The sequence below is a fragment of the Aptenodytes patagonicus genome, chromosome 20 (genome assembly GCF_965638725.1).
Source record: "Aptenodytes patagonicus chromosome 20, bAptPat1.pri.cur, whole genome shotgun sequence".
Lineage (NCBI taxonomy): Eukaryota > Metazoa > Chordata > Aves > Sphenisciformes > Spheniscidae > Aptenodytes > Aptenodytes patagonicus.
This window is the reverse complement of record NC_134968.1, coordinates 2,845,677-2,910,216: the sequence shown is the minus strand read 5'-3', so window position 1 is coordinate 2,910,216 and position 64,540 is coordinate 2,845,677. Positions and strand designations below refer to the sequence as shown.

General features: G+C 48.9%; 4 protein-coding genes, 1 long non-coding RNA gene and 1 other non-coding gene across 12 annotated transcripts; 3 read left to right on the top strand and 3 right to left on the bottom strand.

Annotated features, from left to right (window-relative positions):
• The first annotated feature begins 5,030 nt into the window (after positions 1-5,030).
• ZNF652 (zinc finger protein 652) lies at positions 5,031-31,619 on the top strand. 3 transcript variants are annotated; one of them, XM_076356977.1, is made up of 6 exons: positions 5,031-5,178; positions 21,466-22,613; positions 26,029-26,176; positions 26,483-26,598; positions 27,921-28,065; positions 28,523-31,619. In XM_076356977.1, the coding sequence occupies exons 2-6, from the start codon at positions 21,705-21,707 to the stop codon at positions 29,032-29,034; spliced, it is 1,830 nt and encodes a 609-aa protein (XP_076213092.1). In that variant the 5' UTR covers positions 5,031-5,178; positions 21,466-21,704; the 3' UTR covers positions 29,035-31,619. The 3 variants fall into 3 exon arrangements, with proteins under 3 accessions (XP_076213092.1, XP_076213093.1, XP_076213094.1); XM_076356978.1 differs by lacking the exon at positions 5,031-5,178 and adding an exon at positions 5,672-5,825; XM_076356979.1 differs by lacking the exon at positions 5,031-5,178 and adding an exon at positions 5,672-5,829.
• An 11,093-nt stretch (positions 31,620-42,712) lies between these two features.
• Positions 42,713-50,558, top strand: PHOSPHO1 (phosphoethanolamine/phosphocholine phosphatase 1). Of its 5 annotated transcripts, none has more exons than XM_076357040.1 (4): positions 42,713-42,837; positions 44,852-44,954; positions 47,690-47,761; positions 48,473-50,558. In XM_076357040.1, the coding sequence occupies exons 2-4, from the start codon at positions 44,862-44,864 to the stop codon at positions 49,232-49,234; spliced, it is 927 nt and encodes a 308-aa protein (XP_076213155.1). In that variant the 5' UTR covers positions 42,713-42,837; positions 44,852-44,861; the 3' UTR covers positions 49,235-50,558. The 5 variants fall into 5 exon arrangements, with proteins under 5 accessions (XP_076213155.1, XP_076213157.1, XP_076213154.1 ...); XM_076357039.1 differs by lacking the exon at positions 42,713-42,837 and adding an exon at positions 42,844-44,654; XM_076357043.1 differs by lacking the exon at positions 42,713-42,837 and adding an exon at positions 47,513-47,592 and having other exon boundaries at positions 44,593-44,954.
• A 66-nt stretch (positions 50,559-50,624) lies between these two features.
• On the bottom strand, positions 50,625-55,990 carry ABI3 (ABI family member 3). The gene is made up of 8 exons (XM_076357044.1): positions 55,873-55,990; positions 54,595-54,762; positions 53,557-53,733; positions 52,811-52,893; positions 52,526-52,621; positions 51,958-52,139; positions 51,714-51,836; positions 50,625-51,479 (listed from the first exon to the last, which is right to left on the bottom strand). The coding sequence occupies exons 1-8, from the start codon at positions 55,987-55,989 to the stop codon at positions 51,319-51,321; spliced, it is 1,107 nt and encodes a 368-aa protein (XP_076213159.1). The 5' UTR covers position 55,990; the 3' UTR covers positions 50,625-51,318.
• A 1,322-nt stretch (positions 55,991-57,312) lies between these two features.
• Positions 57,313-59,209, top strand: GNGT2 (G protein subunit gamma transducin 2). The gene is made up of 3 exons (XM_076357045.1): positions 57,313-57,495; positions 58,583-58,672; positions 59,084-59,209. Exons 2-3 carry the CDS (start codon positions 58,589-58,591, stop codon positions 59,207-59,209), a joined length of 210 nt encoding a protein of 69 aa, XP_076213160.1. The 5' UTR covers positions 57,313-57,495; positions 58,583-58,588.
• LOC143169579 (uncharacterized) lies at positions 57,767-61,440 on the bottom strand. The gene is made up of 3 exons (XR_012996902.1): positions 61,029-61,440; positions 58,140-58,340; positions 57,767-58,003 (listed from the first exon to the last, which is right to left on the bottom strand). It is a non-coding gene; the product is annotated as an uncharacterized LOC143169579 (long non-coding RNA).
• Positions 61,441-62,061: 621 nt separating this feature from the next.
• Positions 62,062-62,133, bottom strand: TRNAQ-UUG (transfer RNA glutamine (anticodon UUG)). The gene has a single exon. It is a non-coding gene; the product is annotated as a tRNA-Gln (tRNA).
• Between the last annotated feature and the right edge of the window lie 2,407 nt (positions 62,134-64,540).

The window sequence follows — 64,540 nt, the reverse complement described above, 5'->3', positions numbered from 1 at the left end:
AGGTGTTTATTGCATGCCAACTCTGCCTGTACCCTGCTGCTCTGAAGGTCTAACCTTGGGCGCAAGGAGATGCTGGTGGGTGTTAGCTCTGCTATATTATTTGGAGGCAGTTAATCTTTAATTATGGCCTTACAGTGAACCAGTAAAGGAGAAGGGAGAATGGGAACGGGAATTTCCTCTGCTTGAACTTCTACTTCGCTCTGCATAGTCTCAAAGCCCAGCGCCCCTGCAGTCAGTGGTGATGGTTCCCTCGGAGAGTGCAGGGCTTCCTGTGACAACAGCTAGCAGGAAAAACCCTTTGTTTTCCTTTTGCTTCCTTTCCCATTGCTTGAGAGGATCCTGGATCCTGCAGGACATAGCAGGATACCTAAATGATAAAGCATTAATCTGAGAGTCAACTGGTTGGGTTGCAGATCCAGTCAGCAAGGTGTCAGTGCCCTGGCCGTGCCTCAGTTTCTCTTCTCACCCTTGGCTTGTTTTCCTAGTGGGGCAGGACCTGTTCTTTGCAGGGTCCTTGAGCAGCACCTAGCTTTAAGGGCCCTTCTCCCTTGGGGAAGGAGAAAGAATCCCAATTGCAACTGTAACTCTCACAAGTGTCAAGTCATGCCCAGTTCAGGCTGTTCCCAAAACAGAACTGTTATGATGTGGAGGCCTCAGCAAAACACCAAGCATGTGGAGAAGGGCTAGTGCTGTTCCACTTGGCCCTGCTTAGTGCCAGCCCTGTCACCAGCACCAACAAGCCACCAAAAGTCACCTCTCACCATGGGAGGAGGCAGGTAGGAGGACAGCAGGAAGGCAGCCCATCTCCCTGTTGGCTGTGGGAAGAAAGAGGGCTAGAGGGACTGGTTTGCTAGCTGCCGAGTTTCCCAAGAAATCATCGCAGCAGGAGTCCGGATGAAGCAGAGAGCCATCTCTGCCTGGGTAAAGCCAAGAACTCTTGTAAACTGGGCCCCATCTCAGAGCAGCACAGCTCACGTGGGACTGCAGGCCCCAGACTGGGCAGACATCTCTCGTACTAGAGGATTCCAGCCCTGGTTTGCTGCCTGAAAGCCATATAAAATAACCAGAGCAGACGGCTCAGGGATTGCCCAGGAACACCCAGCTTTGCAAACCCAAGAAGCCTGCCCACACCACAGGAAAATTAACCGCTGATAAAAGTAGGAGTTCACCTCTGTTTGATTTTTTTTTCCTTCCCACACTGTTCTGCAGCTGGTACTAGTTGTTACCCCCACCACAGAGCTTGCTGCACCTCAACAATACTCTTACTCATTAAGTTTGCTTTCTCAGCAAGTCTAGAACATCTAGTCCTCCAGAAAAAACACAGGTGGGTAACACTGTGTTCTGCTGTGTCTGCAGCCCCTGGCCCAGCAAATTCTCATACTTTTATTGTACTTTTCTCCCTGAAAGGTCCTAAGCTGCTTAGCAGAAAAATGATCTGGTTTCCAGGGAGGGACAATGTCACCTACTTCTGGAGTGAGCTGCAAACAGCTGCTTGCTGAAACACTGCAGCAGTTTAGGGAGGAAATGAAGATCTGTATCACCTGTCCCTGGCACTGCATGCAATGAGGAGGACACGTGAGGGCATTTCCCACACTGGTTATACTCTAGAGAGAAGGGAAATGCCAGAGAGAGGGGGGCACAGGAGCCACAGCATCTTACTGAGCAGGGAACAAGATGCAGAAAGTTGCCCCTAGAAGTTCTACACCAGTGTGAAGGGAAAGCAGAGAGGACAGCAAGGAAATCAGAGGGCTGATAAGGATCTGTGGCTGTGAGGCAGGTGTGTGCTAGGGAGCAGATCATGCACAAGCAGAGATGCAGGGCTGTTGCTGCATTTTGTTTGTTTCCCTTTACCTGGCTGACATGTCTTTTCATGTCAAAAGCTAGATCAAAGAGAGGGATGTAAATAGCTGAAACAGGCTTCCTTGTGGGAACAGGGCTGAGTGCCACAGTCAGCCTCTCAGCTGGATCCCTCCCTGGGAGCAGCATGAGGAGCTGTCACCCTCCATTAGCCAAACAGCCAGGGAAGAAAGCGTGGGCTGGAGGGTGCCCTGGGCATTCAGGAGCCAAACCACACAGCAAGGATAGGAAGAGTAACTCTCCCCTGCAACCATCTCTTCCCTAGGCCACTGCCAACGCTGATGGGACACACCAGGGCCGTGAGAACAAGTGCTTTGGCTTCATCGTGTCAGAAGCCCCGCAGAGTCCAACAATAGCTGCACTTGGTCCCCAATCTTTCTCTTTTTTAAACTCTCCCTCTGCAGAGTCATGGTGTCCACTGAGAAAGAGGGACTTAACACTTCCTTTTAATCTCTGCACAGCTCTTATTCGGGGGGGAGTGAAATAACCCTCACTGACATCATCTGAAGTTGAGGGCGCAGAGCACCTTTGTTAGGAAAGGCCCCTGCAATCCTCCGGTAGCCATTTCAACACGAGGGGACCCCATGCTGCAGGCTCAGGGCAAGGAAGCCAGGTTAGAAAACCAGACTGCATCAGAGAAGAGGGAAGAGCAAAACAGCCTGGGAGACCAATGCTCTCCTCGTATGCTGGAGAGATCATCAAGGCCCTGGCCTACTCTTGTCCCATGGACGGCCACCAGCAGTGGCTTTGCCTTTGTGGGTGTTGAAATAGTTGATGGCTTTACTCCTCATCTGTGATCTTTTGGACAAGAGGGCCCACTGTTTTCCAATGTCCCTCAGTTGTCCCTCTGCTGAAATCCCACATTTGGAAGAGGGGCTCTGTCACTGCTGTCTTGTTCATTCACCTTCCAAGAAAAAGGTCCCCAGCATTTTTCTTCCTGCCCTTTTCAAGGCAGGAAATACTACTACATGGTATCCTTCACATCTGCACAGTTAACCAACAGCAGCACCACATCCCTTGACATCCTCTCTCTATTTTTCTCAAGAAGCTGCATTGCACAAAGGTCTTGGGCCGAGACGGAGCAGCGCTCACGCCCTCAAAGCCCAGGGTCTCCCCTGGCTATCCCCCCTTTGCCCTCTAGTCCCAGCAGAGATTAGGACAGCCTGGAGCCTGTTCTGAACTGGGCCAGCTAGTAACAGCTCCCACGGGGCTGGTCAGAGCAAAGCGTGCCATGCTCTGCTCCTTTCCCATGCCCCCACAGCAGGGGTTGCTGGGGCAAGGAAGAAAAGTGGCAACATTGTTCTGATCCCACCATGGGGCTTCCCCAGCCTATGCTGCCCGTTTTATTTGATTGTGAACTTTAACTCTGAAAGCCCCAATCCCTGCTCTGCACAGGGAGCTCAAATCTGGGTTGTATGTTCAATAATCAAGAGCAGGTCAAAGACACTGGCATGTAACATTACATTTCAGGGGGGTGAAGGCGTATAGATTTTTTGCAGAACCTCAAATCAAGTGCCCTACATTGTTAGGGGGGGACATTTGCCGCAAACAAAGCAGATGAAGAAACAAATCACAGGTAGAGAAGGGATTGCGGACTAAAGGATTTAAAAAAAGGGGACTACAGCAGGAACACGAGCCTGAGAGTGGGCAGGAGGGAGCCAAAGCTAGATGGCACAAGAGATTCCTGAAGTCCCTGGGAAGCAGCTAACACGACCAAAAGGGCTGCTGCCCTTCCCCCTTTTCCTGTTTCTGCTACTCTCGCTAATTCTTTTACCACCACCAAACCTAAACCACAGCAGTGCTCTTCCCTCCTACACAGCGCTCAGCAGTGGTTTTCAGAGCCATGGAGTCAGCTTCGCAGCTTCCTGGGAGAGGTGGTACCACTGCGAAATGCTGTGCCAGCCTGGAAAGCAGCAGCCCCGACACTCCCCGCATCCTTTTATGAGCCCCATACCTGCCACCAACAGGGAGCTCTACCGGCAAAAAATATTTTTTTACTTCTTGTCGCATCTCCCTCATCCATCAGGCCTGGGCCCTGCAGGTGGGTGTAATCGAGAAACCACAGGCCAGAGTTAAGTAGTTATTAGTATTTTAGGGGGAGAGGAAGGTTTGAACAAGTGGGAGCTGGGGTTTGGCATAGTAACAGAAGCGACCGACTCCTCTGGCTACTGTAAATCAGACAGGGCCTCACTGATGAAGCCTTTTTTAAGGTCTTACCTGGCTCCTGAGGGGCAGCTCTGTCACCCTACACGACACACGGCCCTTTTCAAGGCGCCTCCCATCCCGAGGCCGCAGCCGCTCCCTCACGGCAGCCGCTGTATGAAGCATTATCCCCACTTATCCGTGAGGAGCGCGGCCCCGAGGCCTGGCGCCGACCCGGCTCCCATTACGGCCGTTATTCCCCCGGCTGCCGGCGACAGGGCTGCGACCAGGGGCCTTCACCGGAGCGACGGAGATGCCCGCAGAGCGAGGCGAGGCGTGGGCCGGCGTTAGCCGCAGCGCGGCGGAGCGCTCGCCACAGCTTGCCCGGCTCAGCTGACTGCAATTAGGGCGTCCTCTCTAATTACCTCAGCGGAGTAACGGTCGGCTCCGCTGAGGGGAGCCGGCGCCCTCCCCCGCCTTCGCGCCGCGCACCGGGCTCCGCGCGCGCCGCCTCACCTGAGCTCCGCGGGGCGCCGGCCCCCGCGCATGCGCAGCCCCCCCCCGCCTCACCTGCGCTCCGCGCTCCCCTCCGGCCCCGCCGCAGCCTGAGGTGAACAGCGAAGGGCGGGAGCGGGGGGGGGGGGGGGAGAGAAGCGAGGCAACCGCCCGACGGCGCATGCGCCCCTGGACGCCGCGCGCCGGCCCCGCTCCCCTCAGCCTATGGGTGTCCCGTCCCCCCCGCCCCGCGCGCGCTCCCCCGCTCGCGCACACGCGCACTCCCCCCCCCCCCGCCTCCCCCCCCCCCCCCCCGCGCGGCAACCACCTCCTCGGCGCGCGCCCGCACCGGCGCGCGCGCGCGCGTGCGCGCGGCGGAGTCGCGAGACTGGCTGCGGCGGCCACGTAGCGCTGCGGCGGCGGTGGCTGAGGGGAGCGGGAGGCGCGTCCGCCGGCGGCGGCGGGGCCTGGGCCTGAGCCCGAGGCCGAGGCAGCGGCTACTCGAGCGCCGCGGCGGCGGCTGAGGGGGCCGAGCGGAGGGAGAGAGGGAGGGCCCCGGCCGCCCTGCCCTCCGCCCTCCCGCCTCGCCTCCTCCACCCGCCCTCCGCCGCCTCGCCTGTGCCCCCCTCCCCTCGCCGCCCGGCATGGAAGGCGGCGGGGGCGGCCCTGAGGGGATCGGCCTGGGTGAGTGTGGGCCGCCCGCTCGGCTGGGGATCCCCTTCCCCCTTCTCCTCGGGCCTGGCGGCAGCCGCTGAGCAGCGCTAGGCCCAGCCCGGGAGTGGGTGACGGAGGGAGCGGGGTAGAGCCGCCTCCCGGCCTGGAAGGGAGCGGGGCTGGGGGGGGGGGCCGCGCCGTGCCCGGCCCGCAGCCCCCCGGCGGAGCAGGGTGCGAGCAGGGCACCCCCCGGGCGGAGGGGGTGCAGCCGGGGGAGCCCCCCGGGGGAGGAGGGGAGCGGGCGAGGGAGGAATGCTGCCGGAGGGCCAGGGGATCTGCCCTGGCTGCTGCACCCCGCTGGGAGGGGGCTGTGCCACCTGCCTGGGGGGAGGGGAGGGAAGGTGAGTTGCACGAAGCAAGTGGGGGGAAAAAAAAAAAAAATCTTGCTGTATTTGCCTGTGCTGGACTGCCTTTCCACACCTCTCTTCGCTTTCTGCCTTTGCTTTCCAGCCTCCTCCCGCGGAGTGGTGGCATGGAGGTGTGGGGGTCACTGGCAGCCCTCTCCTTCCTCCTTGTCACTTGCTAATTGTGCAGCCACGGCGGTGCACGGTCCGCGATTGTTAGGAGGGAACGTGGTTCTTAAATGCACTCGCTTCTGGGACTGGAGTTGTCATTGGGTAGGTGAGGAAATGAAATGTTACCTTCTCCAGTAGCTGGTTCTGGGTCTAGGTGTGTTAAGGGAAAAAATCAGATGTTTTCTCTCTTCCTCAGTCTTTTGCTTAGGTATCTTTCCCTTCTCTTTGCTCTCAGGACATGTGTTGTGGTATGTGTATCCCAGGGTGCATTTTTGGGGGGTTTTGTTTTGATTTTTAACTGCCTTGTGTGCAACTTTCAGTCCTGTGGATGTCTTGGTACAGGTATTGTTAGAATGAAAAGATACGCTTCAAGATAATGTATCTCTTTGGTCTTAGTAGCATTATGTAAGTATCTTTAATCACAACTGAGTTGTGGCATCTTGTGCAGTAGAAGTGATTTAAGTCAAAGCGAGGGAAGTACTGTAGACATAAAGGATGTGAGGAATGTGCATTTTTATCTTTTCAGGGGATGACCTTAGCTGTATTGTTCTGGGAATGGCAACTGGCACATGCTTTGTTGACAGTGGTGTATGCGCGGTGAATCAAGAGAATGATGGTGGGGTATGTGTGTGCGCGCTGAATAAAGGAGATGTAATGTGCGAGCATTGATTTGTGAAGGATGGTGTGGTGCACCTTGATTTGCCACCGTGCTGATTGACTGCAGCTTGATTGTTTGCATGTGGAAGTTGGGCGCTCTTTCTCTTGAGGTGACTGGTGTCTGTTAACAAAATGCATATTACAGATGCAGGACTACGGATGCTGGTGGGGTTAAAAAGGCGGTGGAGTAGGAAAATCTCATATTAAAAGCATCTAATATTTTATGGTAACAGATATTTTACACCCTTTACATGGGTCTAGTGTTCTCATCGGTACCTATTTGAAACCCCTTTATCTGTCTTTCTACCTGCATGTAAGATGCATTTTTTTCCTGCTTTATAGAGATTAATCAAGCGCTTGCAATATGGTTGTTGTGCTGAAAGGATGAAGAGCCCCATCCCTGCCCCAGGCAGCCAACGCTTAAATTTAGATGTTGATAATGAAGTTGAGATATAGAGTAGACTCACAGTGTGAATGTGTAGTTAAGGGATAGAAATTTTGAAAGCTTTTTCAGAGAGTATTTGTTTAAAGAGAAGTGCAAAATCATGAACGCTTTTTATTTTTCTGACTAAGCAATTGCCTGTAATAGGATGTCAGAGACTTAAGATTTTATTTATAATTTTATCTAGTATTTGGCAACTAGTATTTATAGCTACTTCAGCATTTATTTGCAGTAATTGAGATCAGTTGTATTTGAGAAGATCAGTAAATGCTAAGCCACAAAACATTTGTAATATTTGTAAAAACACCTTTCAAATCTTTACCTGATCGAAAGAGACTTTGGCATTATAGGCTATTGTTCATTTGTTTTAAAGGACTTAATTGATTATTATTTCTTCTCATCTAATACTGATACAGGAACTTTGATGTTTTCTGGAGAGTAAATTCTTCAGCAGTTTTGTATGAATGGTTAGGTATATATAGGAGCTAAATTATAAAAGCAATTTGTCAGGTTCTGTTGCAAGTGCAAGGTATTGGGATGTTCTGGTTTTATTCGCATTGCGAGAATCGTAGAACGTGGAAATTTCAGACTGAGAGGTGCAAGTTCATCTAAAGACAGAAAGTCTTTATACGTACAAGAAATTGCTTATAGATCGAACGTGCTTTGTCTGGTGTCAAACCACCTAGAGCATGAGATGTCCATGTAAGAACGACTTGGGAAGAGTCCTTTGAGTTCGTACAACTGCATTAAATAGATATTTTCAGTAAACAAGATCCCATCTTCCAGTCTTGGTATCGTGTGCCGTATCAGTGCCTAATGGGAGAGTGGTGTACCAACAGCATATCTGAGATAGGTATATTTAAGATGATTACAAAACTATGTGTCATCAGTGACCTATTTCTGTGGCACACTATAATATGCCTTATCAAAGAATAAACTTCTTTCGAACCCCACAAAAAAGAGAGACATAATTGGAAGGAAGTACCAACCAATTGAGAAGATTGATATGTTCTCTAGCGATCTGATTCTGTGAATTATTATTGTATTAAAATATTTTATAACCATTCTCTTGGTTAAATTCCTATAGCACATAGCAGCTGATCTCTTAATGTATTCTGCTGTGAAACAGCTCTCTCCCTACAAGATCCAGATCTTGGCTTCTAAATGGGAGATGAAGTAAATTTTAAAGAACATAGTTTTGTTTTTTAAAACAATATTAGTTTATATTTTGCTAAATATGTGCTATTTGTCTTTTCAGAATCTTATGATACCAAAGTTTGGGGGTTTTCCCCCACAATAGTTAGAAAAAATGTGGCTTTTTATGTGGAGGTCATTTTATTATCATGAAGTTACACACTTTAAATATTAATGCAGTCAATGAGCAGATACTGTCTACAGTTGACATCACCCTGTAATGTCTTGAGCTTCCTCAAGCTGAGGAAGCATGGCTGAATTATTTCAGGCAGTGTTTTCCAATAAGAGTCTGTAGTTTTTAATCTGTTCTTTCTGTGGATCTAAATGCCTAACTTCCAACTGTTTCCACTGTAAATACTAGGCTTACATATTTTAAAAACTTTGCAATAACTCCTCTATTGTATCAAAAGTCTAAATAACTAATCTCTGTTAACATAAAAGGATGTTTTGTCTAGAAGTGACAAATTTTATGCCTTTAAGAACATTTTAATAAATATACGACTTGTCCTTGAAGTTGCAAACTCTGTTTAAACACATACTCTTATAAGTGAGTAAGTGTGAGTAAAATTATATACCATTTTGGGTCTTTGCAGGATCTTCATTTTCAGTATTTTGAAAAGTGGGTGGGGTTTGCTTATAACTTAAGTAGAATTCATGTAGGTCTCGTAACTAGTAAAAGCATAACAGACAGACTTTCCTAGTTCAGTTGAAACATTCATTAGAACCTAAACTTCTGTATCTAATTTCCAAATTACCTTCGCAAATGCTTAGTTTTCCAAGTGATCTTAAATTGGTGATTTTTAGGTTGCTCCTCCCTCCTGAAAAACAATTGCATAGGGAGTGAAACTCTGGCTGTAGCTCTGGTGCCAGCAGCTTAAACTCATTAACACAAGCAGCTTGCATTAGTTTCCTTGACACTTTCAGACACCCTTCCCTGAGGAGGTTTCAGACTAGTAGTTTTCACTCAAGAGAAACATTTAGCCATGCTAAGCAACTACCAGCACTTTAATGCTGTACTGCTCTCTTGTTTGTGTATTTTTAAGTTTTGAAACTTGATTCTTTCAGTGGAAAAGTGATTTTAGGAATGTAATACGAAAAGCAAGTGGGCCTGCTTGAAGATAGGTTACTGGAATTAGATTCCTTATTAACATTTGAGACAAAACCTGTTAAGCCAATTTAATTCTGTCCCAGGTACTAAATACAAGTGAACAGAAAGTTTTTCAGCTGGAATTTTGGAGGAATATTTGTGGTACCACTGCAAAGACAGATGGCCTGGTAGGATAAGGTAGTAGAGCTTTTTTTTTTTTTACAAGCAGAAACTTTTATAGTTGAAAATTTACAGACAAGCATCCATTGATCTACATACCTTCTTTTATGGGAATGTTGTACACAAAAAGTTGCAAATATTTGAGTTGAAGCATAGCTGAATCTTGCAGGTGCAGAAAGCTTACTAGAACTTTGCTTTTCCTATGGCTGACTAGTCTCGTGGAAGACAGTAAAAATCTGTTCTGAACTCCACAGTTGCTCGCAGGTCATGCTTATTTAAGCCTTTTTAGTGCTTATGTGATGAAAAGGGAATTATGGAATGTGTCTTAATAGTGCTGTCTGAAGACAAATTACATACAGTGACAACTGTGAATTTTAATAGTAGAAGGCAGATTATTTCTAACGAAAAGCCTGATTGCTGTTAGTGTCCAGTATCCTAACACGTGGCCAGTACTGTCAACTAGTTGTGTCACTGTAATATTTTTGGACATTTGCTTAACAGGAGTATTTATGTTTTCTAATTGATGCAGATATTTTTTGCCACATATGTTTTAAAGAAGCAGCTCTCCTTCCTGCTTATACTTCTGTAGGTTTCCTGGTTCTGTCCTTTCTAACAAATTACACTGTTTCGTACAATGATGGGAGCTCTATCCTTAATTCCAGTAACTTCCCCTTTTTTACTTTTCTTTTTCAGGCTAGCAAATTTGAGGTGTTTCTCCCATAAATGATGGGGTCAGATGCATTGCCATTCCTCAGTATATTTTGTATGCTTTCTCACTGTAGTAAATTCTCCAAGTTCCCTGTTAAGTGACATGCAGCGTGCTTAGATTTCCCGTGTTTTAAATGCATGTCCCTTTATGAGGGACTTATGTTGGGATAGGTGTTTAATGCGCTGTGACACCGGTAGGCTTGACATTATGAAAAGACAAGTTGTGGTATATAGATGTGACTAAAGAAGTCTTTAGCAGGGACAGAAACATATCCTAATAAATCTTCATTGCCCATGTCATGTAATAGTAAAAATGGCTGCTGAGAATCTCTAGTTTGCTTTATTGTAATGTGCATGTCTTGGATCATTCATTTCACACTTGCTAGCTGCAGGATAAAATCTATTAGTCAGAGTGAAATGCCATGCTGACTGCAGTTTAAAGGTCTGAGAAAAATTATGTCCTGAATTTAATTGCAACTTTTTGCCAGGCATTTTTATTTTGACACATACCTTGTTGCACTTTTCTTCTTCCACTTGTACCTTTCTCAACTGATTCCAATTCTTGTATTTTCCTGTTTGGTGTCCCCTCACCTTACTCTTTCTTTCTTACACTGTTTTCTACTGCCTTTTTTAAACTTGTTTCCTAAACCAGTCTGTTTTCTTTTCCCTCTTTTAGATTTTCATAGCTTTTCCTCTAACCTGCAGGTTTCTTGATGAAGGATCCCGCCTTCTACTTATCTTTGATAAATTACCTAGCCCACTTACGGTGCTATAAAATCATTTAACATAATCTCTCCTGTGCACAACCGACTTCTATTATCCCACTCCAAGCACTTTAAATTCAGACAATAAGATGAAGTTAATTATCCCTGCTGTCAGTGGACACTCTTCTTCCTTTCTCACCCTCCCTTCGCACAAATAACCCCAATCTTACTGAGATTCTTACTGAGATGCTCTTCCCTGTCTTGCTTAGGAAGCTAAGTAACTGTTGTTCCTTTTTGCCTAGAAGGAAAAGAAAAGTTTTGGGGTTTTTTTCCAAGTGTTCTCTCTCTCACCCTGAAACTAGCTGGCTGCTGTAAAGGCAGCATCTCATTGCTGAGGTTTGGAATTTGTGCACCACTGAGTAGGTCCTGAGGTGGTTTCTGTGATAGTCCGTTCAGACCTTTGCCAAGATGTGGGTTTGACTTGAAGCCTATAACTCCAATCCTACTGTTCTTAACGATAAATCTGTGGGTTTAGACTATAACATGTCAGTAAGGAGAGAGAACTTGTATCTAAGAATATTTTCATAATCGTTAGGAACTTATTTTTAAATGAAAGCATGAGCTATGCAAAGGCTGAAGTCATTTGAGGAAAAATTGCTGTTTGCTACAGGTTCTTGAAAATACATTATTTTTTCAACCTCAGTTCTTAAGGATAATCCTCAGATGTTTTCCACAAATTTGTTATCGTGCTTCTGGTTCTCTTACCGTGGTATTTTATGGAAGGTGAAAGCCAGATTGCACCTGTAGAACAAACTGATTATTTCGGGAAGCAAAATCTGGTAATGCATGGTAGTATTTATGAAGTTGCACAATGAGCTGGTTCAGAGAACTGATCCAGCTGAATATTTATCCCAAGGAATGGTTATTTTCCAGGCAGACTGATTTCCCAAGGCATCTCGCCTTGCAACCATAAGAATGCCAGCGTTGGCATATAAATAGGGAAAGAGTGTACTGCCTCCTTTGGCAGCCACACAGACTTAGATCAGATTAAAATGAACAAGTAACTTTGGCCTTAGCTGATAATTGTCCTCACTTTGCCCAGAAGGAAATTTAAACACAAAGCGGAGATAAGATGTCCATAGCTGCATAATGAATTAGAGGAAAGACTGGGAATAAAATCCACTGTATCAGTGGGAAGAGTATTTATGCTTGAGAATTGCAACTGTATAGCATGTGAAGGTTGAAATGAACTGCTGCCGTGGTACGGTGTCTGTTTTGATCACGCATAGACTTGCTGAACAGCTTTATATCTCTGTGTCTAACTCTGGTAACTTCAGGGAGAGCACTGAATGTAGTTTCTACTTGCAAAGGTGGGAGTTCTGTTGAAGTATTGTTACTTGGTTAGCATTTCTTGGAAGCTGATAAATTTATGTGTTGTTAAATGTGCTTTTGTTAAATTATGTAAATATTATAAAAGCAAGACAGTCTGTTTTTCCAAAAGTTTACATTGTGCATCTAAAACAAACTCTGTGTAATGTTTCAGAAGATTCAGTAGCTCAAAACAAGACAGTAATTGGTAGTGGGAGATAACCATACCGAATGGTTATTCAGGGTTTACAGGAGCGTTGTGACATTGTGCAAGGAGAAACACTTACAATAGTATAGTTTTGGTATTGGCACGTTTAGACTTTGTCAACACTAGATTACTTAAACTTCTCAACAGTCATTCCAGGACAGCAGTTCCGCTGGTGATTTGTGCTTGCATGAACACACATATCATCTTTGTATTAACCACAAGGTTAGCTGGGCTTGAGCCGAGTAGCGTTTGGTGATTCAGTAGTTAAAATGCTGCTAGAAGTTATAAAACTGAAACTCTGCAGGCAAATGCAGGTGTGTTCTTGTGGGCAGTTTGAAAGGAGGAGATACTAAGAGAAGCCCAGGTAAGGAACAGAAGGGAAAGCTCCTAGTGCTAATTCTCCATCAGCACAGCATTTACCAGTACGAGAGAGTGGTGAGTCATGCTCCTAGCTAGTGCATCTGCCACTGTGCAGAGGGCAGTTGTGCAGCTGCTGCAAGCTTTTTTGTTGCTACGGAGGTTTTTACAAACTTGTTGCTGGTTTCAAAGTCAAAATTATCTAGTATGTAAAGAGCTCTAAATGAAAAATGGAGAGGATTTTAAACCTATCCGTAAGCACATTCCAATGATGTGAGAAGAACAAACTTTAGAGAGATCAAGTTCACACTTCATGAAGCCAAAGAAGATTTTCCTATTTAAATCTTCTTTTTTCTGCTACATACCACTCTCAGCAACATTCCAAAATATTTAGCAGGTTTTTTTAAGATAAACTGATAGGCTGGAAATGAATCAAAATGTTTTTAAAAAACTACATTAAACTGTGACTGATGGACTCTGTAAAGCGTGTATGTAACATCATGCTCTCAGCTCAGATGAGATTATTTTAAATGTTCCATTATTACAGTGTAAAAGATAAATGATACAGGAGCACATTACGTGCTGTGATGTGTAGTACAGGCTGGTCAACAAAAAGCTGTAAGCAAATAAGTGAGCCTGTCTGTGAGTTTTCTTAAACTGAACCCTTCTGTAAAAAATACAAAAGTTGATTGTTACCTCCATTCTGCATATTGCAAAGGTCTCCTTTAGGGCTTGCTAGGAGAGGAGGTAAGTCTGTGCTGGATATAAAAGTTTATTATTTCCTGCCAAGTTAGTGCTGTCAGCTTAAACCAAGGAAAAACACCTTTCCTCCAGAATAAATGTCCAGGTGGAAGTTATACCTGTCAGCTTTACTTTGTGGACAGACCATTTACATTTTTTTGAGCTCTCTCAACTGATCTGCATCTACATATTCAAAGACACAGATACACATCTAATGGCTCTTTCTCCACTCCTCCTGTCTGGGAGGAAAAATGCTAACTTTGGGAAACAGAAGTACAGATCTTGATGGCAGATTTCCTTTTTGTTTTCATATGGCTTTGTGTGTAGCCTATATTGTTAGTGCAATCATTTGCAATCTTAAAATAAGTTAGTGATGCTTAATAAGAAGTGTCATCACTGGCGTCTGTGAATATAAATGGACAGTTTAAAATCTTAGTTCAGTTTTTACTAGTCTTCAAGATACGTGAGCAGATAATGATGAAAGCAAGAGTTTTTAAAGCAAAAAGGAATCTTGCCACTGAACAAGAAGAAAACTAGGCAATAAAAAGTGATTTGGAACGAAGAGTAGGCCAATGGATGAAACAATTGCCCTTCAGTATCATAGCAGTGGGTAGTTTTGAACTTCTGGCACATATTTTGATGAGTATACAAATTTGAAGGGACAGATAATCTGTTAGTGTGGTCATACAAAGCTTTTTTGCTTCATGTGTGTGTCTTCAAGTTACCAAATGATTACAGAAAAGTGATAAATATGAAAGCTAAGTGTATACATGTGAATGACTACCGTTGAGTGGTAACTACCTGGTTTTGTTTTAAGCTTGCTTTCAGTTTTTTGCATTGAAAGATATAGATGAGACACAACAATAGATTTGAATACAAGGAAGTTCCTAATTCAGTCACAGGTGTTTAATTTTTATATATTTAAGGTAGCAGGAAGGGCTTAGACTTTTAATTTGAGTGTATATCGTGGTGTACTAGAATACTTCTTTCAAGATGGTTTTGCCTAGTAAAAGAAGAATGTTGAGGTTTGTGGCTGTCGTATCTAAAACTAGTTCCTAGCCAATAGAAAGCCTTCAGCTTATTGCAAAAGCTGAGGGATTATAATGCTGCCGAGTTCTGAAATGGCAACCTCTTAAACTATTTTCTGTGGAGATAATGCTTGAAAAAATTCCAGATTCACAGTTCTGGAAATCACTGGTTTGAAAGCCTTTGTCCCTCAAACCAGATTTCTAGATACAGCCAAATAATTCATCTTAAGAAATGGAAAAAGCTTGAAGGCTTTTTATCGTAGTTTTTATGTTTTAGCTGCAGGATATTATATAAGGCATTTTTCTGGAATTGGAAATATGGCCTGCTTCATTTTCCATTAGACTGTTAAATACTTACAGGCAAATAGCCAGCTCCATACAGTGAAAATATGTTGCCTGCTGAGTTAGCAAGATACCTATCGTAGATTATTTTAGGAATGGTCGGAAAAAATAACTGGACGATGGGACAGTCTAGATGCTGTACTGCATCTTCAGGCTTTCATATACCACCCTGTCAAACATACTTCTGCCCGGACCTTTACTTTGAGAATTGGACAGTATTTATCCACTCTCCAGTCTTTTGTTTCCCTGCCAAGACTCCCTGCAATACTTGCAGTTACTGCCAACGTTGTTGGTTTTTTATGATGTGCGTGTCAGTTTGCTTAGTTGTACCAAGACTAATCCATTCGAGACAGAGATGCCCAAATATGTGGCGTAGCTTTAATTTCACCAAAATACAAGCCACAGTGCCACACATCATTTTATGTCTGATCATTTATATGACCCGATGGGAAAATCTGTTTGAAGTGAATTTTGAGCTCGCAGTGAAAAGAAGAGAGTTATGATTTTTTTCTGTTTTTCACAGAACAGTCCCAGGAATTGTCGCGAATGCTGTTTCTGAGTATCCTCTTGCCATGTTACACCATATTCCCAAAGTCTGTGTCAGCTGCGCAAAACTGTCCTTCTGATACAGAAGATAGGATTACTCTTCTCTCCTTTCCTTTGTAGCTCTACTAAGCTTGAACCTATTACAGATACCATCTCTTAGGTGGGTGTTACAAGCTGTCCCTTGACGTCTAGCAGATGACAGAATAGATCGTTAGTCACAGTCAGTCTTTTTATTTTGCATTTACATGGGCAAAGGCAGGCTTGAGTACTTACCCATAGAAATGCAAAAACTGAGAGGATGTGCTGACTGTGGCTCTGTCTTGAGATAAAACTTACCACTTAAGAACATATTTTCAGTTTTTTGCATATAAAGCAGCTGAGATGCACAAGAAAGGAGTGATTGTACGATGATATAAATAATTCCCTCTTGTGTTATAGTCCTGATTACTATCCGCTGACATGATGTAACTTGTACCAGATGTGTTTTCCCACTAACTGGGAATTGCTGTGCCTGTGCGCTATTCTGTTTCATGCACCTGTTCTTCAAACTGTGCAAGTATATTGAAACTTATTTGTTCATGTGCTCTGAAATATTGCTGATGTATTGAACTGTAGGTGACTGGACCATTTTAGTCAAACACTTTGTATTTTCACTTTGCAGTCTCTAGTCGTTTTTTGCTAATAAGCTATTCAGAATTCACATTACCTAAGGATTTCATAGAGCAGAGTTGTAGTAAGAAATCATTAATGTTTTGTTATTTTTAGGAAATTTACTGCATAACTTTGTGCTGGGCAGTATACTTAAAGCTAAGTTGTATCTGTGCATTGAAAATTATATTTTTCTGAGGCATTTTCTTGTATTTCTGTCCTGTCTGCTGACTTGAAATTGATTAATGGATAACACTGATTAATATTAACAGAAGCTAAGTGAAAAATCACACTTTTATTTACCTCTACGTTTATACTTGCCAGAATGATGCATTTGCTTATCAACCTTTCAAAATAAATACATGTGCCAGTTTATCATAGTTCTAATACTTCTTCTGTGTCCAAATAATGTGACTAATAAGTGTGAAAGCACTTAACTTATAATGATGCTGCTCTTTTGAAAGGGTTGAGCTACGCTGTTGCATTCTGAATTCACATAGAGTCTAGCTGTACTGAAATTAGCCATAATTTCTACCTGATGAGTTAACTTTGACCCAGCTTCAGGAAGCAGGGAAGCTGGCGCTCCAGTTTTGGTTAGAAATTTGAGTGGTGTCCAGGTTTGGCATAATGTTGGAGCTGTATTTAATCAGTCCCCCCAACCTGCAGCCACTGACTTAGTCCTGTTCTGAGTGTAGGTTTTTCAACAACTACTTGACTAGTTTGAAAGTGTTACCTTAAATAATGTAAATTATTTACTTATGCATATGGTTGTTTCGCTCCTTGTAAACTGTGCGCAAATCTGGTTGCCCCAGGACTTAATGGAGCTGCTGGATTGTAGCTTCCAACCAAAAGATGTTCAGGATCCTTAATAACTTCAGATTGTTAATGCATATGCAAAACGGCATTGCCTTTAATTATAACACAGTTATAATTTTTTTCCTTAACTTTTAGTTTCTTTAACTATGGTTTGAGAGAAGTCTTGTTTTATGGAAAAGAAAATTTCGAATTTCAAGATACTCAAACTTCCTCATTGAACTTGGTTTTATATACAGTGGTCTATATACCTAAATGGCAGAGTGGAAAACCTATTCATGCCCTGTAATGCCTCTTGATTGTACCCATTAAAAAGCTGCTGCTAAACTGAGATCTGTCTGCTCTTAAACTGAAGAGGAGAAGAAAAAGAAGTTTTGGGGGTTGTCTCGGGTGAAGTTACAGGTCTTGTGTTGTAAAGGAAGTGTGCAAATTATTTGTGATGCTTGTATAAGGTGTGTGGTATTTTGGTGCTGCGGTGTTAGCTGTGGTTCAGATTCCCCCACGTGTTAGGTGCTGTATACCTTTGAAGAGATAATTTTGTCTTGCTGTCTTGTGACCTATATTAACGTTGCGAGCACTACCTGCTCTACCAAGTTGGAAGTGAAATCTAGTACAAGTGGCTTGTAAACAGAAACAAAAAATGATCTTCTGTGCCTGTCTTGGAAAGGCTGTGTTATAACAAAGTAAGATAATAATGGATGGCTAATAAATTAATGCATTTTTAATGTTGGACATTAACTATTGCAACCTCTTTTTTCATAGTATTCACTTTTCATGCAAGAGGTAGGTGGGCTGCAGGAAAGCCCCAAGCTCTTACCCTTCCCCCTCTTTTTCCTTATGGTGTGTGCAAAACTTCTGTGGCAAATGCCACTGATTTGTGAATTGAGGCATGGGTATTTTTTTAAAGGAATTTTCTGGTCCTTATGGCTATCTGGGAAGAATGGGGGGAACTTCCAGATGTTGACAAAGTAATAAATTGATACAGTGCCCTCTTTGTGTCTGTAGACAAATCACCCTTGTGCCTGCAATGCTTCTAGACTTGCCAACCTACAGCAAAGTGAATTAGACCAGCGTCTGTCGATTTTCAGAGCTAATATTGATAACTTTTCTATGGGCAGCAATTGAACTGGTTAAAAATTTAAAAAAAAAAAAAAAAAAAAATTAGGCCACTGTCACATTGACCAGGAGTGGCAGGGTCATGGCTGGTTGTGGAGTGCCCCGAAGTGTCTCTTCTGTCCTTTTATGGGAGCCACCAGAAACATCCAGGCAGAAAGAATGAGCAGTTAAGTGTACATCTGTGGAGCTGGCAGCCTGTTTGCGATAGCAGGCAAACAGCTGTAGGCCGTGCAGGGGTCAGTAGCTCACAGGGAGCCTTGATGTGCAGAAATGACTGTGCAGCCACTTCACTTACTACAAAAGCTGGAAGAAGCAGTGTCTTTCTTTACATCCGTGTCTGCTTCTGGTGGGTGCTTGCCAGAAGTCAAATCGTAAGTCCTTGGCACAGGTTAGACGAAAATATGAGATAGCCAGACTGTCAAGCTGGTCCCTCTCTGAGGGCAAACTAAGGACATTAAATTTAAAGTTGTTAACCTCTGAGTATATTGCACTTGGTTTGTGCTGATTTCAGGGCATCTGTTGAGCCAAAGTTGGGGCAGGTAATTGTGCTAGCGCTCTCTGCTATAAATTGTTCTATTTTTAGTACAGCTAATGTGAAGAAATGTGGTTTTTCCTTAGAAGTAACGAAAGCATTGTATGAAGCGTTGCTCCCACATACACGTGCTTCTTCCACCTACACGTTTGTCTGCAAGTTGTTTGTACTTTTTTTCTGGGTTTGAGCTTTTAATATTCATAGGCTTGCAAACCTTTCTTGTATGATCTTTGATTGTGAAGTGCTGCATGCACCTCATAGGTTCATTCTACCCTCGTAATACAGTTACTCAGCAGTTTTATATCTAGATAGGCTTCTTCAAAAATTGCTTTGAAACTGTGTATCCTTTTTACATTTTAACCAGAACCTGTATTGCTCGCTTTTGTAGTATGGCTGAAATTCATTCTGTGAGCCCAAGCTGTTTAGCAGCTTTGAAAAAAGTGGATTCACTTTGGGGGGGGGGGGGGGGCAAAAATAAAAATACCGAAATGCTGCTTTCTTACATTTAGGATTAGAAACTTAAGGAAAAAAATCTTCTATTAAGATATTTTGGGCAGTGTTTAAACTACTGTCTCTCAGAACTGTCAGTAGTCTAGTAGTGTGTTGATGGTATTAAATGTATAAGGAGGGCTTTGCTTTACCAGCTGTTCGACTGTTAAATAATGTTGTTCGAAAGTTGTGGGTCCCTTGAGGGTAGCAGGCGGTGTATTCAAAGTGAAAGTAGGTTACTGATTCTGCTGAGTGAAGTGGTTTTAAGACCAAATAGCTTTGATAACTCAGAATAAGCCCCTTTGTTCTTTTTATTTGAAGTAGTACTGTGTTCATACAAAGTGGTTTATTATATAGAATATTCCTTAAATGAGCAGAGGTGAAATGATGGCAGGATATGGAAAGAGAATATTTCAACGTTCAGTAAATGGGGGCGGGGGTGGAGGTAAAGCTTCCTTTTCGTGACAAGTTTTTTGCTTTTTCTGGCTAGATAGCAGCAGCGTTCTGATAGCCTTCCTGATTTACTCGTGCAACGTGAGAGATGCTTAATATGCTGAGGAAATAATCGGGTATAATTTTCTACATGACATAGTGATTTTCCGAGCTTCTGAATAATTCATTACATTTTGTTAAAGGAAGAGCTAAACAGTGGATTTCATCATGCCCACTGCTTTCTAAGGCCCTTCGTGGGTATAGGGTCGTTACGCTGGTTGTGACTGCAAGCCAAAATTATTTTATTATTTACTAGTTTTTCCATCTGAATATTACTTGTGATCACAAGCCAACGTTAACAGCCCATCTCCCCGTATTTCCTGGCCCAGCTGGGTCTTGGCGCTCGTCTTCCTGCCACACCTCTGGAGCTGGGAAGCTGGGACCTGAGACCCTGCTGAGGATGGAGCGAGGATGCAGCAGTGGGAATAGACCCCGCTGTTGCGGTGCTGTGAGTCTGTCTGCAGGTCACTCTGTCAGGCATCTTCAGGGCGCTTTTTGAGTGCGTTTGGAAATATTGGAGAACCGTTCAAGAACCTGTTTGATTAACTTTAAGCTGGTAATGAGTCGACTGGTTATTGATCAGTCACTTTCCCCAGAGTGTCACTTCACAAAGATTGTAGGGCAAGGTTCAGTCTTTTTTGTTATTCAAACCGCCGAGACCATTGGTACGGTCATCTTCTGTTCAAAGGGGGAAATTTCTGGTGGAAGAGTAAAATAGAAACTATAATATATGAATTGTATCAAAACATGTTTGGATGGAAGTTACTGCATTTGTAGTGTGGAGAGTATTTTAACTCAGTACGATGTGGAAGGAAATTTGTCGTAAAAATCCATGTCTGTAATACTGCTTTAGGTTGGTTGCTTTTTATTGTTGCTCCAAGAATACTAATAATAAAAATGGCCATATGATTCTGCGAAATCCCAGTGGTTTATACCTGTCTGCTGGACTTAGCCCAAGCTTATAGCCTCAAGGAAATTTTCGGACTCCGGTAGTGGGGATCCGGCTCTTTTCATACTTAGCTGCTCGATCCATCCATTTTCTGTGAGGGACCTTTTCTGTCCTCTAGTCATGGGATGTCTCTTAGGCTCTGTCCTTAATTCTCCTCTTCTGCACCCTCTAGCTGCAGGTTTAGTTCTGCGTATGCTGTTTGGTCAGGATTTCCAATGTATTTCTGACTTGATCTGCGCAGCCAAAAATCTTGGCTTGATGTTGCAATGCTGTGCTACCAAAATGTAATTGTCCTGGTGAAAAATAGATGTGAGCGCTTGATTACTTGTATTCATTAGGGATCACGTGGCGTTTTTTGCAAGAGGAAGTAACAGTGTCCTGGTCAAATTCCAACTTGGATAACTGCAAGTGAAATTTAGATGGGCGAATGTAATATTGTTTGGCTACTGCACTGTGGAATAAGTAGCTGGGGGAAGGGAGAATGAGACAAAAGAATAAGTGCCTTAAATCAAGAGGCTGTATGAGGGATCTCTGAGGTGGAAACAAGCAGGGGACGCGGTGTTCTTAATCTGATTTAGTGCTGCAAGCTGAAAATGTCTCCATTGAAATTCTTCACGCATATCGACATTAATGGAATGTTGTTCGGTATAGTATGTCCTCTTTCTGGGTAAGGATAGGGTCTCTTTGGGACATACAGAAGGAGAAGAGGTATTTCTGTGTAGGTATGCACCTTGTTTGATGGAGAGGCATATGGGAGTCGAGCAGAGTCTTGGGGCCATCGGTGTTCCCAAGAGTCCAGGAGAAACACAGATCAGCATCTTGGCCCAGCGTTGAGGCAGGTGGCGGTGATCTTTGGCGGGTGGAGAACATTCATTTTGAAATGGATAGCATGCCTTGATTTCCATATCTCGGGAGTCTAGTACCAGTTCTGATCCCCACAAAAGGTGCACGTTTGTACATAACTGCCAGTTTTGCTTGAGATGGTGCTGTAGGACAGTCCACACCCAGCAGATACAGCTCATAGATAATATACCCGGTGCTTTACCCCAGTTGTACAAACTCAAAACAAAATAATTTGCTGAAGGTTTTAGTGATTTTTTTTTTTTTTAATTGACTTTGTCTTCTCTGTTGTCTTTTATAGATGAAATGTTCAACAGTTCGTTGGCAACTTTCTTCAGAAGAATAATTACTACTGCTCTGCTCTTGCCATAATACCAGAATTCTGTGACCTACACATCAGTGCTAAACACCAGCAGAGAATCATATTTTGTTCATTCTGTGTAGATGGAACAGGCATCGGTCTTGAGAGCCCATCCTGATTTAAAGCTGCTTACTTGATTTTCTGGGATTAAAGGTGCTCAATGAATCAGGGCCCCCCAAATGAGTCAAACAGCCAATTCTTGCCAACAGTTGGTTGAAAACTGTGCCGCGCATGTAGCAGGGATGGCGCAAGAGGACAGTCGCCGTGGTCAAGTGCCACCCACGTTTTATCATGGTGCCAGCCAGGAACTTGATCTGTCCACCAAAGTATACAAGAGAGAGTCAGGAAGTCCTTACTCTGTGTTGGTGGACAGCAAAATGAGTAAACCACATCTCCATGAAAGAGAGGAGCAGCCATATTTCAGGGAGAACAGATCGGTAGGAGAGGTCCGGGCTGTGAAAGAAGATAGAGAAAACTCTGACGACTCTGAGGAGGAAGAAGAGGAGGAAGATGAAGTGACTTACAAAAGGGAGCAGATTATAGTAGAGGTAAACCTTAACAACCAAACATTAAATGTATCAAAAGGGGAGAAGGGTGTCCCCTCCCAGTCCAAAGAGACTGCTGTTCTTAAGACCAGCAGTGAGGAAGAGGAGGGTGACAGTGGGGAAGAGGCCACTGAAGACAGTAATGATGATGAGGAAAATGAGAGGCAGAAGAAAAAAGAGAAAAGAGTGGAAAAAGTTAGTGTTGCACAAAGGAGAACAAGGAGAGCTGCATCTGCTGCAGCAGCCACAACTTCCCCATCACCCAGAACTACAAGGGGTCGTAGAAAGAGTGTGGAGCCCCCCAAGCGTAAGAAGAAAGCTGCAAAGGAGCCCAAGGCACCTGTGCAGAAATCAAAGTGTGAAGAGAAGGAGACTTTAACCTGTGAGAAGTGCCCCAGGGTGTTTAACACACGCTGGTACCTGGAGAAGCACATGAACGTCACTCACAGGCGCATGCAGATCTGCGACAAATGTGGGAAGAAATTTGTTCTAGAAAGTGAGCTGTCCCTTCACCAGCAAACAGACTGTGAAAAAAATATCCAGGTAGGTTTGCTCACCTGCTTGCCAGATTTCCATACCTTCTGTCGTGCCCTGGATACAGCTAGTGGACACTTCAGAGGGGGAAATCTTTTGCGCAGACCAGGTTCTGACCGAGACCTTGTCTCTACGTATCAACACTTTGGTGTCTTCCAAAAGAAGTAAATTGCAGGGAACAGAGTGTACAACTGACATCTGCTTTAGCAGAGTTACTCTAGTATTTAACTACGAGTTGGGGAAAACGCAAAGCTACTTTAACAAGTGTCAGACTCAAGAGTAACTGGCCTGAAAACAAGTGCATTTGCAGTGAAGTACTTTGACAGGATAAACCCTCCTTCTTCAGGTGCTGAGCACCTGCAGCTATCGCTAGCTTTAAAGTTCAGAGTGTTTCAGTGTCCTGAAACTCAGTCACAGAGTATGTCCAGGTAAGGTTTCAAGGGAGAACGGAATTATGGCACTTCGCTGGTATTGGAATCAGAAATTTGTAAAATACCGGAGAGGCAAGCAGGTGAGGAAGAAACTAGTGAAGTCAGGACTTGAACTTGTGTTAAAATGTAACTTTTTTAAATCCTACTGAGAGAATTATATAACAGTAATTTACGGTAGCATTCATGTATGCATATGGAAGTGTATGAATTCAGCAAGTAAATCTGTTCATGAGCCTGCCCTTTTCCCAGTGCAAAAAGCTCAGTAAATCTCACTGATAATATAAAGATCTCTGGTCTTTCTCACCAGAAGATTTGCAGCTCTTAATTTTAAACAACAATGGAAGCCTGTGTTGTAATAGAACCCTTTTAAAGTTTAAGTTGTGGAAAGAGTTTCAGTTTTCTGATTCATCTGTGGTTTGTACTTTGCTCATAGGCATCTATGTTCTCATGTAACTGGGGGCACTGTTTTATCTGGTGATTCAAACATGCTTTTTTTGCCTTGTTAAACTAGGCACAGTGTTGCCACCTACTTCTGAAATAACCCCACTGCCAGCGTGAAGCAGCTTGAGTTCAGTTTCTGCAGAGCTGAAATGTTGAGAGTTTGTAGGGCAACAAGTTTTTTGTCTGTCCAATGAGTTTTACCAGAAAGATTTAAGATTTTTCTTGTTTGTTTGTTTGCTTAAATGCTAAACTGAATTGGTATTCAATTCCCACTGTGTGGGAGACAGTTGAAATATTTATTGCAATTTCTCTTTGCTGTAAGACTCAAATGCAGCTCTATATAACACTGTTATTTTTCCTTATGTTCCAGCTCATAGGAGGAAGACTGAAGGAAGGAGTATAATATAAGATAATGAGTCCTGAGCATAGTTAGTAAAATGCATAAACATTTCAGTATGTCCTTGCAGGTTTTGAAATAAATACTTCAAAAGTTTAGTGTAGCAGAGAATATTTAAATGTAAATTTAAGGAATGCCCTGTCATCCAGGTGGCTCATTCACAGCATAAAATCTTTTGACTTTAAAGAGGAATTCATGAATAGTTTGTGTGTGGTATAGAATGGAGAAGCATCCTGTAATCCGTGCACCCATATGGTTCTGAGGGGTTACATTCCTATGTCCAAAAGTGATAGGAAAAGAAGAAATTGTAGAAATTGTGGTTTATATCCCGTACCAGAAGAATCGGGTCCAGAAACTTTCCCAAATATTTCTAGTGCCAGAAGCACTGCTAGTCGTCTTCAAGTTCTCAGTATAAGCATATATTCTACACTTATTTTTGTCTGTCCTGACATTTGGAATGTGTTTCACAGCTGCCTGCTAATTTGTTTTTATTACGCTTGGCAAAAGGAGTAAGGGGATATGAAAGTTTTACGTTAATGTAGGGTTTAATATGTCAAGAAGGGGTATGGAGCTTTGTCTAGGAAAAAAAGTGGTTTCATTATGTAAGTGGTAATTGAACTGATAAATGTGCTGGTTCCTCTCTATTTTTCATCTAAGTGATGGAATCTATCTGTTTTTTCCAGGTAATTTCTGGTTTTCATCCTTTCAAAATTAGCACTTTCACAGAATTTCTGTTGTCATCTTGGACTCTGTGTAGTAGCTCTCAGTGTTAGTGATCTAAATTACTTGCTGCTGATCGTCAATTAAATTGTAGACTGACTGCTTCAAGGGCTTGCTTAATCTTAAATCAAAGGGGTTTTGATCATTTCTTAGCATTGCTTTATTCTCTAGGGTTGTTTTTTTTACCCCAAAGACTGCAGTTTGTTCCTGACATGCCTCCAAGCAGGTACTTTTAGAGGCAGAGGCTCTCCTTGGAGTCAGCATGGTGAGCGGTGTACCAGAGTTTCCAAGCCTGCAGAGATTCAAGCACTGTGGAAGCAGCATAACTTGCCTGTACAGAGAAGAAACGACTTAAGTTGACAGAAGGCATAGTATTTGCTAGGTCTGCAGAGAACAGCATACAGCCCTTCTTACTTTGAGGGAAGGAGGGTAATTGATAGGCAGAAAAATGGAGATGTACCAAAAACCCCAAGCACCCCAACAGCTAACAAAAAATAACAAGCCACAATTCCTTCCTCTTCACTTCAAAGATGAAAATGACTTGCTATCCTCACATGTGTGTCTGCTATCAAGTTTCACAACTAAGATTATTCTGGAATTTTTCAAAATTGTACAAGGATTTTTTATTATCAAGTCTTTAGCAAGAACTAACTATTGGGGAAACAAAGAGGTGCGTGAAAGCCCGTGGATCCAGCTCATCACTGACTTTGTGGATGTTTCACAGTAGTTGTGGGAAGAGATTAAAACATTGCTTGCATATGGTCATTTTAGACCTACAGTGCTACTGATACGTATAAATGAAGAGTCAGAACATGAAAGATGGAGGTGACAACTTGCTTTGCTGTATGGACTGTGTACCGGACTGCGTGGTCAGGAGCTGCAAGATGGAAACTGTCTTCTGTATAGAGCTAAAAGGATGAGAGCGCTTTGACTAGTTCATGGGCTGTTAGACCTGGATTTTGAGGGGTCACAGTGCTCCTGTGAAAGACAGGGCTGGACGCGCGGATGGGTTTAAGGCAACTTGGTGGTGTTGGCCTCCTCCACCTCTGTTGGCTTCTTCCCACACCAGCAGCATCAGTGCCTGTGAAGTTGTCTTCTCTGTGTTAGCTCCTTGAGGGCTGCATCCAGCTATATATGCTGTTGTGTTTTGGAAATAAGTTAGTGCAGTGGCTCTGGTGCTTTTCAGGTGGCACCAAAATGCAGTGTGTTAACATCCTCTCTAATCCTGTTTGATCTGGCTTTTCCTAGTGTCATTGTTTCATCTGTGAAACAGTAAATGTAAGCTGAAGTGCAGTCTGAGACAGTATACAGCATTTTGACTTGTTTTGGGCTTTTTGTCATGCAAGAGGAAGATACGAGGCTTAACTCCACAAACTTGAATCACTGAATCTTTCTAATTTAAACTTCCTTCTATTTATCCCATTCATTCATTCAGTGCGTTTCCTGTAATAAATCATTCAAGAAGCTCTGGTCCCTCCATGAACATATCAAGATTGTCCACGGATATGCAGAAAAGAAATTCTCTTGTGAGATTTGCGAAAAAAAGTTCTACACCATGGCCCACGTGCGGAAACATATGGTTGGTGAGTTATTGATCGGCGCTTCTGTTGGTTCTGCCTTGTAATTTGTCTTTGTGGTTCTTAACTTGTAATTGCTGTTTTGAGGAGAAAAATAATAAGGCAAATTCAGTTGTCTGAGCTTTACCCTTCGCAAAAAGTTAACGTCTGTAGTACTGGGCAGCAAGCAAAATTATGTATGTGTGTGCATATGTGTATATACTTACAAGCTGTTCAGTACTAATCGTTTTCCTGCTCAGTGTTGGAGAAGAAAATTGGTTCAAGAACTGTTTGCATTTGAATGACCCTCTCCAATGTACTGTTGTGTTGCAGCACACACAAAGGACATGCCATTTACATGTGAAACCTGTGGAAAATCATTCAAACGCAGTATGTCTCTCAAAGTACATTCCCTACAGCATTCTGGAGAGAAACCTTTCAGATGTGAGGTGAGGCAGCAACTGTTAATATGTTTAGATACGGTAGCATAAGGCATGAAATTAGTAACACTGTCAGTAGGACATGTAGGTGGAAACTGAATTGACTGACTTGTAAATGAGGTGCAGTTTCATAAAAATTTGGGAAGAATTCTCCATGTGGAGAGCACAGCAGGAGCGCATCTAGCAGCAGTTCAAACTGAGATGTATTTGGTTTGCTTTTACTGCTGGCTGTCTTTTTTTTTTTTTTTTTTTCTCTCTGAGTACACACTACAGCAGGATTTGAATACCGGTTTTCCCCTCAGTGTTCATAGCAAAGCCTGATGCAAATTTCGTTAATCCTCCCTGTCCTGCCTAGTAACTTGAAGCAGATAGAAGTGGTGACAGTGAAAATAAACAAATTACTGCTTGATTTTCACTTATGAGAAAAACTATTGTTCTCACTGCAAACTATTACCTCCTTGACATCTAAGACAGTGCTCTGAATTTGCATTTCCTAAACCGAGGGTGCACCCGTGTGTGTTTGTGTTGGGGTGGGGTGGGGGGGAGTACCTCACTGATGCATTCACGTGCTGCGATTGTAATTTTATGTCTGCCCTCGGGAAGGAGACCGTATGGGACAGACTTACCCAGTCATATGTCTGGGGCAGATAATGTCTCAGTCATCTGATGGGGATGCTTGTGGGTATCACATGATGGAGGCAGAGGGGGTGCAGAGCCCTTCCTGTTTCCAGGGCAGGTCTGGTGGCTCACCCTGTCCACGAAGTGGGGCACAACTCCAGCCAGACACGTAGTAGTAGTGGCGGTAGTGCAGCCAGAGTAGTCTTGGGGAGAAGACTCGTAGGGAAAGAAATTACCTCATACCAATAAATAATAGCTGGAAAACAGACTGGCTTGCTGAAAAACAAGCCTGCGGTAGAGCTGCTGTTGGTTTTGCCGTGTGAGCAGAGTCCTCTAGTGGAGGCATGCCGTAGTCCAGCAGAGATCGCTGGCAAAGCTGCAAAACCTCCAAATGATACCTTAAGCCAACAGAAGCACTTTTCTGTTGGCATAACCGTGCCTCTGCCGGGCTTTTGCCAACAGCTGTGTCAACTAAAGGTTGTGACTGTTCCACGCTCCTTGCCAGGGCTCTTGTGCCAGCAGACCTTTTAGTACAGACCAAATTCTACTCTCGCTAAATAATTTAAATTCTGCGTTTGTGTGAGGGTCTGTGTGTGTACTAGTTCAGGTATTCTGTACTCCTTCACATAGTACGTTTGAGTGCTGTCCCATGACTGCCTTTCTTTCTGATGCGTGATGCCTGAATATCGTGGGTTGCTGTTTTTCTGTTGCAGAACTGTGATGAGAGGTTTCAGTACAAGTACCAGCTGCGTTCCCACATGAGCATCCACATTGGGCACAAACAGTTCATGTGCCAGTGGTGTGGCAAAGACTTCAACATGAAACAGTACTTTGATGAGCACATGAAAACACACACTGGTAAGAACGTATCAAAGAAAAGCACAAGTACCTCCAGGACAAAAACTTTCCTGTACTTCCAGCTGTATTCCCTTCCTTGGAATTTGGGATCAAAACTGTTATCCAGCCTAGAAAATCAGACAGGAAAGGCTAATGCATTAACTTACTGTTAAACCTAACTGTCTGTAGTCCTGTGATTCACTGGGGGGGAAAATGAGAGGTTAGGCTTACTCGTTATTTTGGTCTGAAGGAACCCCTTGCCAAAGCCTTATAAAAGATTGTCTTGTGTGTCAAAATCCAAAGGTGAGAGAGGATTTCATAAAGACTGAGGACTTCTGTGGAACAGCTGTCTCTTTATTTGCTGAAGGTAGCAATCACAATAGCTTTTGTAGGATGCAGTTTGTTTGCGTTAAGTATGCTGAAGTAAGTATTAGCAGATGTTCTGTGCCTAACTGATTGCCGTATCTGTGTTCGGCAGGAGAGAAGCCCTTTATCTGTGAAATCTGTGGCAAGAGCTTCACCAGCCGCCCAAACATGAAGAGACATCGCAGAACTCACACAGGGGAGAAGCCCTACCCATGTGATGTGTGTGGCCAGCGATTTCGCTTCTCCAACATGCTCAAGGCACACAAGGAGAAGTGCTTCCGTGTTACCAGCCCCGTCAATGTGTCAACTGCTGTCCAGATCCCACTGTCCACGACTTCTGCCACCACAATCCCCGCTGTAGTGAACGCACCCACCACCCCAACTCCACCCATCAACCTGAACCCAGTGAGCACACTTCCTCCACGCCCCATTCCCCACCCATATTCACACCTTCACCTACATCCTCATCCTCACCATCCACATCATCTCCCGGTCCCCCCGGTTCCTCATTTACCCCCTCCTCCAGCTCTTTTTAAGAGTGAGCCTTTAAATCACAGAGGCCAGAGTGAGGACAACTTTCTGCGACACCTGGCAGAAAAAAACAGTTCAGCACAGCACCACTAACATCTTTGCTTCCTGCCAGCTATTTTCCCATTTTATGCACATGGAAACATGCCCTCATGGAACTACAGAGGGCTAGTTGGTGAGGATCTTTGTCTTTCTCTTAGCCCCAGCAGATGGTCCTAATTTTTCCTTTGAATCAGTTAACAAACAAGGAAATCCTGTTTTGGATCAGCAGTGCTCATTTGAACCTGGGAACCAACAGGACTTAAACCCATTTTGCTTGCGTTTTACTGGTGACTTTTATAAATTTCAGATACTGAGACTTGTGGAATTTTATAATTTCATATCAGCTGATGAGGTATGCTTGCTTTTATATCCTGGACTTCTCCTCAAAGAGGAGATAGGCCTGGTTTTCTTTGTACTAATCGGAAAGGCTGTGAGATTAATACAGAGCATTAATTGTATCACTGTGTATCGTAATGGATTCTTTTCAGCTTTTGGTGCCGGCTATGGAGTGAGCCAGCCACGTATCACAGTATATTTGAGCATTATAAAGAAAGACAAAAAAATTTCTTGTTTGTGTAGCTCTCCTAACACACTCTTTATTTTACTACAGAAATTATTTTAGAGTTTTTTGTATAGACCTATTTAGTAGTCTGTTTCTAAAATGAAATGTATTTCAATAAGCGGTGTAATTTTTTCAGTGTAGCTGGACCTATGTTGTATAATAGATAAATTTTTATAATCATCGAAATGTGATTCTTAAAAGATGCATATAGCTTCTATAGTTAAAGTTATTCTTACAACCATACAACTTAAAAGGTGCTTCAGAGAAGAAAGGAACCCAAGAGGTCTCTGGAAAGGTTGCCTCAAAAGTGATGTTGATTTCAGAACTTTACGTAATTTATTTTAGTAGGGCTTTTTTTTTTTTTTTTTTTTAACCTTACGTTTCCCTTTTCACAGTTTCCCTTAAGCTTTTTGGACAAGGACGTTGGGATACCGTATTCCTGCTCCACAGGTTTTCTTTAGTTCAGTTGGAGTGAGGTATGAGATGGATTAGAAAGGGAGCCCCTTACACGTAGGGACCCGCTAGTTTGCGCACAGGGAGTCACAAGACAATGAGAGATCTGACAGCAGAGAGGAAATCAAGTATTCTCAAGTCAGCCGAGCATCTTTTCTCTTTATGTAGGAGAGCCGGATTTAATGGCTTTTCATGGTATGATTTTAAGTTGGGGATCGTATCAAATGCTGCTCTTCAGATTGCTTTTTGGAATTCCTGGAGTTGTTAGGAGAGGGGAATTAAGTGAGATCATAAATGTGGTGTTTCTGACTGGTTGATTGTAAGAGTGAGAAGAGAAGTTTGAATGAGACAATGGTGTTTCGGTTGCATTGTTAAGAAAATGCTGATAGCACTGTATGTACCATGTGAAGCTCTATCCCATAAATGTAATGTGCATAAAATTATGGGATGATTTCTAGGGCTCGTAGTCATACTTTTGGCAAGTCTAAGTTTTACAGTTGTAGGATAGGAAACTTTGAATTGTAGGCATGTCACTGTTTCATAATCCTGGGAGGCAATGAGGGGGAAATGACAAGTTAGTGCAGGGATGGTGGGCTGGAATGCCAAATGTATCTGTTTTAACCAGTGAGTAGCTGTTATTTTTTCAGGTTTGTATTTCTCTTCAACTAAAACTAAATATAGCAGCATTATGCAATCTAGGAACTTGTTGCCACCTTCAATGAGGACAGAGGCCCAAGGCAATGTACTGTAAGTCCTCTTTTCCTTAAAATTCCTACTCTTCTGTGCTGCTTTTTAAATTAAATCCCACCAAATTATACATCCAGAGATCCTCATAGGCAGATGGCGAACTTACTATTCTGCTTGGTAATGAACCGGGGTTTTGTGGCTAATGGGATTAATTTTTTTTCAAGATAGCAGAAATGGTGGAAATTCTTCCTAGCATTACTTCCTCAAGGTTAATGCTGTTAAGCACTGTGTTTTGAAACACCATGTCCTCTGTCTGTTGAGAATTAGCTCCTTAGTTGATGTTTTTCACCATTTTCTACCACCTAATCATTAATGTTGGGTTTTTTCATAACAAGCATAGGAAACTTTAGGAACCAGAAAGGGCAGTTTTGGCCCAACGAACCTATTCATTTTTGACTGAGCTGAAACCCCTTCCAGCATTTCTGAAAAATAAAATGATGTTTTTTAAATGTTTTCTCTATAATATTTATATACACCCTCTTACCTTCTAGAAGAAAAAGCCAGTTATGAAAGTGAATTTACACTCATGATTATGACTGTTGTATTTACTGTGGCTGGTCCGCCCTGGAGGTTCTATGCATTCCACGTCACATTTGCAACCTACATTTCTGTTGTGCCACTATTTTATGGTCAGGCCTGTTATTAAATGATTTTTAAATGCTAAAAAATTCTTGGTAAATCAATTGTATTCCAGTTTTGCAAAATGATTTTCTTCTCAATAAATTTACAGTATTAGGCTGCTATTCAGAATTCTAAAATCTGGGACAGTTTTTTTCTATTATTTAGTTCATAGCAATGATACGCTTTGTATTTTTTCCTTCCGAGACACATGAACTTCCTTTCTGTGGAAGAAGATTAAACTATCTAACCCACTTAACAGTCTGTCATAATGTGACCTGATGTCAACAGATTCTCCTCATTATCTGGGACAAACATATTGAAAGCTGACATACTGGTCTAAAAGTGTTGCAATGTGATATCTTATAAAGTATGTATTTCAGCAAGAAAAGGAAAATGGGCGTTACGAAAGGCAGGAAATTCAAGGTTGAGATTTGCTGTGGCTTCTCGCTTCTGCTTAAATTTGCATTGGCATGCACACCTACAGAGTTTGCGCAACACTAAGGAACGAGTTCAAGTGTGTTTACTACTTTCTGCTTATGTTGACAAACTAAGCATAACGTTTTGTATCAGCTTTACTGTATTTAGTAAGTTAAGGGGTTGGTTTGTGTTGCTAAAGTGCTTTCTTCAAGAAGAGCAAAGACAAATTATACCAACTTTTGGGTTTGGTTTGAAAGTTTCTGGAAAGTTGGAGTAAATTCTCCTTCCTCCCCCCCCCATCCTACAGCCTAAGGCAAAGTTTTACTGAATTTTTAACATTGCATTTTTAAGGGGGGAAATGCAACAGAATTAACAGACAATCGGAAGGTCAGCATTCTAAGACGAACAGTTTAAAGGACAGCCTCTGTTCTGGAGAAGTTTAAACTGCTAGTCCACCAGACAGTGCCTTATTATCCTTACTAAAGGCATTAGCTGTGTGAGCTTGTTTGTTCAGTGTATTATCTCAGACTAACTTACCTTCCTGGATAAAGGTGTGGTGATTATTTGTTTTGTATTGTCATGCCTGCCTGAATTACTGACACTCCTGTTTATACAGCTCAGATACTTCTTAGATGGCCTAATATGTATTGCTGCACACATCAAAAGTTACTGTCACCCACCTTGTATTCCCCACCAAATCTTAAATTACGGACTTTTGAAAGAGTCCTTTAAGCTGAATTTAGGCTTTTATCACTGGGAAATTAGTTCATATCTCAACAATGCAGTCCATCTGGATGTTTTTGTCTTTGCCCTGTTGTATCTCTTGAGCATGTCATAGCTATTTCAATTTATTGAAGAGAGGAGGAGGTAGGGCTCAGGGTATGCCGTTTAAAAGACAGTGCTTCCCTTTGACAGTTTTAGTCAGTTTTAGCTAAGTAAGTGACAGACCAAGTTTACCTCTGAGCTGAAAAGATTAGTATTTTTGGAATATATTTAATTTGTTGCCTATGTCTTTGCATTATAATGACCAACGGTGTGACTGTCAGTGGGGTCGAGTACCATTTTTTTAGGAGTTTGAGAGCTACACTGTCGTGCAGGGCTGTTTCTGTTCATGCGAAGATAGTGTTGTGTTGACGCTGCTGGGTTTGATTATTACTTACAGAGCATGTAGGTAATGTGCCTTTGAGAATATGATAAAACAATATGTAACTTGCAGTGAGGCACTCAAGAACACTAATAATGTCAAACTTTCACTCTTGGGACTTGAGCTCAGGGTCGTAAAATGTTTAAATGATTATTTTATCGTTTCATATTTCTATTGACTAACAGTATTTAAAAAAAAAAACACAAACAAACATAATGTATAGCTCAACAAGACTTTTTTTACCCACTAGTAAGGAACATCTCACTTGTAAATAGAAGATGGATCATGCTTCTGGTTTTAGTCTTTAAACCTGGGAGATGTGGCTACCTGAGAAATGATGGGGGTGAATTAAATAAACGCTTGCCCATTTTCATGGCAAAATGAACTGACAGTTTTTCCAGCCTATTATGTACTACACTATGATTAAGATATTATAGAATATCTCAAATTGGAAGGAACCCATAAGGATCATCGAGTCCAACTCCCTGCTCCTCGCAGGACTACCTAAAACTAAACCATATGGCTAAAAGCGTCGTCTTAGACGCTCCTTGAACTCTGACAGGCTTGGTGCCCCGACCACTTCCCTGGGGAGCCTGTTCCAGTGACCACCCTCTCTCTGCAAAAAACCTTTTCCTAATGTCCAATGTGAGTGATTCTTAATGGAAAACATGACTTTATTCTTATAGCTTATCTGCTTCTGAACTTTGAGCTCTACTGCTTTTCAGGAATGACTATAAAAGTTCCTCAGATCTCTGTCTTTACAGTCTGATGGATGGTTTTTTTTTTAACGGGCATAATTTTTTTTGTGTGTGGTTTTTTTTGGTTGGCATAATATGTACTGCTGAGTATGCTCTACATGAAGACTCATGTAGAGTTTGAGCTTGGATGGCATCTTCTGCATCCTGGTTAGAAAAGTGTAGAATGGAGGTATGTGTACTTGTTAGAACCAATAGCCACCTGTCTTTGAAGGATGATATTCTTATGTTAAAGACGGTGAGACTGGCAGTACATATTCTACTGAGTAATTATAGGTAACCTTACCATGCGCGCTACTTTAACAATTTGGAATTGCCATTTGACTTTTCAGAAATTAACATCATTAGCTACAACCTCATCAGTTCAGAACTGATAAATACCATACCTTTCTAGACCATATAATAAATCTCCAAGTATTTCAAAAGTAGAAGAAAGGTACATTGAAAATTAATGATTATAAGGTGGTTTCACTCTTTTACAGTTTAAATTTGAAAGCAGAAGTGTCACTGTGCAAGTTTTGACATGGGCATTAAGATTTAAACAGTCTTCCATAGCACATCGCTTGCCAGCTTCCATCAAATGAATTCACCTTGTACCATAATAGTTATTTTACTCGTATCTTGAAAACATTTTTGTACTATTTCACCATTTGTTTTCTTTTGTAGAATGCTCTTTCCTGTCAATTCACAGGGAGTGTTCTCTTCAAAGGGTGCCGGTGGGGAAGAAGGAACACTCATTTTCCCAGAGCTCGTGTGCATGTGAATGAAACTTGGTAATTTTCTGTGGAGATTTAAGGGTGTTCAGAACTGGAATTAAACTCAAATTAGTAACTTTCACTGTTTTAGCAGACAGAAGGCAGTTTTTTAAGTAATCTGGCACTAGTAAGTGGTGCTGTCTTGCTGGCCTAAATTAATTAATTCTTATATTTTTATTTTAGCGCATTGATTGTGCTAAAAATAAGTTGCATAATGTATTGTACATATATTGGAGACATGGCAAAAGAATTAAAATCCACCCTTAAAGAGAGAGAAGTTCAAAAGAAAGGCAAGCATTTGCATTTCCTATATACACTAGGAAAAAAGTCTACCTTAGGGTTCACAGATGCCCTTAATAAAGATTTTTATCCTGGCAGCAACAAGGTAATTTTGCAGGTTTTAAGCTTCTAATATAATTCTGAATAAGAAATGAGAATTACATTAATTTTATTACTGCTTTCCGACCCACCAAGATAATTTCTGCCTGAGTTGAGCTGTTCAAATGTATTCTAATGCCTAAGAAAAAGTTTGTCGTGGATTGCAGGGTGCACCTTCTGATCTCAGAAATAATCAGTGCTTTTTTTGGACAATGCCGCATTCTTCTGTCTCGTTAGCTTGCCTTTTTAAATTAGGATAAAGATTTGAGAGGGATTTAGTGCTTTGGGTTTTGGGTTTGGTTTTTTTATTATTATTCTCCATTTTTAAAATTGGGCTGTCCCTGTATTTTTTTGAAATAAATCCTCTTGCTTTCTTGATTTGTTGCTGCTTTTACAGATTGGAATTAGCAAATATCTTCTGATGAAATGTCTTTGAATATTGGGAATAGCTGCCTTTGTACTGAGTCATGGCCTACATATATGTACAGAGTGGATATATTTTGCAATGTAGGCCGTCTCTTTGTGTACTGAGAACGTAACGTACGCAAGCACTGTAGTCAAAGGAGGCTCCCCGAGAACAGCAGTTGGGCTGGATGTTTGCAGTCTGTCCTTTATTTCATCATATTGCTAAATATTTTTCAACCATGTCTTACTGATCCCTGTAATTTAGCATGTAGATGGGTGCGGGTGATATGTGCTTGCATTTATAATTCTTACGTTGTTTTCCATGGTCCAAGGCTCTTCACCGTGTACTGCAGCGTAAGAGCCTTATAACGCACAGTTTAAACACATTTGAAAGTGAGAAATTATGTAAAATTTTCTACCAAAAAGGAAACACAGCTTTTGTTTGAATTCCCTTTCCTGAAAAACCTGCCAAACTCCTGGGCAGAGTGTGGAAGCAGACTAAAAGTCCCCTGTTGAAGTGATCTATTAATCATTATCTTTCACTTGGAGAACTCTGAACAGGGTCGTTACTGTTTATTTTAATCAACCTATTCAGCAGTAGCATAGTTCCCTTAGATATTTTTAATCGTGTTTCTGCACAAAGGAGGAATTTGTAATAACACTGACGCTGATCAGTTGAGGATGTCTTTCCAAGAAACTACAGATCTAACTTTTCCTGAACTAGGTGTCTGGTTTCCCAAAGGGTCATTGAAGCCTTTTAAGCTGAACTGACCGGTTACAGGGTCTTGGCTTAAAGGTTGGTAGGGAAATATCCCTACCCTTTCAGGGACAGTAGGATGGATTGATTTTTCTGATACGCCGCTGAACTAATGCGCTTTGCAAGGATAAGAAGAGGCATTGAGGGCAAGAATGAAAATCTAATGAGCAGTTTAAAGATATGCACGCACGTAGTCTGGTCAGAGTTAATGCGGTTAAAATGATTACCCCTAAAGAGAAGCCAGTTATTGATCCTGCTGGACGGGTATACCAAGTTTGTTAGAAGTACAGGAATAAATCATGGTATGTCATGGAGTAATACAGAAGGTTGCTGCTTTGGGGGGATTTTTTCGTTCATGTATCAGTTATAAACGCAGAGAAGAAACATAAAGATTTGGTGGGAATTCTTGTCTGTAGGAAGGCAGGAGGTTCTTCAGGTGAGCTGCAAGAGAATTACATTTTCTTCCTGGTTTAGAGTGGAAGGCGTAGGAATGAAACCATCGTAAGAGCAGAGATTTTGTCTCTCCTCGCTGTTTACCATGGTCCAGCTGGAAAAAATGGCTAGCACGCAGTGTTCAGAAAGCCACTTGGCTGTTTCCAGACACATGCAGGCTGTCTCGGGGCTTTTTCCCCTAACACAACTGCAATTTGAAAAACAAACTTGATTTGTTAAAATAAAAGTTTTAAGGAGTGCTGCTTCACTCCGGCTGACTTGCTGCTGATGTTGAGGTTACAGCCCTCATGCCGAGAGGGATTTGGTGACGGTGGCACCTTTCATTCTTCAACGTGTAATTCCAAAATCAGTTGTGGAAAGATTTTGGAAATTTGTTGTGTGAGGGGTTTGGGGTTTTTTTTTGTTAGTTTGTTTTTTAATGCAGCAATAACTAATTAGTAAAATCTCTTGAGTAGCACGGGAAGGTTACGAAAACGAGTTGTTGCTCCATTCGAAAGTCATAACTTAGCATGTTTCTCAGAAATGCATAGTAATGATTTTCCTCTACGTGAAAAGTTGTATTAAAGGAAGGGGAAGGATGGGCATGTAGGGAGCTAACATTTTCAGACTTCCCACTTTCTCCCAAACCTCCACTGGAGATAATGCATTTAGATTTCTAAGGAGAGCTGATACTAGCAAGAACTAAAAGGAATCAACCAAGTGAAGTCGGGAGAAAGCTGCAGCATAGACCTCAAGTAGCCAAACTGCTGATAGCCCCCCGCCACCGGTAACACTGACCTGAAAAAAATAGTGAGGATCTGTAATTGTTGCTTGTATCAGACTTCTTTCTTACTTGACCTGAACAAAAGCGAGTGTGTTATGGCTAAGTGCTGTTTCTGTTTACGATCTAATTTTGCAATTTCATCTTCAGATTGCCTCAACTCTGTTTTGCCTGTAGTCTGAGAATAATAATCAAGGGGCAACTGATAGTGGAGCGTAACTTTGTCCTTCTCAGTCTTTTCACGTGTGCTGCTGCCATGCGCTGCACATTCGAGGGGGATATGCCAGTTAAAAACTATGGGATGTTGTGTTCATGCCTGTGAATTGCAAGCTGCAAAATAATTCTGCAACTGTGCATTGGCATGTCTGAGAGCTTGCAAAATGAATGACCGAGACAGCATATTACAAAATAGTTTCCAGTTTTGCTTTTCAAACAGGAATTCGGCCTGCCTTCTTCCCTGAGTAACTCGATGCAGGGCAATGAATTGAAGGGTTGTTTATGTTCCTTCCCTATAAAATATTGGTGTGCTTTCATCTCCATGCTTAAAACTCTCAGCTTCCCTCCTGCATCCTGTGAGAATTGCTTAATAATACCTTTACCAGGAGGACAACTTTCTCAATAGGCTTTGATAAAACTAGGAAGTTTATTAGAAAAGAACTGTTGTAAGGGAGACCTTGCTATTTAAGGATTTCCAGTGGCGGTTACTTGTGTGTCTACTTGAGCAGCCCGTGTGATTAAATTTAGTGTATTTCTGTCAGATGAGTAAATATCCCTGTTCCGCAGATGTGGAACTGAGAGACCTGCCTGACATTATGTAAGCGAGTGACAGCTGGGGTCAGAGTTCTGTGTTGTTTCTGATCGAGACTACTGCCCTAACCACAGGATCGCCATTTCCCTTTTCAGTTCTCTTTAGATTTTCTACACAATTTCCTCCCTAAGGTTTTCCAGACAGTGGATAGCGTATATTATAATAAAGGAGACAAGAATCAGTCGCCTCTTACTTTGTGGTGATATTGAAGCTACTAGTTACAGGCAAAAAGCCGTGAACGCAAAAAATAGCAATTGGGAAATCTTACTCATCTCACAGTGTGTTTCTGATCGCTTAAGCTAAGCAGGGAACAGAACGTAGCCAGTGTTTCAACTGGAGATGTCTCAGAATAATGATACATAAAATTAGTTCAGACTGAAAAATGATTCCTTCCAAGACAGCCCAAGCATGAAGGTGTCAGCTTTCCGTTAAGCCTTAGATACCATTAATAGTCCAAAGGTCTTACAGCGCTTAAAATTAATGCCTGCGTCCTGTTCAAACTCTGGTTTGGTAACTGTGCTCTGATTCTTATGCAACCCCTGTGATTTCAGCAGGTTAAGGTATCCTGCACCTTCCTTTTACAGAACAGTTTCTGGAGGGTGCTAGAAGAAAATCCATCGTACGTCAGCCGAGAGGTTGAATTTGATATTAGCTGCACGATGACCTAGTTCCCAGGGGCTCGAAGGAGAACCAGTGCCTTGAAAAATGAGAGCGTCAAGGAAGCAGGTTATCTAACTGCCCATTCTAGTTGCAGGTTTGTAATGGAAAATGATTAATCAGCCATCACCAAGGAAACCAGGGAGTGTGTCAGAATATACTACTTTACCTAGAGTTAGAGTTTGTGCCCCTTTCTTTTAGAAAACATATATTTAGTAATTTAGGGTTGTTAATTAATTTAGGGTTGTTAATTCATAGGAAAATTCCTGCTTGGCCTGAAATGTTGTCTCGTGTTCTGTGAAAATTTAAGCTTCTTGTTACTACCAGAAAACAACTGGATTTTATTATGCAGTGTCTCCTGGATTTTAATTTAAGGCACATATTAATTTTAATTAAATAATTGTAATTTTTAGGCATATATTTTCAGTGATTACAGCAATCCATCCACTCTGCCTGCTGTTTAAAGAAATACAGAAATCATGTTAGATTGTCACAGAAGATAACTTCAGTGGTTTAAATTAATTTAAGCTAATGTAACTTGTGATACGTTATGTTGCTGTCATAGCTCTTGGCTTTTCCCATCCCACAGAGAAATCATTCCCTAGAGGGCTGCGATTTAATCTATGTCCTTTCTGTTGAGGAGGAGACAGATCTGCAGGAGGAACAGTTTGTGGAGGATTAGCCAGGAGATGGCAGTGGAGCGGATCCCTGCCTGCTGCCTGCTTCTCGAAGAAGCAAATGAAGTGGATGAAGGAAGGCAGCTTGCTCCTCTGACGGTATCGATGTTGGAATCTGTGCATGAAGTAACTTACTGAATTAGAAAACATTTCCAGTTTGCAGCTTGTTTCTAATTAATTGCTAATGTCCCTGGTCCCTCAAATTGTCACGTTGCTTAAGTTGTATTTCCCTAACTAGAGCCACTGGACGCTGTAAGGCCGTGTCGCGGTTGCAGTGACTCTTCACTGTGGCTCTTGCCAGCGGAATTGTCTGAGCTTGTTTATGAATTGCACTGAGACAGAGCCCGGAGAGTTTTGTTCTCAAGTATTTTCTAAATACGCTCAGCAGCTTGAGGCTGCAGTGAGAGATTTGTCGCCTCTGTCAGTCTCTTTAGAAACCGTTGTGATGATTGGTGTCAGTTGTTATATTGGATGACTGGCAAGGAGTAGGAGGATTTTTAGGCTTGGTTTATGACAAAGCGGATGGAGATTGAACTTGCTTCCATGTGAAAGAACAGGATTTCCAGCTGAATTGAGTGCAATGTGTTTCACTAAGTGGGCTGCAGTTCTTGAGAGCATCACCTTGCTCTGCGCGCCGGCGTGGTGGTGGGAGAGCAGCCAATACCGCTGACCTGTAGTGTGTGGAGATAGTTGGCACTATCTGTGCATCTCTTGTGCCACTTCGGCAGAAGCTTATCCCACCTGGTAAAAAGCCCCATCTTGTTGCCCATGTTTCCCGATTCCTACACGTTACGTAGAACAGAACATATTAAAATACTTTGACTCCTGGTGGATGGTGACCTAACCACTCCTCTAGCGAGTCCTTGTTTCTTCCTTAGTGACTCCTAGCATTAAATGCAAAACTGAAGCCCATGCCAACGGGAGAAACTTAGGGAGACCTCAGCTCGGACTGGTGTAGCCTGCGCTCAGCAAAGTTGGCCGCTTTCTTTGTCAAGTGTCCCGACTGCTGCGCTGGGGGGGGGACTCGCAGAAAGAGATGCACGGGAAGGTCCCCCCACACGTGGTGAAATGAAATGGAGTTTGCTGTCTTGTTGCTTGTTAGTTCTCGAGGTTTTTTGTGATACTGACCATATAAATATTATTCGGCCACCAAAAATTTATTGCTATAAAAGAAATACCGTGTGTTGGAGAATACTGTGTTGAGGAGATGGCACGAGGCGACTTGCTGTGACTGGAGTTTCCTTATCCATGTGCCTTGAAGACTGAGCTATAGGGATTAGCTCCCCTTGTGAGTAAAGGAAAGCTTCAGTTTTACTCTGAGCTTCCCCAAAATACGTATTGCAGACCATGGGAGCCAGTGCAAGGAGGTCTTACACGGGCAGCCAGGTTGATTTCATGGGGGCTACTGAACTAGTCTTAACCCAGCTGCTTTTGTGTCCTGCAGGATGGAAATAAAGCACGGGGGGGGGGCCGGGACAGACAGACAGACGGATGGCTACGTGGACATTGTGGGCTTAGTAAGGTTGCTTATGTGCTGACGCAATCCGTTTGTTGGTGAAAAAACAGGACAAACTTGGAGAGAAGTGTGCATCCAGTGTATTTCTTGTAGCGCAGGGATGTTACACCCATTGTGGGGAACCCGTGTGTTCATAAGAGGGTTGCCTGTCTATTCAGGGGTTGCCAGGAGCCAGGTCAGCCCAATGCGGAAAGCGCTGTCCTCACTTGCTCTCTGGGGTTCTTAACAGTGGAAAATCACTGGGATACAGGATCACCCTTGCCAAACTCCTCCGTCTGTGATGTTTCTGGAATGATCTTTGCCCCGCTGCCTTTCAGTGGGAAGGAGACAGAAGGCAGCGGAGAATTTGCCCTTTTGAGTTTCCCACTTGCCTTATACCCGCTGACAAATCGCTTGAACCGCCGTCTCCTGGGTTAATAGGAGCTGGTGTGACTCCAAAGGGGGGGTAACGCCGCAAGGAGAAACGGCAAAACCCACGCTGCGCAGAGGAAACGGGGTGTGCTCTGCAGCGAAAAGCCAGAATCTCTCAGACTAAATAGATGATAAAATATTTCCTTGATAAACCGGGGTTTGTTTCTCAGGAGAGGCCGGTGACCGCCGGCAGCTATCGGTACGTAAAGGTCGGCGTCCTTTAGCGATTGGGAGCAAGGGCTGTTAAGAGAGGTCTCGGAATAGCAACGCTTTGGCTACAGAAACGCTCTGAGCTCTGCTCCTGGCTGGGGCTGGAACTGGAACTGAATTTTGCCGAAATGGGGAAACTTTAGAGCGTTGGCGGCTTCGGCTTGAGCGCTCGGACAACGTGGCGTTCCCCGGAGCAGCCGGCACAGGGGCGGACGGCCCACGTCCAGCCCACGTAGGGAGCAGAAAACTGTGGTTTCTGCAGACCTTTTGAATTTTGTTTGCGTCCTTCCATTCTTAGACATCTTTAATTAAAAAGCAAGACAAAACCCAACCTTGGGTGGTCTCTTAACCACAGGTTTTTTAAGGCCGTGCGGCTGCGTCCCCTCCCTGCCCACACCCTCTGCCTCCAGCCTTTGAACAAGCTGGCCTTATTTTTTTATCGTGGGTGCCTCCAGTACAAATTAGACGTCCTGCAGAGCCAAAGATACCGCTTAAACACCCCCCCGGAGCCCAGGAGAGTATTTTGGGGTGTGGATACGCTTGCAGGGGCTGCCCTTGCTTGTGTGCCTGGCTGGCCACCCTGCAATTCCGTGTCCCGGGACAGAGCCGGCACCTAAAATTAGCCTCGGCTCCCCGCTTCCCCCCCCCTCCACTCCCGGCTGCGGGCAGCGGCTCTGCCCGGGGCCGGTGGCTCTGGGGACCGGTGGGTGCCCGGCAAGGCTCCTTTTCCCCGGAGCAGGAAAGGCGAACCCCCTCCCCGGGCTGTGTTTTGGGGAGAATTTGTGGGTGTCCGTCGTCCCCCCCCCCCCCCCCCCCGGTCCCCTGAGCCCCTCGGCCTCGGGGGCTGCCCGCTGCGCTCGCCCCTTGTTTCGGGGCCAAAAAAAATCCCCCTCCCAAAATGGCTCGGTTACGAAACTGGCTGTTTCTAGGAGGGGTTTTGTCGCTTATTGCCCGTTTCGCGACTTCTGGGAGCGAAGCGGCGCCGCGGGCCCCGCCGAGGCGGCACTAGCGGGGAGGGCGGCGGGCGCAGCGCGCTTACCGGCGCCCCCTCCCCGCGGCCTGAGGGCGTGGCTCTGGCGGGCGCCGCCCCCTTTGATGCGCGCCGGCGCGGCTGCCATTGGCTGTGCGGGCGGTGACGTGCGGGGACTGCGGTTGTTCCGCGGAGCCGCGCCGCGGCTCCGTTTGCGTCGCTTTAAAGGGGCCGCGCTCGCGGCAGCCCCGGCAGCGGCGCCGGCCCGGACCCGCCGCACCGGACCGCGGACCCGCCTCGCCGCGCTCCCGAGCCACCGGTGTCCGGCCCCGTTCACGGCCGAGACGCCGGGCTGCCTGCGCACCCACCGGCACCGGGGCGAACCGGGCGCTCCCGACCCGGTAAGGAGGCTCCGGGGGCTGATCAGGCGTGAGTCTGCACCGGGGCGGCCGGTAACGGGAGGTGCCGACCCGGCAGGAGGCTCCGAAGACCGGTGCACCGGGTGTCGGCACCTGGAGATGCCGATCCGATAGGGCTGGCGGCGGTACCGGGAGGCGCCCACCCGGTGGGGGTCTCCGTTGACCGGGGCGGCTGGTGCCGGTACCGGGAGGTGCCGATCCGATAGGACCCTGGGGGGACCGGAGCGGCTGGTGCCGGTACCGGAGGGTCCCTACCTGGTTGGACTCTCGGAGGACCGGTGCGGCCGGTGCCGGTATCGGGAGGTGCCGACCGGGCAGGAGCATTCAAGCACCGATCGTGCATGAGTCAGCCCCGTTGCGGCTGTCGCCGGTACCGGGAGGACCCGAGGAGTGGCCGTGCGTGAGTCGGCACCGGTCCCGCTCCCCGGGCGGCAGGCTAGAGCGTGCCGGTACCGGAGCTGGAGCAGCAGCAGCCGCTGTGGGTCCCGGCCGCAGGGAGCTGACACCGGGCTGGCACCGGCGCCGGTGCCCCGGCGGGCGAGAGGCTGCGGGATGCGTGTGCCCAGTGGCGGGTCCAGCACCGGCACTGCGGTGGAGGATCCCGGGATCTGGGATCCGGTTTTGGACTCCCGCAAACCAGCCGCCAATCTGACACCCACCGCCTGCCAGCCGCAGCATTTTGGGGCCAAAACCACCTGTTTCGGGGTATTTTTTTTTGTTGTTGTTGCAGAGAGCTCCGGCCCCGACGGCCGCAGCGGGAGCCCTTGGCTGCGGTAACGCCGCAGCTTCCTGGCAGGCGGCAGGAAAAATAAACACCATTAAAAAAATGGAACATCCCCATAACCCGAGGTGACCGGCCGCGGCGTTGCAGCCGTGCAGGCGGGGAGGGCGAGCCCCGGCCCCGGAGAGGGTGTTCCCGTTCACCCCCACCCAGGGGATTTGGGGTGAAGCGGGAGCCGTAGGGCAGGAGAAGGGGTGAGGTGGCACCTCGGCACGTGGAGGGGGTTGAGGCTGGCTGAGACACCCCTCTGAGCTCCGCTGTCCGGTGATTTGTTATTAATTTGCTCATTTGCTTCTGTTTCGGGAGCTGTGTAGCTGGCCGGGGACGGGAGCGGGTCGGGTTTTATTCCAGGAGTGGTGAAATTGTCTCATGATCCCGATGACATGCCTGATGGCGCCGATGTCTGTGCCGGAGAGGGAGGTTTTCCCCTCCTTTGCTTTTGGGGCAGCAGGACTCTGTCCTCTTGTTTTGCCCTTAATATTGCCCTAAAGAGTGGGCAAACGCGTTTGCCAAAGGTGAGTGGTTGAGTTTTGAGTTAAAATTAAAAAATACCAAACGCGTTGTACGCACCAGAAACACCGAATGGTTTTTTAAGGTTAAAAATGTTAAAAACTGGCAAGAGCAGAGTACGCCGGGGGATTAAAACCAGCCCAGGGACTGTGCCTGCAATTGGGAAATGCCCCCGTGCCCCCTCGCTTTCGAGGCTCAGCAGTTCCCGGCTCTCAAATCAGGTGCTGATCCCCGTCCACGCTCGCTTGGATGCGCCGGGGGCTGGCGTAGGGCCTGATCCTGCGGCGGAGGGCGGGTGCGTAGCGCGGCGCTGCTCCTCTCCGTGCAGCTCGTCCTGTGCTGAACCCGTTCCGGGATTAAGCCCAAAGTCACACGGCGGTGCAGAGGTCCCCTGGGACGAGCGGCAAGAGCTGATCTGCGGACATAAGGAGGGCAGCGAATATTGGCGGGCTCCAGTCTTTCCTCCCTGGGCCCCTTCGGGGCGGAAAGATCCTGAGGATGGCTGGAGGTATTGCCAGAGGGGAAGAAAACATCGAGATTTTGGGGATAAACTACCCTGGGAAATTATTCTCGCGGTGAACCCAGCAGCTCACCGCTTGTATCGGGCGTATTTTGACCCTCACCCCGAATTCAGTTTGTTTAAGCCTTTATGTTTGACGCAATTAACGAGCAAATATCTGTTTTATTTTCTGTTTCAACATTCAGGCCTTGCATAATGTTAGGAAGCGCGGCCGCTTTTCTTTTATTTTGGAGGGAGTCCCTTTTTTGCAGAAGGTGGACGGACGCGCTCCCGGGAAGCAGCCGCCGGGTGAGTCATCTCCGTGCAGAAATAGCTCTGCTGGGAGCGGTGACACGGTCCTGCAGGGATTTCGTTTCTCCCTACCCCGGATGGAGCCGGCTGCTCCATCCCACGCTGCTAGCGGTGTGCCCGTGGGCACCGCCGGCTCCTGGCTGGATTTAACGGGGTAATTCGGGGCTGGGAGATTTGCTAAGTATTTTTTTTTCCCCCCATCTCCGCTCCCCTCCTGCGCGGGGCAGAGTCAGGGTTTGAGGTGGCTGCTGCCAGACCCCACAGCTCAGCCTGCTTGTCTTTAGCCGGAGAGGATGAGTGCAGGTTTATTGAGTCGCTCCTAACGCCGGTATCTCCCTTTTCTGTATCGTAAGGGGAGAACGGCACATGGGGCAAGGACGTGATTTGCCCAACAGCCCCCGGAGGCCGGTGGTGAGAAGTCCCATCCCGGACCTTTATTCGCTAAATAAAGCTGGCTTAGATTTTAATTTCTCCTTTGCATAAAAGCAACGCGTATCTTGATACAATTAAGAGCGGCGTTGGGGACGGCTGAGAGCGGAAGGTGGCTCTTGCAGGAGTGTGGCAGGGATGCTCCGATCTCCTGCCGGTAGGTGGGGGCAGCGGTTGTCCAAGCTGACTTCACGGCTTATCGTTTTCCTTAGAAATCCCATAGAAAACGGTCCGGTGGCCTCTCTCCTCCTCCGCGACCCGCAAAGGGGAAGCTGCTGTCGGGGCGCTTGGCTCTGAGCCCTGGGCTGGGAGAGGCTCTGTGCGGCAGCGGTGGCAGTGCCGGGGACACCGGGGCAAGGAGCCTGGTAGAGCAACTGATTTTGTTTTCCAGCTCTTGGGAGCGGCTGGATTTATCCCCGCTGGGGCTGTTGGTGTCCACGGTGCTTCAGGGAGAGCGAAGTGATGCCTGGGAGGTGGGGAAGGGAGGCAAGAGCTCACAGGGAGCTCTGCTCAGGGCAAATTAATGTGAGATCAGGGTGGCTGATGCTGTTTCCGACCTCGTGCTGGTCAGCTCTCGAAGGAGGCAGAGCTAAAATAAGCCAAAAGAGACCAAACTGGCTTTTCCCCAGCTCGCAGGTCAGTTTTTTTACGTGCGTAACAAAACGTTAATTCAGGAGAGGTGGCTAGATGGAAGGTGTTTGGGGAACCTCGGCTGAAAAGCACTGAAGGGACTATAGATTGCGTGGAGGTTGCCATTCAGGTCTGTGTTTGACCTAATCTGCCCGGAATTCAAGATGTGTGCTGGTAGCCTTTCCTGTTCAGCAAAATGCAAAAATTTTGGGCCCGGAAGAGCTTTTTGAGAGGCGGGTTCGCTCCCCGTGTCCACATCGTCCCTTACAGCTGCCCCTAACGGTGTCCCCGGGGTTAACCAGCCGTTCCAGGGCTCTTTCCCTGTGCCGCTGCATCGGTACCACGACGTCTCCTTAAGGCTGAGACGGCAAAATTATTTTCTCGCCGCTGGCAGCTCTTTGGAATATAATGACAAAAATTACAATTACTCTTTCATGTTTAGTCTTTTTTTCCCTGTTTCTCTTGGTTTGGACCTGACAATTGTGGTGGCTAACCCCACTGCCGGGCTGGCTGTAGCATTATTTGGCTTCAGATGATGTCTGTAAATAAACGTCAGCTTTTGATGGATGCTTCTACAAAGAAATAACTAGTGTTGGGTTTGAAGATTTCACAAAAAGCCGCTTTTACAAGATTTCAACCCGGGGTTTAATTTTGAGCGCCCGCTTCCTTTTGCAGCGTGCCACCTTCGAGTTGCAGTGGTGGTTTATTTAATTTTAGCAGAGTCATGAATCGCGTTTGTGCCCAAAATAGTTTGATGCTGGACTTCAAACCAGACAAATCCCCCACAAATCACCTTCAGCTGAAAAACTCTTCCTGTTGTCGTGCTGATGACAAAATAATCATTGAAATCCTCCCAGCCCCAGCTAAGCCGAGCTACTGGTGCCCGGTGAAAATTTCCCGTGTCCCCGTGTGTTATTCCTCCCTCTAACCATCCGGCTGAGTTTCCAGCCGGGTTTGGCTGCGGGGTTGGTTTTTTGAGGTTTTTCCATCGCTCTGCTTTGATCGCCGCGGACCACAAGAGGTCGGCAAAATTCAGGAGACGTAACCTGGGCTCTGCCTTCGCTCCCGGGTAGCAGACTGGCACATCCTCAGCGGAGCCGCCTGGGCACCTGGTTTCTTTCCAGGATAATTACTCCATTAAAAGAAACACCCCAAACTAATTATACTGGAAGAAAATCAGGGCAATTTTGGAACAGGGCATGTGTTGCTGGGGTTCGTTGCCGAGCCATTGTGCTGGCTGCTTTCACGTGCAGCAAAGCCCAGGCGCTCAGTGGAATTAAGAGGGATCAGAAGCATTAAACGGGCTCTGCCCACTCACCCTGCTCTCCGGAGACTCCTTTAATTCCTCCGTTCCTGGTACGAAAGGTCCCGAGCTTGGGAGTTCGCTGCAGGACGTAGAGCCCGGCCATGCCGTGACATTTGGTGCCGTGCCTGAAGGTGGCAGCCGGGGAAAACCCAAGCCATTAACCAAACTCCCCCTTCTTTGTGGTTTGCAGCCAGGAGAGCAGCCCGGCCAGCCCTAAGCGCTGCCTTCAGCAACGCGCTGCCTGCAGAGTGATGGTCTTAAAATGAAAAGGTGCTGTGAGGGCGTCGGGCTGCCATGCCTGTTTAAGGTCAGTGCCATTCTCACCCGTCTTATCCTCTCTGAACGGGGCTGTCCCCTCTCTTCTCAGGGTCAGGGAGCAGGAATCGGGTCCCCATCCTGCAAACCTCTGGCCTCAGGCGGCACGGGAGCAGCCGGGAAGGTGAGCGGGTGCTGCTGGGGGGCCATCGTGGCTTTAGCCGAGGGGAGCGGGTGGGCACCGGGAGGCCGGGCTGGGGCTCACCGGCTTTGCACCGTGTTGGCAAAGTAGGTTTACTTTGGTTTTAGAGCAGGGCAGGAGTCGGCTCTGAGTTATCTCGGGCTTCTCAGGAGCCTGCGGAGCCCGACCCAGGGGGAAACTGCATCCAGATGGGGCAAAAATCAACCTGCAAAATGTTTTCCTCTGTCGGGAAGAGCCAGACTCGTCCTGGCAGCAAGAGCGGTCTGCAGGGACGCAACCCCCTTTTCAGAGGCGGGACAGGAGCAGGTTGGGGAGTAACCCCCCCACCCCGAGGACCCTCCCTGCACAAAACACCCCGAGGTGCATGCTGTCCCCGCGTCCCTTGGGAGGACATGTGCAGCGGTAGCTCGGCACAGCGACCGCCTTGACTGCAGGAACGGGATTAGCGGTGACAAAATGATCTCTTTATAGGCAGGATAAATGCCTTAGGGCCGGGGCTGAGGTATGTCAGCAGGGGATTAGCCCCCCCCCAAGCCCAGCTGGGCTAATAAGCTGCCTGGGGGTGAGGCAGCCAAGGAGCGTTGCTCTGCAGGGTTGGCAGCCTCTTGCTGCTGTGGTTGCCACCATCGCTGTGCCAGGGCCGAAGCAAAGTGCCTTGAACTAACGGCTGGGCGTTATCCTTCCACCTCGCAGGGTGTTGGTATGGCCAGCCCCCGGCCTCCCAAGTACCTCCTCGTCTTCGATTTCGACGAGACCATCATCAATGAGAACAGCGATGACTCTATCATCCGGGCAGCGCCGGGGCAGGAGCTTCCGGAGCACATCCGACAGACCTTCCGCGAGGGCTTCTACAATGAGTACATGCAGCGCGTCCTGGCGTACATGGGGGACCAGGGGGTCAAGATGGGGGACTTCAAGACAGTCTATGAGAACATCCCCCTGTCCCCCGGCATGCCGGACCTCTTCCAGTTCCTCTCCAAGAACCACGAGCTCTTCGAGATCATCCTCATCTCCGATGCCAACATGTTTGGCATCGAATGCAATCTGAGGGCAGCCGGTTTCTACTCCCTCTTCCGCAAGATCTTCAGCAACCCGTCCGGCTTTGACAAGAAGGGGTACTTCACCTTGGGGCCCTACCACAGCCACAAGTGCCTTGACTGCCCGGCCAACATGTGCAAACGCAAAATCCTAACGGAGTACCTGGCAGAGAGAGCCCAGGAGGAGGTGGAGTTCGAGAGGGTCTTCTACGTGGGAGATGGTGCCAATGACTTCTGCCCTTCCGTGACTTTGACTTCAGCTGATGTGGCTTTCCCGCGGAAGGGCTACCCCATGCACCGGATGACCCAAGAGATGGAGAAGAAGCAGCCTGGAGCCTTCCAGGCCACTGTCGTCCCCTGGGAGTCGGCTGCAGAGGTCGCCCGCTATCTCCAGGAGGTCCTCAAGAAGAAGTGTTGAGGATGGCTCAGAAGAAACTTGCGTATTACAAGCGGCTGGGAAAGGAGAGGCCTGGGGGGGGTCACGCCCTGTACCCCACGCTCATCGGCACTGCTCGCTCAGCCCCCGCTCCTGGGTTGCTTTCCTGCCTGTCCTCTCCCAGCTCCTTTCTCCCCGGTGATTAAAGCACTTTCTCTAGGTCCCCCCTTCTCCTTCCCTGCCATGTTGAGATGAAGCCTTCTCTATGCAGCTCGGACATCTACTCCAACGTGGGTGTTTGCCAACACTAATGGTGATTTTTTTTGGTTTTTGGGGTTTTTTTGTTGGGTTGTTTGGTTTTTTTTTCCTTTCCCTTTTGACTTCACAGGAGCAATTCCCAAAAGCCCAGAAGCCGGCTCCCCCTGGGCTGGGCCCTGCACATGCTTCCTCCTGCCTTCATCCCCCTCGCCTGCCCGACCTCCGCCGGCCACGCCAGGAGCTGCGTGCTGTTGCCTTGATCCTGATGCTCGAGGGCTCCTTGCCTCTTCATGAGGCCACTGGAAATTTAATCTGGGAAATTTGTGCTGCCTGGGCTCCCTGGCTTCCCCGGCTTCCCCTCCGCACCCCGCCTGGGCAGGGCAGCCCATTGCAAGGCTCAGCAGCTGAGCCAGGGAGTTAATTGTCCCTTGAGACTTTATTCTCACACAAGGAACAAGAAACCTTTTGGAAAGGTGGTTACCTTGGAAAAAAAAAACTCCTCTAGTCCATCCCCACCCGCTTGCCCAGGGCATGGGAACGGCGACCGCATCCCACTGCAGGGAGGAGGACCTGCCCTTGCCTTCCGCTTCCATCCTCTGCTTCTGCTTCCAGGGCAAAACGTCCCCCGTGTCCCCGGGGCGGACAGGTTCCTCCTCACTCTGAGCCATTACTGGTCGTCTCCTCGTGTTTGCTGGATCGTATCGACTCCCCTCGTACGCCGGGAGGTGCCAAACCTCCTCCCGGGAGGTGTGGTGCTGTAGCACTTCTCCTGGGAATCGGGTCCCCCCAAGCCCCCTCCCCGTGCCCCGCTGCAGTATTAATTGCCCCTTCTAATTGCACTCTGCAGGGGGGGACCTACAGTATTTGCTGCTCTCTGGTGTTGGCTTCTCCTGGATTTATCCGCAGCCTTACCAGCCCCTGAGGGTGGCTCGTAACTCCTCCAAAGCATAGAAACCCTGACAGCAAACCTGAGCAGTAAGGAAATAACCAAAGCAGCCCTGAGTTGGTCCTCCTCTATTTCATTTCACCTCTCTTCGTTCTTCCTCCGCCGGAGCCTGTTCAACTGTGTGGAACTTAAAGCCATGGAATTAAAAAAAAAAAACCCATATATATGTATATAGATATATATCTATATATTGCAGATACACAAGTTGTTTGTATCCAGGATATAAACCTGGGTGTGAAACGGCGCGCTCAGTTGCACGGACATGTTGTTTCTCTTCCTTGGGCTGGTGAAGGGGGGACTGCGTTGGAGGGGGAGCGGCAGAGCGGGGCCAGGCTACAAGCGATGCTTTGCCGGGGTCCCCTTTGATGGAGCGAGCCCTGGCTCGTCCCCCTCTGCGTCTCAAGCTGATGGGGACGGCAGGCAGGTGCCCTGGGGCCACAGCTGGGTGCTGCTCCCCTCCTTGTCCCTGTGGGCGTTCGGCCCCCATCTCCTATAGCCGCGCTTCGGTCCTGCGCTGCCCTCGCTCCTACCGCAGGGCCGGGAGCATCGCCAGGATCAGCCCACGGGACCAACGTGCCGCCCGCCGCATTTCCATCGGCTGGGAGAGAGCTGCGGTGTCCCGGTGCTAAACCTTCCCGGCAGCGGCCAGTGCTGCTGTCATTAAAAACATAAAGAAAAGGAAGACGGGAGAGGGGCTGGGCAGGGGGATGCTCTGGGTGCTGGAGGCTGCCAGGGTGCAGCGGTGCCGGCAGTGGCAGCCAGTCTGGCTGCCCACGCAAGAGCTGAGCTGTGCAAAACCCCAGCTGTGCAAAGCCAAAATTCAAAGGCGAAACGCAGCCCTGCCCCAAGCAGGAGCAGGATGCGGCCGATCCGGGCGGGTGAGCTGGGGTGGGGGATGCAGGGGGCTGCCTGCCCTCGGTGCTTAGAAGGGTTCCACGTAATTGCCGGGGAAGAAACCCGCTTCCTCGCCCATGACGCCCTCGCACCAGCCGTCCGAGTACCGCCGCGTGACGAAGAGGAGGGCGCCAGACTGGAAGGAGAGCTCGTTGTCCTTCTGCCGCTTGTAAGCGTAGAGGGCCACCACTGGGAGAAGAGGGAGAGAGGAACCATGGAGCCTGGGCAAGGCCACAGCAGGGGACAGGCCACCGCCAGGAAGGGCGGGAGCTGGGGGACATGAGCAGACCACGGCATCGCTCGCCATCCCAGCCCTGGCCAATGCCGGGGCAGAGTTGGGCCCTCAGTGCCGTGGTTGTGGGCAGGGGCTCAACCAAAAGCAGCACGGCAAAGAGATCGAGGGGATCTGGGGATCCCCTGTACCTTTCTCCAGGTAGCTCTCCGGGACCCAGGGTGGATCCTCTGCGGCGGGCGGCGGTGGTGGGGCCAAATCCTCAAAGTCGGGCAAAGCTGGTGGCGGCGGCGGTGGCTCAAAGTCATCGGGGGCTGCAAAATCCCCGCAAAATGATGGGGGATGAAGGGCTCCATGGGGAGCAGAGGCCACGTGCAGCCCCCACCTCCCCACTAACCCCCCATGCTGAGCATCCCTGGACCACCGAGCACTCACCTGGGGGCATGAGGTCCAGCGGGGGCACGGCCAGGTCCCCCGGTGGTGGCGGGGGCAGGTCCCCGGGGAGAGGTGGTGGCGGCGGGATGGCAGCCGCAGGCGGTGGGGGTGGCCCCGGCAGAGAGGGAAGCAGTGGTGGCGCAGGGATGCCTTCACTGGGGGCTGCCGGGGCTCCGCTCGAGCTGAGGGTGGAGGAGTGGCGGTTTCAGGGTGGGGGAGGGTCCCAGGCTGGGGGCTGGCTCTGCCCCCCACTCTTTGAACACAGACACTTGCCCCATGCCAGGACGGGGTGCCACTTGCTGCAGTCACCGTGGGCAGGATACCCCAGCATCTGTGTGTATACCCCATACAAGCCCTTTCCCCACTCTGTGCCTCAGTTTCCCCATCGGGGACCTTCTCTGTAACAGGATTTTGCTCTAGAAATAAGCACTGCCCAGGGCAGTGAATCTCCCACTCCCAAACCCCTTCTTTTTCATCAAAACCCCTTCGCAGCAGCGGGATGACGGTGGCTGCCTCGGGCTGTCCTGACACCCCCAGGCCCTCCCGACCCCCCGGGCAGCTCCAGTACCTGACGGATATTAGCGAGGAGGCGGAGGAGGCCGTGGAGAGCTTGCCCTCAGGAACCACAGGCGGCTGGATGGGCTCGGGGATGCGGGTGCTTCTCCTGCGGGCAGAGCAGCTGCTGACCCCCCAGCCCGGCTGGCGGCTCGGCACAGGGATGGGACCCTGATGCAGTAGCATCGGGCGAGCCCACGGTGCACCTCATGGCTCTGTCCCTGCCATCGTCACCTGCTCGGTGACACAGAAAGGCAAAGCCCCCGGACCCCGAACCCATCCCCACCCGCAGCCTCACCCCAGGGTGCCTGCAGCCTGCGCCGCCGACTTGATCCCCTTCCGAGCCAGGGTGCCCGTGCGGGACAGCTGGGTGCTGTGGTCCTGCAGGCACAGGGAGAGACGGCGACGCGATGGGTGAGGGCAGCTGCAGCCCTCCCCACAAACTCATCGCGCCCCAGAGGGCTGTGACCCCCCCCACGGGCAGCAGCACCCCGAGTTCTCCACTGCCCCCCCCCCACCCCGATAGGATCAGCCGAGCGGAAGAAGCCGCCGGTGCTGCGGTGCGGAGGAGGCCGAGAGGCACCCGCCACCGTGGGAACCGCGGCCCCAGCGCCACCACTTCCCCTCTGGCCCCGCAGTGGCTTCGCCAGGGGCTCGCGCCTGCGAGGCTGCCGAAACCTCTCCCCCCGCGGGCGCCTTCCTGTGCGGGCGGTTTTGGTGCTGGGAAAGGCACCGTGGGGGTGACAGCATTGCGGCTCAGCACCGGCCCCAGTGGCGCTGATGGCCTTTGCTGAGCGTTGAGTGCCTCAGTTTCCCTTTGCTGTATTGGACCGTGTCCCCCCTCCCCCAAGCTGGGACCACCGAGCCCCAGCAAGGTGAGTCCCGGAGTGGGCTGCGGGGCACGGACAGACCCCGCTTCTCCATCGAGGAGGGGTTTGAGCCCACCAGTGCACCCATCAGTGCAACGCTGGGGACATCGGGGACCGAGAAAGCCCATCCAAGCCCCCTCACCCCTGTGGGACATCCTCCTAGCCCTGGGCTGACCTTTATGCCGTGGCCGATGTTGTCCAGGACGCTAAAGTTGAGGGGTTTCCTGTAGTAGGGCTCCAGGCAGGGCAGGCTGGGGGGGGACATGATCTTCTGGTAGGACGGGAACCTCTTGCTGACGGTCAACGAGCCGATCTCCCGGCGAGACACCTTCTCCTTGTGCATGTCAACCCTCTGCGGAGATGGCACTGTCCCCACCGTCCCATCCCGGGTTCTCCTCATCTCCTGCTGCCACCTCCAAGTCCCACCACCCTTCCTAGCCCCATCTCCCCGCCTGTAAGGGAAGGGGTCGCAGGAAAGGATCAGGATTGAGCCTGAACCCCCCGGCCTGGCCAAAGTCGCAGGGGCAGGTCCCGCTCCGCTCCATCACAGCAGAGCGAGTGATGCCCTTGATGCCACCGCAGCGGATCTGGCCATTCCTAAAGCAGGGGACGGAGGGGACAGGGAGGGCAGCGGCGGGGGGGATGCATGAGCCTCGGCCACCCATAAGTTGTTTTCCTGCTGCTTCCAGCATGACCACAGGGTCCTGTCTCCTCCCATGGCTGGAAAGGCTCCAGGCAGCTTCCAAGTGCCAGGAAGAGGTGGGGGGCCACGGGACTCTGCATCGGCATCCCTAAGCTCTGGGAAGATGAGGCCAGGCTCCAGCAAGGGGAGAGTGTTGCAGTGAAGCCAACGCTCCGAGCCCCGTCATTCCGCTTTGATTCCTCTGAGGTTTCCCAGGCAGTTCCTATGGTCCTCTCCTCTGGGATTTGCAAGTGCCCAGACTGGGAGAACACCCCGGAGGCCAGCTTCCAAGCCCCAGGTGGACTCGCCCCCCCCCCGACGTGTTGGGTGCCCTCCACCACCACCCAAGGAGATGGTCTTGCACTTTCACTGCAAGGTGATGCTAAGGGGAGGGCTGACGGGCTCTTCAAGCTATGGGGAAGGAGGGTCTTCAGCCCCCTCAAGCTGCCCAAACTCCCTTTCCCAGAGCCCACCCCCTTCTCAGCACCCAAACCCCAAAACGCATCAGCACCGGTCGGAGGACGGTCCCACCTGGGCCACGCAGCCGACGTCGGCCTCCACCTTCCGCAGCTCGGCCGCCTGCAGGTCCAGTAGCCGGAGGAAGGCGGTGGCCAGGCTGCTGATCTGGTACGTCACGCTGGCCAGGGACTGCGTGCTCAGCGCCATCGTCTCCTCCAGCGCCTTCCGCTTGTCGCTCGCCTGGGGGGGGGGAAACCCAGCCGGTGGGACGAGCCCACCCCGTGCGGCCACCGCTGCCCTCCATCTTCACGCTGGAGTCACACGGTAGCGAAGATGCTTCCTTCTGCTTTCCAAATGCATCAAACTTCCTCTGGCTCCACCGGCGGGACACACGGACACCCATCAGGCAGCGGCGCTTGGCTTTTCCGGCACTGGGAATTCACCCCGATTCCTCCCCGGGATGCTGCCGTTTCGGCAGGTGCCGGAGCCGAATGGCCGGCTCAGCCTCCTGCCACCCTTGGGGACATCTGGCCATGCCACCAGCCAGCCATGCGCGGGGACAGCCAGCCATGCCACCAGCCGCGCTGGCGATGGCGTCTCAGTTCTCTGAAGAGTTCAGCACGTTTCCCCTTCAGCTCCGCTCCAGTGGGTCGGCACCACCAGCTCATTGGGAGCAGCCTCGGGGTCCGGCACGGGCGAACGAGGCCACCGAGATGGGCTTTGCAAAGCACCCGGGGACCCCCCCGGCCAAGACACCCTCCCCAGCAAACAGGGCCAGAACTCTTTTTTTTTTTCTCCTATTTCATCCCAAAAACTCCTGCCCCCTCCTTCCCTCAGCAGGTCACAGGGGGGGCCAGGCAGAGAGGAGGAGGAGGGACACCGACGGCCGCAGAGCTTCATGCTTGCTCTGCACGTGCGGGCAACCCAGCTCTCCTCTGCCCTGCCAGGAGGCACCTCCGAAACCCTGGGGACAGCCTGTGGGGACAGCCCAGGCGGGGCTGGTGTCCCTGGTCCCCTCCCAGGGCTTCTCTGGAGGCACCAAACCCCCGGAAGACTCTCCCTTCGTCCCAAACCCCACCCCGAGAGCTGAGCAGAAAAGCTGCTGTGGAGCAAGAGGGGAAACTGAGGCACGAGAAAAAAAAAATAGAGACAGCGGCATGCAGTTCTCAGTAGGAAGCTAACGGGGGTGCTCAGGCTCCCGTCTCCAAGGGTAGAGCCTTCGCCGTCACCCACCAGCCGCCCCTCCGGGACCACCACCTCACCAGGGCTCCCGGCTGTCTCCAGCATCGTGCCCAGCCCCAAAGCCGCAGCTCGTCCCGCGATGTCCCCAGCCGTCCCCGTCCCCCTCACCTGCAGGTAGTTGCTCTCGCAGTAGTCGGCGACCCTATGGAGGTTGCAGTGGTGGTCGCGCAGGACCTGCCGCCCCGCCGGGATGTCGCGCTGCTGTAGCTGCTCCAGCTCCGACATGGTGCCGGGCTCGGCTCCCACTTCCTCCCCGGCCGCCTCGGCGCCGGGTTTTGAAGCTCGCGGCGATGCTGACGCAGGGCCCGCGGGCGCCGCGGTGTCCCCGTCCCCCCCGAGGGACGCCCCGCAGGCGTGGAGCCCGCCCCGGCCACCTTCACATCGTGGCCCTCAGGAGAGCCGGGGGCAGCGAGGAAAGGTGGGGGGGCCAGCGGGGAGGAAGCCAGCGTGGCCTCAACCCGACGGGGGACGCGTTGGGGGGCAGCCCCCGGCCGCGGCTGGTGGTCACCCCGCTGGGGCAGGGCATGAGAGCGGCCGCTGTGGTGAAGGATGTGAGTCACGGAGGAACCGGCGGCGAGTGACCGAAAAAGATCCCGACCCCCATCTCTGCCACCCGCGCCCACCCTCCATGAGCCCCTGCCGCCCTCCCGGTAGGTGTGGGGCTGAGCCTGGCTTGGTCGCATCCAGGGAGGGCGATGCCCTTCCCTTTGCCAGGCGAGGCAAGAGATACAGCCAGGCAAGAGATACAGCCAAGGGCAGCGCTTCGACTGCCAGGTCCTCCTCCCCGGAAAAGCCCCGGGCACCCTGTGCACCCCGCATGGCATCGCCCGGGTCACCCAGACCTCGCTCAGCTCAGGGCACAGAGGGATGTGACAAGTGACGCCGCGGAGGCGCCCGTCCTTCCCTCGCCAGGACAGCGCGTCCTTCTCTGTGCTTTGCTAACAGTGTTTCACATCCCCAGGGGTGAGGCTGTGAGGAGGGCAGGAAATTCCCACTTCCCCCGTGCTTGGAAATCTCCCTCCACCCTCTCCTCCTCCTCCTCCTCCTCCTCCTCCCGCAGGCGCTTCCTCGGGGCCTCCAGCCCCAGCGACTTTGCACCGGCCAGACAGGAGCAAAACCCACGTTAGGGCTTGGCCCTTCCTGAGCCCGCGGCCCCACCAGCACAAGGACGAGGGAAATGATGAATTTCCTCCAGCGCTGGCCCAGCTCCTCACACCCTGAAGGACCAAGAGCCGCCCGAGCCGCTCCTGGCCCCCGACGAGGCTGCGCCAGCCCCCAGAGGTCCCCTCGCCCCAGCTCCCCTCTCTACCCCCTCCTAAACTCCACGAAAGCTGCTTTGATTCCCAGAGGGGACAGTCCCTCTGTCCCAGCCAGGGTAGGACCCAGACACCCACGCCAGGGGCTCAAGGGCTTCCCGGTTGCCCCAGCCACCCACCCCACAAAGCGCTTCTCCACCCCACCCTTCCTCCCCCATCCTCCCCCTCCCCGCAGCCCCACCACAGATTACCCCGGGGGGCTTTGAGGCTAATGCCCAACACCTGACCAGCTTATTCGCTTGAGTCTATTATCAGCTTAAGGACCAAAGACATCTGCTCCCCGCTACCCTCCCAGAAAGCTGAAGGAGTCTTCAAGCCTGGATCAGGAGAGCGAGGGGCCAGTCGACGGCGTCTCCTCTCGGATGGATCTCTGAACGTCTCCACCGCCGAGAGGGGCAGCCCCTCGTCCCCGGAGGTAAGTGGCTTTGCTCCCTCCAGGTACAAATGGCATCGTGGGGTCCACACGGTTTGGGAGCCACCTCCTCCGTGGGTTGGTAGCACGGCTGTGCTGTGGCTTTCGGCTCCTCTGCCACAAGCACCTCCCGGGGCCGGCTCTGCGCCGAGGGCGTCGATGGGGAGAGGAGCACTGGGCACACACGCCACGAGAGCAGCCGCAGAAAACCAGCGGGGTCCAGGGCGCACAAGCTCGACGCCTTCCAAAGCGGGGCCAAGGCACGTTTCAGCTTAATCACGTTTACTTTTTTTATTTAAAAGGTTGTGGCCAGGCTTTCAAACCCAAGTTTAAACATGGGAACAGATCTCAGCCGTGCAGGAATCTCACATAACCCTTGGATGGGCTTTCGTGGGAAAAAAGAGCTGGGCTTTTCCAGCCCACACAGCCCCAAAATCCTTCTGTCGCGGCAAGCAATGCCTCTGCATGCAAATAGCCAAGTTCACAGCCATGAATCCATGTTAGCACTTACCTGGGGGCCAGACATAAGGAGGGGAGAGAAGAAAAAAACAAAAAAAGGAAAAAAAAATATTTAGTTCCTTAGAAAACCTGCAAAGATGCTCTTGCCCAGGCACAGGACACAGATCAGGAAGATCTAGTTTGCAGACCTGGGCATCCAGGTTCTCCTACGAGGCTGCTGCTTCCGACAGCCCCGAGGCAGCGGCTTTTCTACGGGCTCAGCCGGCCCCGCTGAACTGGCCACCTCGTGTCTTGGGGAAACAGCCTCTGGGGTAGCAAAGACCTCTTTAAAAACCGGGCTGGATCCTCCTCCGCTGCCCTCAAACTGCATCTGTCGCTCGATGTGCCTGCTGAGAACAAGCAAACGAAAATCTGGTTACAGCAGATGTTACAAGAAGGGCTTTGAAAGGCGCCTGAAAGATGCCTCCCGCCTCGGGTTTTCTTTTTTTAGCGTCAGCCCATGTCCCGCCATGGGGGCAGCTGAGGCATTAGCAACGTTTGCAACACTATTAGGGCCAAAGCAATAGTCCTAATGTGCCGCAGGAGAAGCCCATCTATATACTAACAACGCGCCGTTTCCCCGTGGTTACAGGGCAAAATGGCTCAGGACATGACAGAAAAGGAGCTGCTGAAGATGGAGCTGGATCAGCTGAAGAAGGAGGTGAAGAACGAGAGGCAAATGGTGAGTTTTTCACCCAAAATGCAAAGGAGCCGCTCCCCGGGGTAACTCCCTGACCTGATCGTGCTGCAAAGGTAAAAAAAAAAACCAAAAACAAACCCACAATCCCTGAAATTCAACCTCAAATACAGGCAGAAGCATGTGCATTCACACCTCTCCCCTCGAGGCAAACATGCCCTTCGGGCTTAGCCCCACGTCCCAGAGCCTGGGAACTGCAGCCCCGCACGCAGCGAGGTGGCCGTAGCTCCCCAGGGACGCTCTCGGGGACACCCCGCGCTGGGTGGGATGTTGATGGCCAGAGTTCCCCTCTCCCGGCTGCCCGAACGGGTTCGTAGGCAGCCGATGAGCGGGAGCGCAGCTCTGCAGGGAGGGTTGGTTCCCGTAACCCACGCAGAGCATCTCCTTCCTTGGCAGGTCTCCAAAACCGGCAAAGAGATCAAGGAGTACATCGAGTCCATGGCGGGCGAGGACCCGCTGCTGAAAGGAATCCCCGAGGACAAGAACCCCTTTAAGGAGAAGGGTGGCTGTACAATAAGCTGACACACCCCCCCCCCCCCCCCCGCCCGCTGCTGTCCTCGCCGGGCGCAGGGATGTTCCCGTGTGCAAGCCAAGACTGTCAGAAACCTGCTTTCCCTGTAGTCTGACCTCAGCACTGGGGAGTCCAGAACCAAAGCGTAGCGCATCTAAAGGACGGCAAAAGAAAAAAAAGACCAAAAAAAAAAGAAAAAAAGAAAAAAAAAAAAAGAAAGAAAAAAAAAATCGCCCCACTGCCACAGGAGATGAGGTTCAGCAGCCAGCGCAGCGTGAGCTTTTCTGCTCTCATGGCTGATTTACATTTGGTTTCCTGCAAGCAAAACTTCTGCATTTTTAGCAGCCAGCAGCAAACTGGGCTTTAACGAAACCGCAGAGCTGTGTCTGGTCCCAGACTTCTCCAAGCAGCCCAACCCCGGAGCCGAGCCCCCGCTTGCTGCAGAAGAGCCTCCCAGCAGGACCTTGCTCAAGTCAGTTCTGCTCAGTGCCTCAGTTTCCCCATCTGGCACAGAAGGGCAATACCCCCCCCCCCCCCCCCCCCCCACTGCTTTGAGGCTTCCGAGGGTCTAAAGCTTTATTCTCTTTATCCTCCACATTCCCCCAGCCGGTGACCACCGCTGCCCACCACTCCTACAGCCGACAGCTCGCCCCCACCATGCACCCGCCATCGAGAGCCGGGGGATGGCCGGAGCAGGGCTGGGTGGTCTTCACCCAGCACAGGGTAGGGCACGGGAAGGAGCGAGGCCCCAGGCGGCTTGTTCAAACCCTCACTCCGCCTCTCGGTCTCGCTTCCTCCCCTGGAAACCCCCTGGCAGCCGTGGTAAAGCAAGCCCAGGGCTGTCAGGTCCTGCCTGCGACCGTGGCGGCTCCGAGCGCTGCCTCCGCTGCACCATCAGCTCCCCTCCGCCGCAGCCGTGCTGCGGGCAGGCAGGGAAGGGCAGCCGGGCCCCGGATGGGCAGAGGGGCTGCCAAGTCTCGTCCCACCATGTCCCATCGGTGACGGGGCTGACTTGGACCAGGCAGTTTGGCGGGCAGCAGCAGCTCCTCGGAGCAAGACGGGACTCGCCAAGCCCTAAGCTAGCAATGCCGGGCCATGATCCTCCTGCTGCCAACGGCAGCTTCTTTCTAGGACAAATTTCATCCCCTGCTTGATAGAAAAAGCACAGCAGCTGGGGCACAGCCTGCTTCCCAGTTCAGTAGGGCGATACTCTGGGGAAGGTTTGTGGGGTTTGTTGTTTGAAGGGGGCGGTTTGGAGCATTTGGGGCTTTGTTTGTTTTTTTGTTTGTTTGTAAGTCCATTACATCTACATACTGTCTTTCGGCAAACTCCCCAAAACATCCCCAGCCAATCATCAACCCCAAACAGAAGCAGCAGCTCTTTTGATTTCTCAGACTCCCTCAGGCCCCGTCTCTGCCGCAGTCTGTCCCCGTCCCGCCTCTGCTTCATGCCAGCCCACCTCCGACATCGCGGCAGCCCTCAGGCCCATGCTGAAACGCTCCCCTGAGGCCCAGACGGCTTCTGCTCAGAGGTTACACGTCCCGTAGCAGTTTTAGACACAGCAAAGGCAACGGCTGCAAACTCAGGGCAGGGACAAACTTCTTCCACCCCATGGGACGGGGTGTTTGGGAAGAGGCGACGCTGCAGCAGGTAGCTGCTGCATGTTGGGAAGGCTGTGGGTGTACCGCAATGCTAGCGGCTGCTGCTGGGGCTCCAGGAGCACGTGGAGACAGGCCTGGGAGCAGTTTAAATGCTGTGCTTGTAGGAAATTGCTTTCCACCCCACTTGGAGCAGCGTTTTCCTGCCTTCCAGGCCACTGCTTGGTCTCACCGTTGGGCTGGCCCTGCTCGGCACCGAGTCCACGGGGCGGAGAGGGTCCCTCGGCACTTCATCCCCCAGAGACACTCCAAGATGGGGGCTCCCCAGCTGAGGACGGACACAAGGAAGAGGCTTTTCCTCAGGCGGGGGGGCTTCCCCACCACTCTCCTGTAGCCGGTACCTCCACTCCGCATACCTCCCTAGCCAAAAAAAAAAGACAAAAATAAAGGTGGTTTTGTTCTTTCTTGCAGACGCTAAATAAACCCGCCAGCTCAACCGCGGCCTGTGTTTTTCTTGTGGCAGGGTCGCGGGGCCGGTGGCCTCCGCCTGGGCCGGGCCAGGGCCCGGCTCCCGGGCCAAAGCAGAGCGCCGGAGCCCGGGCTGCCCCTAATCCGGGGCGATAACCCGGACGCGGCCCGGTTTCCTGCTCTCGGTGGGGAATGACCCGTTAATTGACGTTAAACGGCTGGAAAACTGCGTCAGAGCCGGCTAAGCCGCTGCTGAAGGGATTCGGGACGCTTCTGGCCCAACGGCGGCTTAAGCCAGGCCCGGGCCTTCGGGGCCGCTTCCCCGAGGCCTCTCACACCGCCCACTCGCGTTCGCGAACCCCCCCCCCCCCCCGTGACGGGGCCACGGGCTCCGCGGGGCCGCTACGCTGTAACACCGCTACGAGGCGACGTCGCTACGCTATAACGCGGTGGAGGGGGGCGGAGCGGAGCGCGCTCCCAGCCAATAGCAGCGCGGGGAGGCGAGAGTGTCAGCCCGCGCCCCCAATGAGCGCCGGCAACTGGGAAAACGCCCGCCGTCCTCTGCCCCGCCCGCCCCCGCGCATGCGCAGTGACGAGACGGTGCCCCCGCACAAAATGGAACCCGGCGGGGGCCGGGAGGGCGCGGCGCGGCGCGGGGGGGCGGGAGTAGGAGGGAGAAACGTACCCGTTGCTGCCCACCCACCCCCCCCCCCCCCCCCCGCCCCGGTTCGCCGCCGCCGCCGCCTCTCGCCGCGTTACCGGAGGAGGGCAGAAAAAAAAAAAAGAAAAAGAACGCGAGGTCCCACCGAGATTTGAACTCGGATCGCTGGATTCAAAGTCCAGAGTGCTAACCATTACACCATGGGACCGCTGCGTGCACAGCCCGCCGCCGCGCCCTCAGTCTGGCCCACCGCCGCCCACGGGTGACCAAACCCCCTCCCCACGCCCCCGGTCCGGTCGTTCCCCCCCCCCCCTCCATGTCGTGACAGTGGGGTTCTGCTTCCACCCCCCCGCCTCCCTCCGGTACCAGCCCGTGCCGGTGCGGCGCGTCCGCGTACCCCGGGGATGGCCCCGCTCCGCTCCATACCCGGCCTGGGGGGGGGGGGCTCGGGGGGACCGTCCCGTGTCCCTCCCCCCGCCGCGGGCAGCCTTCGGACCCTCCCGGGCGGCTCAAGGGCACCGAGAGCGACCGACCGGTCGCTCTCGGTGCCCTTGAGCCGCCCGGGAGGGTCCGGAGGTTGCAGAGCGGTTGGGGAACAGCACCGGTGCTGCACGGCTGGGCTAGAGCTGCACCCCCGGGGGGGCTTTGCAGAGGGTCCATCCCCCGTTCCCAGCACCCCCGGGGCAAGAAAATTATATTAATTATTCCTACAAACCCTGTAAAATCACGGTACCGGCCCCATTTGGGTGCTACCGGCACCGAGGGCAGGACGTAGCATCCTCTGGGATGTCCCCGAGCTCCACCGCTGCCACCCCCACTCGTCCCCAACCCTCAACACCCATTTTATGTCTCTGTTTTTTCCTTATTTCCCCCCTTTATTTCTGGTTTTTCCTCTATTCCCCCCTTAATTTCTCTGGTTTTTTCCTTATTTCCCCTTTATTTCTGTATTTGCCTTATTTCCCCCCTTTATTTCTGTTTTTTCCTCTATTCCCCCCTGTATTTCTCTGTTTTTTCCTCCATTTCCCCTTTCATTCTGTTTTTTCCTCCATTTCCCCTTTCGTTCCCTGTTTTTTCCTCCATTTCCCCTTTCGTTCTGTTTTTTCCTCCATTTCCCCTTTCATTCTGTTTTTTCCTCCATTTCCCCTTTCGTTCTCTGTTTTTTCCTCCATTTCCCCTTTCGTTCTGTTTTTTCCTCCATTTCCCCTTTCGTTCTCTGTTTTTTCCTCCATTTCCCCTTTCGTTCTCTGTTTTTTCCTCCATTTCCCCTTTCGTTCTCTGTTTTTTCCTCCATTTCCCCTTTCGTTCTGTTTTTTCCTCCATTTCCCCTTTTGTTCTCTGTTTTTTCCTCCATTTCCCCTTTCGTTCTGTTTTTTCCTCCATTTCCCCTTTCGTTCTCTGTTTTTTCCTCCATTTCCCCTTTCGTTCTCTGTTTTTTCCTCCATTTCCCCTTTCGTTCTCTGTTTTTTCCTCCATTTCCCCTTTCGTTCTGTTTTTTCCTCCATTTCCCCTTTCGTTCTCTGTTTTTTCCTCCATTTCCCCTTTCATTCTGTTTTTTCCTCCATTTCCCCTTTCGTTCTCTGTTTTTTCCTCCACTTCCCCCCTTTATTTCCCCATTTTTTCCTCCCCCCGACTCCATAAAACCACACAAACACTATTTTTTTTTTTTTGCTTGTTTGTTTGTTTTTTTTTTTCTCTTTATTTTTAAAAATGAAACAGTGGAGTAAAGCGGTTTGTGGCAAAAAAAAAACAAAAAACAAAAAACAAAAAACAACAAAACAACAACCTCGCTGGAAGAGAAATGGAGCCCACGTCCATCCGTAATCCCAACTCCACATCCAAGCCAACAAACTGCCTCACGCGAGGGGACAAGGGAAGAACACGGATTAGAAGAGGCAAGGAGGAGAGGGAGGGGGAAAAGGCAAAAAGAAACAAATCAGCTGAAAAGAGGAAAAACAATATCATTACAGGAAAGTACAATTGTTATTTTTTTCTGAATAGCCTGAAATTGTATTGGGGCGGCTGCCGGGAGAAGCAGCACCCTTGGGTGCACCCGTCCCGTGGATGAGGAGGTGGCTGGGTGCTCCCGGCGTCGGGGTGCAGCCATGTGGCACCCCAAATTCAGCTCAATCGCCTCCCCCCCCCCCGTGCTGCCATCAGCCCGCTGCCGCCGTCCTGCCCCAAAAAAGCCGCTGGGGGGGGGGGGAACAAAACAAAACAAAACAAAACAAAAAAAAACCATCGACTGCGATTCCCCCAGTAAAAAACGGGGTTCAGCCCCGCCGGGCTGGGGAAGCGAGGAGGATGGAGGTGTACTGCTACTGGAAGAAGTAAATATCCAAGTTCAAAAAAAAAAAAAAAAAAAAAAAAAGAAAGAAATGGAAGTTTGAGCATTAAAAAAAAAAAAAAAAAAAAAAAAAATCAGTCACAACCAAACATTTCGGACTGCTGAGGTCTGGAGCTTTTACAACTAATGACCGCTTTAAAGTGAAAAGAAAGACCATAAATTCTATTTTTAAAGAACATTTTTCTTTGGAAAAAGAGAGTAATTTTTTTTTTTTTTTTTTTTTTTTTTCCCCTAAACTACAGCATGTGGAGTTGCCACTACCTAGTTTTTA

Coding starts and splice junctions, on each gene's coding strand:
- ZNF652 (XM_076356977.1), top strand. CDS start 21,705: ATGAGTCAAACAGCCAATTCTTGCCAACAGTTGGTTGAAAACTGTGCC. Junction 22,614..26,028: donor ACTGTGAAAAAAATATCCAG/GTAGGTTTGCTC, acceptor TCATTCATTCAG/TGCGTTTCCTGTAATAAATC. Junction 26,599..27,920: donor AGAAACCTTTCAGATGTGAG/GTGAGGCAGCAA, acceptor TTTCTGTTGCAG/AACTGTGATGAGAGGTTTCA.
- PHOSPHO1 (XM_076357039.1), top strand. CDS start 44,239: ATGTTAAAAACTGGCAAGAGCAGAGTACGCCGGGGGATTAAAACCAGC. Junction 44,955..47,689: donor TCCCGGGAAGCAGCCGCCGG/GTGAGTCATCTC, acceptor CTCTCTTCTCAG/GGTCAGGGAGCAGGAATCGG. Junction 47,762..48,472: donor GCACGGGAGCAGCCGGGAAG/GTGAGCGGGTGC, acceptor TCCACCTCGCAG/GGTGTTGGTATGGCCAGCCC.
- ABI3 (XM_076357044.1), bottom strand. CDS start 55,989: ATGTCGGAGCTGGAGCAGCTACAGCAGCGCGACATCCCGGCGGGGCGG. Junction 54,763..55,872: donor GCGAGAGCAACTACCTGCAG/GTGAGGGGGACG, acceptor CCCCCCCCCCAG/GCGAGCGACAAGCGGAAGGC. Junction 52,140..52,525: donor TCCTCGCTAATATCCGTCAG/GTACTGGAGCTG, acceptor CTCCACCCTCAG/CTCGAGCGGAGCCCCGGCAG.
- GNGT2 (XM_076357045.1), top strand. CDS start 58,589: ATGGCTCAGGACATGACAGAAAAGGAGCTGCTGAAGATGGAGCTGGAT. Junction 58,673..59,083: donor TGAAGAACGAGAGGCAAATG/GTGAGTTTTTCA, acceptor CTTCCTTGGCAG/GTCTCCAAAACCGGCAAAGA.